Here is a 72,089-nt window from a genome sequence, read left to right as displayed (position 1 = left end):
CCTCCGGCCGTCTGTCTACGGCCCCGTGCGCGCGCGCGCCGGGAAGGCACCGGCCGTCCTGGCCACGTTCCTCGTGTCCGGGCTGATGCACGAGGTCATGATTTACTACCTCACCCTGCGATCACCCACCGGTGAGATGACGGCCTTCTTCCTGCTCCATGGCGTCTGCTGTATTGCCGAGGAGTCGTGCGCGCGGCGGTGGATGCAGTGGGGTTGGAGGCCGCCGCCGCGACCCGTGGCTACGCTGCTCGTGGTGGTGTTCGTGGCCGGCACCGCATTCTGGCTCTTCTTCCCGCAAATTTGCAGGGAAGGAATGGAGGAGTTACTGCTCGAGGAGTGGGCAGCGGTAGGGGCGTTCTTCAACGACGCCGCCCGAAAGCTGCTCCAGATGTTCACGTGAAGACTTGAAAGTCGGCAGTCGGCACCAGCAGACTCGTTCCAATCCTCTAGAGATAATTAGTAGCTATGGTTTTAGCTGTGTTCACAGAGCTAACAACAATAGCAATAGCTATTTGAGAAACATATAGTGTGTTTGGTTTGAGAAACGAAGTGGTGTATCTCTTTCTCACTTTTCACTTTTTTATTTGGTTTGTGAATTTTATTTGGTTTGTGAAATAGAATAAATTGATCCATCATCACCTCATTCCTCATAAACTAATAATTAGTATATAAATGAGGAGTGGTTGATTACACCAAAATTGATGGAATGTCTATACTATACTTAAAGCACCAGTTTCAACGGTCGTCGTGCGTCATTTTTTTGCAAAAAACCCCTTATACCTCTTTCAAATTAACCCGTCTCGAGCATCTCGACCCTCGCCGCACAAATCCGAGCCCGCGGCATCCGCGTTCGGCTGTTGCGAGCGGCACTGTCCCCGCCGAACCCGCGTCATCCCGTCCCCGCCGATCTCGCGCAGCAGCAGCCGCCACACATGTCAGCACTAGCCTCGCGCCCACGGCATCCGCGCCTGGCTGTTGCGGGCGGCGTCGTCCCCGCCGATCTCGCACCATCCCGTCCCCGCCAAACTCCCGTCCCCGCCGATCTCGCGCAGCAGCAGCCGCCGCACATGCCAACCCTAGCCTCGCGCCCACGGCATCCGCGCCCGGCTGTTGCGGGCGGCGTCGTCCCCGCCGATCCCGCACCATCCCATCCCCGCCAATCTCGCGCAACAGCCGCCGCACATGCCAGCCCCGACCTCGCGCCCATGGCATCCGCGCCTGGCTGTTGCGGGCGGTGTCGTCCTCGCCGACCCCTCAGATATAAAGGTCCCCTCCAAATCTCCCCCATCTCCCTCAGATTGTTGAGTTGTTGACTGGTTTCGAATCTCAACAGCCGAGCATCTCAACAGCCGGGCCGTTCCACGCGCTGCTCTGCGTGAGGCAGTTCTTCTCCCCCGAGGGTGCTGCAGAGGGCTCACCGGAGGACGTCACCGACTACCTCGAGGGGCACGCTTCCGTGCCCATCCCGACCTACTTCACCGACGACTACGGCCCAGCCGCGCCGCGATTGCTATCGAAGGCCGCCGCTGGTGCTCGCGGGTTTGCACCCGGCGGCATCGAGGACGGTGTGTTTTCTTGGTCTGCTGCTAATTGATTTCATTATACAAGGCCAAAAGATTTGCTACCAGGCAATCGGTCGATTCATTCTGCTTATTTGGTTTTGGATTTTGGATGTTCATCGACGCAAACCAGTTCTCTGGTGTTCTTCAAGGATTGGGGCGCTCCAGTTCAGTTAGCCAAAAAGTTTGGATATCACTCTGTTGTTCTTCAAGGATTCGAAACCATCGCCAGGTAAGTAATGACTATTTATGAATTAGTTTGACATTTTATCCTTATCAACATTCTCTCTCTCGTTAGACATTGATTAGTGTATTGCCCTAATTCTCCAATTAATTTGTTATCTGAGTATATCAGTATCTACAATTTATATATTCCACAAAATGCATGGTCACATAAATTGGGGAAAAAAGTTGAAAGGAAAAAGGGTGATCGTAACATGTCAAGTTGGCCCTGGCCACTATAAGAGCCAATGCATCAATTTCGTCACCAAACATATCAGAACTTGAAACAAGCCCCAATATAGTTTCCTAAAAACAAATAGAATTGTCCATATAATTATGCATCATTTGATAATATATTTGTTAATAGAATGAGAATGACAATAGAAAAAAGCATTAACAGGACAGTGACACAACAGGGAGAAAGAAAAGGACAAAAGATTGCATAAATTTATACTGTTATCTGCTACACCAACAGAAGACTCCATCTGATGTGGTTACCTCTGATTAAAATTACAAGAGTGACTAACAAAATGCAGTAGTCAACAAATCAGCAGATTATTGTTTGCAACTTTAGATCAAATGACATATTTCAAGGACATACCTTATTGTCTAAAGCATTCGAACCTCTCTGAAAATGTCTTCTGTTTTTATAAGCAGGAGGGCAATTCACACAGTTAGGATTATCACATTGCCCCCAAAGGCCCAGACATCATCAAGTGTTCATTCTTTGGAACCTGCCCACTGTAAGACCACACCACACATTCAGACTTCATATTGAAGAAAAGGTAAAAACTTTCATAAGCACCTGGGATAATGCAATCATGCTTGTGGACAAATTATTTATCCTGCATCGCTTGTCATATATTAACCTTCCATATATAGGGTCATTCAATGTAATGGGGCCAACCATCAGTTTTAAAAAGCTCGAATTTGTTAAGTCCTCAGAAAATCTCATGAGTAAATTGTTTATGTGACCATGCATTTTCAGTCTCTTTGTTTTACCTTAGGTGCTCATCTTATGTATTATTATGTTTTACTTACATTTAAATTGATGTTGTTTTCATATTTTAGACAACTCCCATAATGTTAATTGATGTAGATGAAATTCATGGACTTGAGTTGGGGCGAAACATTGTGAAGAACCTGCACTTAGCTGCTAAATGAACAAATATTCAGAGTTCTGCTTGTGGTTACCAAGAGCACTCTATTTTACTTACATTTAAATTGATGTTGTTTTCATATTTTAGACAACTCCCATAATGTTAATTGATGTAGATGAAATTCATGGACTTGAGGTTGGGCGAAACATTGTGAAGAACCTGCACTTAGCTGCTAAATGAACAAATATTCAGAGTTCTGCTTGTGGTTACCAAGAGCACTCTGTAGTTCCTGCTGAAGCAGGTGTAGAACCTGAAACATAATATTAGAGTGACAGGGTGAAGCCCTAAAAGGAACTAGATGCTCAGTATTGAGCTTAACTTTCTAGGATACAGTAGGATGTTTAGGAAAGCAAGAAGGTATCAAAAAGGAATATCTGATGTAATATCTCAGCAAGCTGATTGGACTGCATTTCGACAATGTACGACGAGTTATATTTGTTGATATTGGAAGCGCTGAAACTACTGATAGCTGACACTCCCTCCGTTTGTTTTTATTTGTTGTTATTGACCCATAATGTGCTTACTTTGTCTGTTACTTTAAATTATTGGCAGAAGGTATATTCTTAGATGTTAGATATGCACAGTGTTTCCCTGGAAATTTGTCGTAATTCTGAATTGCTGCATTCCCTACTGGTCTATCATGGCACGAACTGAATAAACGATGCCTTATGGTTTGAAAATATGTAAATTAATCATGTAAATCTATACTATACTTAAAGCATCAGTTTCAACGGTCGTCCCACACCATCTTTTTACAAATAACTCCTTATAGCTATTTCAAATTAACACGCTGCACGGCTATGGATGGCCAAACGGCGGCCCGGCATGGACCAGACGCCCACGGGCCACATCTTTGGCCCAGACACGTCATGCCAACCTACTGACTATGTTGGGCCGGCTCGTTAGCCTGTCGGCCCATTTGATTAAATCAGCGTAAAATGTTAAAAAACGATGTATGAGGTGGGGTTCGAACTTATGCCTCGATGGAAGAAGGGCGAGAGACACTGGATGAAGCTGTCTAACCAGTTGAACATCATCCTCAGATGTTTTTGATATTGAATATATATATGTATATACATTTTTGTAAAATAAAAAATATATAATCGTGTCGGGCCAGCACTACGGACCGAGGCTACAGCCCAAGCACGGCACGATGTTCTTGGCTCTTGCAAACATTAGGTCGTTTCTGAGACCACATTGGTGCTATGGACTCTATGATGTTTGAGGTTGCTGAATTGGATGGAACAACAATGATTTGTTACACTAACAGTAAAACGAAAGGTTATTTGTTGGTTTTAAACGTTAGTAATTGATACGAAGTAGCATATTTATATGGAGCGCATACAGTTTTTATTGATGCCTGACTTTAGCAACGACATATTTTGATCTATCTTTTTTTATAAGTTTGAGTTCATGTGACTTATTTTAGAAACTTGAGCTCACAAACTTTCTCTTATTTGGTCTCTGTATGGTGGAATTATGTCATTCTATAATCTCTGTTCGTTCAGTCAGTCGTTGTGAACTCTCTTCTAATCGCTCACTTTATTGGCCGTGTTGTACCAAGACATATTGGATGAAGTAAACAATAACATCGGTTAGTCAAATCAAAAAATATTATATGGAAAGCGGAGACAATTAATAAAAAATATTGAGATTTTTTGTGGATAGTTTACGTGGGTATTGTTGTAAGCCGTCGCAACGCACGGGTAACCGACTAGTGAATCTATAATGCATCACCTTATGAAGCATAGAGTGACTCTCCAAACCAAACACACCAATAGCTAATAATTAGTTGCTCTATTAATTCATCCGTTCTAAATTTCTCAATGTTGACACCTTTTTAGGGCACCAATCACTCAACAAGAACCAGCGGCGGTGCTCTCTGGTCAGGCGCGGATGGTCCGCGGCACAGGGCCGGATGGTCCGCGGCACAGGGCCGGACGGTCCGCGACCTGGCGCGAGGCTAGGGTTCCCTGCCTGACGGCCGGACGGTCCGCGCCCTAGGGCCGGACGGTCCGCGCGTGCGTAGGGGCAGCAGAGGATCACCGGCGGCGCCTGGATCTCGCTCCCGGGAGGGACCCCGTCGGGGAGTAGAGATCCTAGGTGATGTCTAGGCTTGGGCAGGCCGACCTAGACTCCTCTAATCGACGTAGAGTTGAAGAGAAGCAGAGAATTCGAGGATTGGAAAACTAAACCTAAACTAGACTAGAACTACTCCTAGGATAAAATATAAATTGTATTGATTGAAAGTTCGATTGATTGTTCAAATCGGCCGTATACCTCTCTATTTATAGAGGAGGGGGGCTGGACCCTTTACAAACTAAATTCCGAGTTAATTCCGCGAATCTAGCTAACAACCGTAGCACAAAACTCGGAACCCTAATCTGTTATGCGCACGCGCGGACCGTCCGGCCCACAGACGCGGACCGTCCGCAGCTCAATTTGGAGCTCAACATATGCCCCCTGCCTTTTGGTGGAGCTGAGCGAACCAAAAGCAACTAACTCGATGTGATCACATCGATTTTCTTAGGCATCTTGCCACATACTAGGATGGTACTGTTTGAGGAAACACTCATTCAAAGCCTTGGGTAAATCCTTCCCTTGTAATGTTTGTAGTAAATAGGCGTTACCAGACATTACCTGTTTTTACTTTATAAGGACCCTCCCAGCTTAGCGACCATTTCCCAAACTTTCGGTCTTTATTCCTTAGAGGCATGATGGTCTTCCACACCAGGTCCCCTACTTGAAATGATTTTGCTTTGACCTTCTTGTTGTAAGCCCTGGCTACCATGATCTTGTCCTTTTCTATTGCTCCCAAAGCTATCACCCTCTTGTCGGTCACCTCATCAATATTATCCATCATCGAATTATAATAATCAGTGACGGTTAGATCATTTTGTCTGGCAAACCTAACAGCATTCAAACTTATTTCCACAGGCAACACTGCTTCCTGCCCATAGACAAGCTCAAAAGGAGATACTTTAGTAGCACTATGTTTAGATATTCTGTGAGCCCATAAAGCTTCGGACAAAATCTTATACCAATGCTTAGGATTATTGGATATCTTCTTTTTTATCAAGTTAATCAATGTCCTATTACTAGACTCGGCCTGTCCATTGGCCTGAGCATAATATGGAGATGAATTAAGCAACTTAATTCTATATAATTCGGCAAATTCACGTACCTCATTTGACATAAAAGAAGTTCCTTGATCTGTAGTCAAAGTCTGGGGAATGTCGAATCTATGGATAATATGCTCAGTTATAAACTCAATTACCTCCTTGTGTGTCATGTTCTTCAGAGCAACGACTTCAGTCCATTTGGTAAAGTAGTCAGTGGCAACTAACACGAACCGATGCCCCTTAGATGATGAAGGATGAATTTCTCCTATAAAGTCTAATCCCCATCCTCTGAAAGGCCAAGGCTTGATGATGGGATGTAATTCGGCTGCAGGGATCAACTGTAGGTCGCCGAATTTTTGACACACTTGGCATCCTTTGTAGTACTTGAAACAATCAGCTATCATGTTAGGCCAATAAAAACCAGACCTTCGCAACAACCACTTCATCTTTGGAGCTAATTGATGGGTACCACAAATTCCTTCATGTACTTCGGTCATGGCTAATATAGCATCTTCTGGGCCCAAGCACTTAAGCAGGACGTCGTTGACTGTTCGGCGGTAGAGTTCATCACTCATCAAAACATACTTGAAAGATGTACGTCGAATGTTCTTATCTGTCCTGATATTGGGATTTCGTAAATAATTAGTTATGGGCGTCTTCCAATCACTTGCATCGGCCATTACCAGTCGAATTGATTAGGAGAACTTTCCTGGTAACCCCGGACGGTCCGGCATCTTTACGCGGACGGTCCGCGACCTGGGGAATTGTCCCTGCACCGGTTATCATATTTTCAGTGTTATGAAATCTCCCTTGCTTTATGCGATAACCTCATGCATCTTGTGCCAAATTGTTAGCTCTATGATTCTCAACTCTAGAGATATGCAGAATACTGAATTTGTTAAAAGAATCGATTATGCTCCAACATTTTTCAAGGTAATTATTCAGAGTACCATCAAAACATTGATATTCTTCTAACACTTGTTGGACGACCAGCTGAGAATCACCAAATGCCTTCACATGTTTTACTCCCATACAATTTAAAAGTTCCAAACCGAACAAAAGGGCCTCATATTCGGCTTGATTGTTAGTGCAATAAGTTTTCAATCGGCTAGAGAAGTCGAAGGAGACATCACTTGCCCTTCATTGCAAATCGATCCATCAAAATATAAAGTCCAAGGAGTAATAGTGATGTATGACATGTCTAGTTTATGAGTATCATTAATCCGATGTTCTACAATAAAATCCGCTACGACCTGGCCTCTCCTAGATTTCAATGGTTCATAGGCCAAGTCATATTCTATGAGTGCATAAGCCCACTTACCAAGAAGCACAGAAGTAAGGGAGTGGAGAGCAACACACACAAGACTCAAAGCGAGAGCACAATCACGCACACAAGTCATTCGAGCTCAAAACACAACACAAGGAGTTCTCAACTCAAATGGAGCTCAAGTCACTATCTCAAAGAATCGAATGCGTGAGAATGGAGTCTTGGAGTCTTAGGATCTTTCTTGTAATCTTGGGTGACTCCTCCATGCGCCTAGGGGTCCCTTTTATAGCCCCAAGGCAGCTAGGAGCCGTTGGAGATAATCTTGGAAGGCTAATCTTGCCTTCTGTTGGGTGGCGCACCGGACAGTCCGGTGCGCCACCGGACAGTCACTGTAGACTGTCCGATGCGGATCTCCTTCCTTTTCTGGCGCAGACGACCGTTGCACCTCGACGTCGGTTGGCGCACCGGACAATGTCCGGTGCCCACCAGACAGTCCGGTGCCCCCTTCCGACCGTTGGTGCGGGCCACGTGTCACCCGCCGATTTCACTGCCGACCGTTACTCAGTCGACCGTTGGCTCACCGGACAGTCCGGTGAATTTTAGCCGTACGCCGTTGAACTTTTCCCGAGAGCGATGACTTCGCCACGGACGACTCACCGGACAGTCCAGTGAATTATAGTCGTACGCCACCGTCGAGTCCCGAGAGCGGTCGGTTCACCTTGGACTCGTCTGGCGCACCGGACACTGTCCGGTGCACCACCGGACAGTCCGGTGCACCCAGACCGAGTAGCAGTTGGTTGTACACAGCCAACTCTTTTCTAATCTATTTTCTCCTGTTTGTAGCACTTAGACACAATGCATTAGTACCCAAATCAATGTACTATGTCTAGAAACGTACCTTGTCACATGATTTGCACTTCTTCAATCTTTGGCACAAATTAACACTTAGAGAATATGTGTTGGGCACTTAATCACCAAAACACTTTAGAAATGGCCCATGGGCACATTTCCCTTTCAATCTCCCCCTTTTTGGTGATTTATGCCAACACATCCAAAAGCAACAAAAAGAAGTGCAATATCAATGCAAAAGAGAACCAAATCGTTTTTTACTCTAATTTGGCATATATGGATCATACTTTGCCACCACTTGGTTTGTTTTTGCGAATCAAATTCATTTTCCTGTCTCTACAACAAACTCACTTGTTTGGGCACAAAGAGAGATAATCTAAGAGTAAAATTGATTACGAGCCAAAAACTCCCCCTTTTTCCCATAGTTATAAATTCTCCCCCACAAGATTGGACAAATCAAAAAGTTCTAACTCTACTCTTTTCGAAATTTCACAAGTGGTAGTTGATCCATTTGCTTTGGCCTTAATTTCTCCCCCTTTGGCATTAAGCACCAAAACGGGATTATTATTGGTTCTTTAACCCCATTGCCTCACAAAAAATGTCAATTAAGAGCAAAAAGGCAATACGAGTATAAGAATGAACTTGGAGGTGAGTACACTAATACCGGAGTGCAGTGGAATTATTTGCATGGTCCAAGTTCACCTTTCCCTTTCAATTCATCTTTGAGACTACATTAAGTAAACTCAAACACAAATGTTAGTCTCAAAGGGTCAAGTTGTAGCACTTCTCCCCCTCAATATGTGCATCACTCACACATGGACTTGTGAGGTCCGGGGATCCCTTGCACAACTTGAGCACCATAAACAAATATCATAAATGTATAAAGTAACATGATCAAAGGCATAAAACACATGTATGCTATAGATCAATCCAAGTTACGCGAATCTAAGACATTTAGCTCATTTCGCAGTCTGCAAAAGGTTCTCATCTAAAGGCTTGGTAAAGATATCGGCTAGCTAGTTCTCGGTGCTAATATAGAACACTTCGATATCTCCCTTTTGCTGGTGGTCTCTCAAAAAGTGATGCCGGATGTCTATGTGCTTAGTGCGGCTGTGTTCAACAGGATTATCCGCCATGCAGATTGCACTCTCATTGTCACATAGGAGTGGGACTTTGCTCAGATTGTAGCCAAAGTCCCGGAGGGTTTGCCTCATCCAAAGTAGTTGCGCGCAACACTGTCCTGCGGCAACATACTCGGCCTCAGCGGTGGATAGAGCAACAGAGGTTTGTTTCTTAGAACTCCAAGACACCAGGGACCTTCCTAGGAAATGGCACGTCCCTGATGTACTCTTCCTATCAACCTTGCATCCAGCATAATCGGAGTCTGAATATCCAATCAAGTCAAAAGTAGACCCCTTTGGATACCAGATCCCGAAGCAAGGCGTAGCAACTAAATATCTAAGAATCCGCTTAACGGCCACAAGGTGACATTCCCTTGGATCGGATTGAAATCTAGCACACATGCATACACTAGGCATAATGTCTGGTCTACTAGCACATAAATAAAGCAAGGAACCTATCATAGACCGATATGCCTTTTGATCAATGGACTTACCTCCTTTGTTGAGGTCGACATGCCCGTCGGTTCCCATTGGCGTCTTCGCGAGCTTGGCGTCCTTCATCCCAAACCTCTTGAGAAGATCTTGAGTGTACTTCGTTTGGGAGAGGAAGGTGCCGTCCTTGAGTTGTCTCACTTGGAACCCAAGAAAGTATGTCAACTCGCCCATCATCGACATCTCAAATTTCTGTGTCATCACCCTGCTAAACTCCTCACAAGACTTTTGATTAGTAGAACCAAATATTATGTCATCGACATAAATTTGGCACACAAAAAGGTCACCGTAACAAGTCTAAGTGAAAAGAGTGGGATCGGCTTTCCCAACCTTGAAAGCATTAGCAATTAAGAAATCTCTAAGGCATTCATACCATGCTCTTGGGGCTTGCTTAAGTCCATAGAGCGCCTTAGAGAGCTTCAAAACGTGGTCGGGATACCTGTCATCCTCAAAGCCAGGGGTTGTTCCACGTACACCTCCTCCTTTATTGGCCCGTTGAGGAAAGCGCTCTTCACATCCATTTGAAACAACCTGAAAGGGTGGTGAGCGGCATAGGCTAATAATATTCTAATGGATTCTAGCCTAGCTACAGGAGCAAAGGTCCCCTCGAAATCCAAACCTGCGACTTGGGCATAACCTTTTGCCACAAGTCGAGCCTTGTTTCTTGTCACCACCCCGTGCTCGTCTTGCTTGTTGCGGAACACCCACTTGGTTCCCACAACATTTTGCTTGGGACGTGGCACCAGTGTCACACCCGGTTTTAGAAGGCAAACCGAATGCGAACCATGTACGTGCCAGGATCAGTTATTCACGTACACAACAGTTACATAACATGGACATCATCACACAGTGCTCAAATAGTATTAAAAAGGGAAATAATAGTCGATTACATCATACGTCTGAGACGTCCATATAGTCCTTATAATAAATCAAAGTGCGGAAAAGAAACGTAGATAAACGCGGCCTTAACAGGCAGCCGACTGGGGGTTGCCGCTAACCCACGCCTAGAACTCGTCGTAGTCTTGGAACTCCTAAAAGTCTCCTTCCACGACTTCATCTTCGCCTGAGCAGTGGTTGCAATGCTGACAACCTGGGGATGGGGGGTTTGGTGTGTAGAGCAAGGGTGAGTACACATCAACATACTCAGCAAGTATCCTGTTTGGTTGTAGTGGACTAGCTTTATGTGGGGATAAGTCAAGCAGTTTCTTTTAGTTGGTCAGATTATTATTTACTAATAGAAAGCCAGGTTTTAGCATTAACCCAAGTTATTAGCCCGATGTACCCTTTCCAAACGGAAAGAATACCTCTTACCAGCACCATAGCCATAACCAGAACCATCGATCTCATAGCCACCTGTAAACCAAAGTGTCTCCGATCAAGCACCACTAATCACTGGAGCTCCCTTGGCCGCTCATAACCACGAGCACGGCTGATATATCAGTTTTCAAACACTCTGCAGAGGTTGTGCACTTTACCCATAAGCCGTGATTCCCTCTTGCCTCAGGCCGATCAAACCCTTAAACACTACCAAGGTGAATAGGCAGGGTTTCACTACGTAGCCTTTACAAAGATTCCCCGGGGCTGTAGCCGCCCGTTAGGTTTCCTAAATGTACCGCACTCCTCCCCAAGGGACGAATCAACCTTGGCAGAGCGAGCCGCATACACCGAGCCCCATTGACGGCACGACGGCGAAGCGAACTACACCCCGGATCCTCTAATTATTCAGCTAAGGGCACCCCATTCCACCCTCATGGTTGCACTATTTTCCCGGGCGGTCATCCATAGAACAGGTCCTTACGGAGAGGCACTCGAGAAACCGCTCGAGTCCCCTTGAAGACCACAAGTAATACATCATAATAAGAGAGGGGAAAATAGTGTATCATAGATAATCTCATCATGTTCATTGATTAGAGTTTGAGCAATAGCATAAAGCTAAACAATAATAATCCAACCCAAATAGGTAAACAAGGACATGGATAACAAAAGCTAGTCAATCCTTAGGCATAAATGTGTAAAGCGGGTGGTGAATTAAAGAATGAATAGGACAGAGATAGGTCAAGGGACACTTGCCTCCACCAACCGACTGCTGCTCAGGGGCTTCTCCTGCGAGTTCCTCGGGCTCTTCAACCGGATCGTTCTCTATGCGATTGCAAGCATGCATACATTCATCCATTCAAATTAGGAAACAAACAGTACACCATACAAGGGAACAAATAAAGTAAATATGCATAGAATATCACATACGATAATGAACTCACCATGGTTAGAAAGAAATGGGAAAAGGTCTCGCGAGAGTTAAAGCTTATGCTCGAGGTGCACTACGGGTAAACGAATAACTAAACGTTACGTGCTCTAGTTCCAATTGGTTCTAACAAAAGAATTAGCTACATCCACTAATGTAAACGTGACCACTTTTAGTAGATTAACATTGAATGAGACAGATGATTAGCTATACAAATTAACTAACGTAACCAATTTCCAAATTGAGACTCCTATCTTATTAATATAAACGCGTGATTAGCGCGCATAGGACACGGGGGGTAGACGGGACGTCTGGGGGTAGACGGGGACACGACGAGTCGTGCCAAGGCACTGCGCACTACGCGAGCACGCGCGTGAGGCCGCACGCACATGCCACGAACTAGTCGTGCGCACGTCGGGACCGTACGTTAGCCGAGCTCAAAGCCGCGCGCCATAGGCACGCAGGGCCAAGCTCGAGGCCACGCAGGGGCCGACACGACGTGAGCAAGGCACGGCGGGGCGAGCGGGCAAGCACGCCGGGGCAAGCGAGCACGGGCGAGCGAGGACGCGGCCGGGTGAGGCTGGGCGCGGGGGCGGGCGGTCGAACCGGGGCACGGGGGCGGCCGAGCTCGCCGGGCATGGGGCGGGCGGTTGAACCGGGGCATGGGGGCGGCCGAGCTCGCCGGGCATGGGGCGGGGCCGAGGGGGCGCGGGACGGGGTGGCCGAGGGCGGCGCCGAGCGGGGCGAGGCGGCCGAGGCCGGGCGGCCGAGCGGGGCGGCCGAGCCGAGCCGAGCTCGCCGGAGAGCGGCACGGGGAGGGCGGGTACGGGACGGCCGAGGCCGGGGCCGAGCGCGACGGGGGCGGGGCGGCGCGGGGTGGCCGGGCGCGGGCGGCCGAGGGCGGCCGAGCCGAAGGCGGCCGGGGGGCGGGGCCGAGCTCGTCGGGAGCGGCCGAGCGAGGGCGGCGCGGGCCGGGGATGGCCGAGGGCGGCGCGGGGAGGGCGGCCGAGCGGGCGGCCGAGCGCGGGGCGGCCGGGGCCGGGGCCGAGGCCGAGGCCGAGCTCGCCGGAGCGGCCGAGCTCGCCGGGGCCGAGGCGGGCGCGCCCGTGGCGCGGGGGCGGGGGACGCCGACGGGAGGGAAGGAGGAGGGAGGGGAGGAGAGGAGGGAGGGGGGAAGGGAGAAACCTCACCGGAGGGGAGGACGGCGCGGCGGCGGCGCCGGGGAGGCGGCGGCGGTGGCGCTAGGGCAGGGGAGCGGCGGCGGCTAGGGCAGGGGAGAGGAAGAGAGAGAGGGGATGACGGGCGGGGCCCGCGGGGAGGGGATTTTTGGAAAAAGAAAAGGGGAGGGGGGACGGTTGGGCCGGCTGGGCCCAAAGGGGGAGGGGGGCGCGCGGCTGGGCCACCAGGCGGCCCACGACAGGAAGGGAAGGGGGGCGGCTGGGCCGCCGCGAGGCCCACGCGGGGGGGAAAAGGGGGCGGCTGGGCCGAAAATGGGGAAGGAGGGGGGAGAGGAGAAGAAAAAGGTTTTTCTTTTTTTTCTAAAATCTAATTTCCTCTAGATGAATGCTTTCACATTTTTAAACAATCAAAAAGTATGCATGGTTCGGCATGGTGCATCACCCAAAATAAAGTATTTTAAGGTTTTGCTTTACACGAGGTCTAAAGCCAAAACCCGCTATAACTTTGGAAAAGATCAAGGTTTAGCGAGGGGAAAAGGGAAAAGGAAAGGGTAACGCCTGAATTTGGTGAGAGAAAAGAATAAAAAATTCTACCCCCAAATTCAGGGCGTTACAAACCTATCCCCCTTAAAAGAATCTCGCCCTCGAGATTCAGGGTTGGCTAGCAAAGAGCTCAGGGTATTTGGCCATCAGATCATCTTCACGCTCCCAGGTTGCTTCTTTCTCAGAGTGATGATTCCATCTGACTTTGCACATTCTGATGGTCTTCCTTCGAGTGACTCTGTCTGCGGTCTCAAGGATTTGCACTGACTTCTCAACGTAGGTCAAGTCCTCCTGGACTTCGAGACCTTCCACTGGCAACTGCTCTTCTGGCACACGCAAGCACTTTTTCAACTGAGACACATGAAAGACATCATGCACAACGGACAAATTCTCTGGCAGACTGAGCTGATAGGCCACTTCTCCACGCCTTGAGAGAATTTGGTACGGACCAATGTAGCGGGGTGCTAGCTTGCCTTTGACTCCGAACCTTCTGACTCCTCTGATCGGTGACACTTTCAGATAGACGAAGTCTCCAACTTCGAAACTCAGCTCTCTTCTTCTTGTGTCTGCATAGCTTCGCTGCCTTGATTGCGCTATCTTCAGATTCTCTCGAACCATCCTGATGTTCTCCTCGGCTTCAAGAAAAATGTCTGGCCCAAACACTTGCTTTTCTCCAGGCTGATCCCATTGCAACGGAGTTCTACAACTCCTTCCATAGAGCGCCTGAAATGGTGACATCTTCAAACTGGCCTGGTAGCTGTTGTTATAGGAAAACTCTGCATAAGGCAATCTCTTGTCCCATCCGGACTGATCTTGCAACGCACATGCTCTCAACATGTCTTCAAGAATTTGATTGGTTCTTTCGGTCTGGCCATCTGTCTGCGGATGATAAGCTGAACTGAAATTCAGATGCGTGCCCAAGGCTTCATGCAACTGCTGCCGGAAATGAGAGGTGAACTATGTTCCTCTCTCTGACACTATCTTCTTTGGCACACCATGAAGACAAACGATCTGAGACATATACAATTCTGCCAATACTGCACTATTGTAGTTGGTCTTGACAGGTATGAAGTGGGCTGACTTGGTTAAACGGTCCACTACTACCCAGATGGAATCGTAGCCGGCTCGAGTGCGAGGCAATCCGACTATGAAATCCATACCGATTTCATCCCATTTCCACTGAGGGATCTGCAACGGTTGCAACAATCCAGCAGGTCTCTGGTGCTCTGCCTTAATTCTTCAGCAACTATCGCACATAGCCACATGCTCTACGATTTCCCTCTTCATTCCGTACCACCAGAATTTCTTCTTCAGATCCTGATACATCTTCTCGCTACCAGGGTGAATCGAATAGGCTGTCTCATGAGCTTCCTTAAGGATCAACTCCCGAATAGACTGGACATTGGGAACACACAAGCGGTCTTAGAACCATATCACACCCTCTGCATCTTCTCGAAAATCTTTGCTTCTGCCATCTAGAATCAGTCACCGGATCTCACTGATCTTCTCATCATTCTTCTGCGCTTCTTTGATTTCTCGTTCCAAGGTAGGTTCCAACTCGACTGTGACTCCTCGCGAATTGTTCAGAAACCCGAGACTCAACCTGTCAAACTCCTTGGCCAACTCATAAGGCATCGGACGAGCGACCATCAGATTGACTTGACTCTTCCTGCTCAAAGCATCTGCCACTACGTTTGCTTTGCCTGGATGGTAGTGAATCTCCAACTCATAGTCTTTGATCAACTCTAACCATCTTCGCTGCCTCATATTCAACTCTGACTGAGTGAATATGTACTTCAGACTCTTGTGGTCTGTGTAAACATCGCATTTTTGTCCATACAGATAGTGCCTCCATGTCTTCAGTGCATGAACCACTGCTGCCAACTCTAGATCATGGATTGGGTAATTCTTCTCATGAACCTTCAGCTGTCGGGACGAGTAAGCCACAACTCTTCCCTCTTGCATCAACACGCATCCCAAACCTGTGTAACAAGCATCACAATACACCGAGAAGGGCTTGTGCACATCAGGCAAGACTAGGACAGGCGCTGTTGTCAACTTTTCTTTCAGCGCTTCGAAGGCCTCTTGACATTTCTGGGTCCACTTGAACTCAACCTTGTTGCCTAGCAACGCTGTCATTGGTTTTGCAATCTTTGAAAACCCTTCAATGAATCGCCGATAATATCCGACCATTCCAATGAAACTCTTTATTCCTCGAGCATCTGTTGGCGCCTTCCAATTCAGAATGTCTGCCACTTTCTTCGGATCCACAGCCAATCCTTCTTCGTTGATTATGTGACCCAAGAACAGGACTTCACTGATCCAGAACTCACACTTGCTCAACTTTGCATACAACTGATGCTCTCGCAATCTTTGCAATGCCATCTTCAAATGATCTGCATGCTCTTCTTTGCTATGAGAATAAATCAGAATGTCATCAATGAATACCACCACAAACTTATCAAGGTAATCCATGAATACACTGTTCATCAAGTTCATGAAAAAGGCTGGTGCATTGGTCAAACCAAAAGACATCACTGTGAACTCATACAACCCATACTTGGTAATGAATGATGTCTTCGGAATGTCTGAAGGTCGGATCCTGAGCTGATGATAACCTGACCTCAGATCAATCTTGGAGAACACACTGGCTCCTCTCAACTGGTCGAACAGATCTTCTATTCTGGGCAAGGGATACTTGTTCTTGATGGTGACTTCATTCAGAGCTCGATAATCGATGCACATCCTTTTGGTGCCATCTTTCTTTTCCACAAACAAGACAGGAGCGGCCCAAGGCGAGGTGCTTGGCCGGATGTAACCTTTCTCTGACAGCTCATCAATCTGCTTCTTAAGCTCAACCAACTCTGGTCCAGATATTCGGTAAGCTCTCTTAAAGATGGGGGCGGTTCCAGGAAGAAGCTCTATGGCAAACTCGACTTTCCGCTCTGGTGGCATACCCGGTAAGTCCTTTGGAAACACATCTGGGAACTCAGACACAACCTTGATACTCTCAATTGGGTCTGCTTCACTGCTATCGACAGCCATCTGATAACAACTTCCTTTCTTCGGCTCAGGCGGAACTAACTCGGTCACCACTTCCTCTCCTAGTGGGGACACCAACTTGATTGTCCTTTTATCACAACTGATAACTGCCTGATACTTGTCTAGCCAATTCATCCCTAGGATGACATCTATTCCCTGAGTACCCATTACTATGAGGTTGGCGGGAAACACTATCCCCCTTATTTCCACGCTTATATTCAAACAAATGCTATCGGCTCGGATTCTACCACCGGCTGAGTCAATTTGAATGGGGGTTGACATGGTAGTAATTGGAAGATTATGTGCTTCTACCCATGATGCAGTAATGAAAGAATGCGTTGCTCCAGTATCAAATAACACTTCTGCAATATGGGAGTCGACTGGGAACATACCTACTATCATGCCGGGGGTCTCCTGAACTGCTTCAGCCTCCAAGTGGTTCAGTCTCCCATGATTGTAACGCGGCTGAGAGCGGTTGCCTGCTCCAGGCTGAGGCACATTCTGCTTTGCTAGGGCATTGGGGCCTGACTGCTGCTGGGCTGCCTTCTTCGAACATTGCATCACCCAATGGCCTTGCTCTCCACAGTGGAAACATGCTCTGTTTCCAACCTGAGCTGGTGCTGCCTGACTGTTCTGCTGGGGCAGGAAGACGAGGTGCCTGCTGATTCTGCCTCTGAAACTGACCTCCTGACTGATTGCTCTGACGGTTCTGATACTGGTGTTGAGGATACTGCCTTTGGAACTGCTGATGCTGCTGAGGTGGACGTTGGTTCTGCCTGAACTGCTGAGGTTGATTGCCTGAGAAACGAGGACGGTTGCTGCTTCCAGGCTGGGGTCCACTGACCTTGCGCTTACGATCTTCCATCTCCTTACGCTTCCTCTCTGTCATGATTGCTCTGTCAATCAGGTGCTGGAATGTCGGGAAGGTGTGATTCATCAGTTGGTATTGCAGAGGGTCAACCAAGCCTCTCAGGAAACGGTACTGTCGCTTGGCGTCGGTGTTGACATCTTCAGGAGCATAGCGAGACAATTGCAGAAACCTGTCCCGGTACTCACTGACAGACAATGGCCCTTGCTTGAGGGCCAGGAACTCCTCCTTCTTCACTGTCATCAGACCTGCTGGAACATGGTACTGACGAAAGCTTCCTCTGAACTCTTCCCAGGTGATGGCGTCAGGGTGGGCATGGGTGGCGAGGTAAGATTCCCACCATGACTGAGCTGCTCCTCTCAACAGACGGGGACCATACAAGACTTTCTCCCTATCATCACACTGAGCGGTGTGCAACTCCCGCTCCACAGTGCGCAGCCAGTCTTCAGCATCCATGGGGTCAGAAGAATGAGCAAACATTGGTGGATGACCTCTCATGAATTCAGCACGCTTGTCTCTGGGCATCTGAGGCTGAGGTGGGGCCTGCTGCTGCTGCTGCTGAATGGCGGCCAAAGTCTGACCGATGGCTTGAACTGCCTGAGTCTGCATCAGAAACATCTTCTCGATCGACATCGGGGGCGGGGGCGGCAGGTGCTGTTGTTGGGGTACCTCTTCCTGTTGAGCGGCTCGCTCCTGCTGAGCACGCCTTCCTCCTCTGCGCCTGTTCTCTGACATCTGCAGAATGCAACCACACATCAGAACTGATCTGGCAAATCTTGTAGCATAAGAAAAGAGTATAGAATTCCTCAACAGCACTGAACAAATGAGCATCCTCACTGATCTCCAACACAGACCACACAGCTTCTCAGATAAAGAGGAAAGTGGAATAAAAGGTTTCCCAACTATATAGCTAACTCCTTTAACATATAACAGGTAACCCAAAATGCAGGGGATACCCACACTCTGGTGACAGTCATTACAAAGATCCAAACCAAACATTGTTCATCATGACAAGCATAAATGCACAGGATATAGCAAACTACCCTGTCTAACTAAGACTAACTAAGAGCGAGACTAACGCTAATACTGTAGCTTCTACGTATATATTTCGTATTAATTACAAGATCCAACTCTAACGATCTATGGTTCTAGATTTATCTTTGTCTTGCAGTCGGGATTGCCATAAGGCTGGTGTCCACGCTGAGGTGAGCGGTACGGGTGCTGAGTCCCGACGGGAGCGGGGGAACCATCGTCCAGGTGACGACGTTCCGCGCGCTCAGCCCGTAGCAGGGCGATCTCAGCACGAGCCCTACTCAGCTCATCTAATGCATGGTCCAGCTCCGTGTTTAGCACGGCGGCTAGGTTGACTGTGCTGCTCAACCTAGGATTGTCCTCACCGACGGGTGAGACAATCACACCTCCTGTGCTGCCAGATGGACGGCGGGGGTAATACCTCAGGTCGAGACCGTCAGCTACCCCACCGAGAACCGAGCAGTAGTGCGAAAGCGCACGCCGTGCAGCATCTTGCATGGCTGCCTCAGCTGAGTCCCGCTCAGAGATAGAATAGTGCTCTAAGCAGGCCTCTGCACCCTGGAGACTGTTCTCCGGACGGCGCACCAAGCAGGTCGCCTCCCAGCGGTCCGGGTAGACCCCGCGACTATGCTGGTAGACCACACAACGATACTCGATGGACCAAGTACGCCGGTTAAGTGCCCGACGTAGCAGGGTGTCGAGCGCATCATGGAAGTGACACCCGCGAGCAGCGTCGCGAGTGATGGGTCGAGCAACCCATCCTTCTGGCTCATGGTCAGCAGAGAAGTCGGTGTCGTGGCTCGAGCTGTCGTCGCCACCTCCGTCATCTGGGTCTCCTCCAGCAGCTACTCCAGAGGCTGGGGCGCCCAGTGGTGGTGCAGGGGGCGCCTCCAGGGGAAGCACGGGGGAGCAGCTCCTCACGGACTCTATCTCCTGCTGGAGCGAGAAGGAAGAGCCCTGCTGCTCCTGTCGTCGACGTTCTTGCTCCTCATGCAGGCGGTGGTGCAGTCTCTCCAAGTGGCTGGACTGTCCAGCCATGGGACGGTGAAGCGGACGCTCAGCAAGGCGGGAGGGTAAGAAGGGGATGACGGACTTTCGTGCAGTGTGTCTAAGTCGAGCCATCTACAAAAGACACCGCAAGCAAAAGGGTGAGAACAGAATTAATATGACCAGCAAGTAATAAACCATAAGTAAATGAAGGATTAGAATAAAACACAATTTTCAGCAAGGTATATTATATAGTAGAACATAGGTTTGGTCGGTATGACCAACTTTTGAAGAGATATCAAAGTCAGGGCAGGGACAGAGGTCTATAGTCCTTAGAACGACCATTCTACTCTAGGTTAGCGGTCCTACAGTCAGCACGACTTTGATACCACTTATGTCACACCCGGTTTTAGAAGGCAAACCGAATGCGAACCATGTACGTGCCAGGATCAGTTATTCACGTACACAACAGTTACATAACATGGACATCATCACACAGTGCTCAAATAGTATTAAAAAGGGAAATAATAGTCGATTACATCATACGTCTGAGACGTCCATATAGTCCTTACAATAAATCAAAGTGCGGAAAAGAAACGTAGATAAACGCGGCCTTCACAGGCAGCCGACTGGGGGTTGCCGCTAACCCACGCCTAGAACTCATCGTAGTCTTGGAACTCCTGAAAGTCTCCTTCCATGGCTTCATCTTCGCCTGAGCAGTGGTTGCAATGCTGACAACCTGGGGATGGGGGGTTTGGTGTGTAGAGCAAGGGTGAGTACACATCAACATACTCAGCAAGTATCCTGTTTGGCTGTAGTGGACTAGCTTTATGTGGGGATAAGTCAAGCAGTTTCTTTTAGTTGGTCAGATTATTATTTACTAATAGAAAGCCAGGTTTTAGCATTAACCCAAGTTATTAGCCCGATGTACCCTTTCCAAACGGAAAGAATACCTCTTACCAGCACCATAGCCATAACCAGAACCATCGATCTCATAGCCACCTGTAAACCAAAATGTCTCCGATCAAGCACCATTAATCACTGGAGCTCCCTTGGCCGCTCATAACCGCGAGCACGGATGATATATCAGTTTTCAAACACTCTGCAGAGGTTGTGCACTTTACCCATAAGCCGTGATTCCCTCTTGCCTCGGGCCGATCAAACCCTTAAACACTACCAAGGTGAATAGGCAGGGTTTCACTACGTAGCCTTTACAAAGATTCACCGGGGCTGTAGCCGCCCGTTAGGTTTCCTAAATGTACCGCACTCCTCCCCAAGGGACGAATCAACCTTGGCAGAGCGAGCCGCATACACCGAGCCCCATTGACGGCACGACGGCGAAGCGAACTACACCCCGGATCCTCTAATTATTCAGCTAAGGGCACCTCATTCCACCCTCATGGTTGCACTGTTTTCCCGGGCGGTCATCCATAGAACAGGTCCTTACGGAGAGGCACTCGAGAAACCGCTTGAGCCCCCTTGAAGACCACAAGTAATACATCATAATAAGAGAGGGGAAAACAGCGTATCATAGATAATCTCATCATGTTCATTGATTAGAGTTTGAGCAATAGCATAAAGCTAAACAATAATAATCCAACCCAAATAGGTAAACAAGGACATGGATAACAAAAGCTAGTCAATCCTTAGGCATAAATGTGTAAAGCGGGAGGTGAATTAAAGAATGAATAGGACAGAGATAGGTCAAGGGACACTTGCCTCCACCAACCGACTGCTGCTCAGGGGCTTCTCCTGCGAGTTCCTCGGGCTCTTCAACCGGATCGTTCTCTATGCGATTGCAAGCATGCATACATTCATCCATTCAAATTAGGAAACAAACAGTACACCATACAAGGGAACAAATAAAGTAAATATGCATAGAATATCACATACGATAATGAACTCACCATGGTTAGAAAGAAATGGGAAAAGGTCTCGCGAGAGTTAAAGCTTATGCTCAAGGTGCACTACGGGTAAACGAATAACTAAACGTTACGTGCTCTAGTTCCAATTGGTTCTAACAAAAGAATTAGCTACATGCACTAATGTAAACGTGACCACTTTTAGTAGATTAACATTGAATGAGACAGATGATTAGCTATACAAATTAACTAACGTAACCAATTTCCAAATTGAGACTCCTATCTTATTAATATAAACGCGTGATTAGCGCGCATAGGACACGGGGGGTAGACGAGACGTCTGGGGGTAGACGGGGACACGACGAGTCGTGCCAAGGCACTGCGCACTACGCGAGCACGCGCGCGAGGCCGCACGCACATGCCATGAACTAGCCGTGTGCACGTCGGGACCGTGCGTTAGCCGAGCTCAAAGCTGCGCGCCATAGGCACGCTGGGCCAAGCTCGAGGCCACGCAGGGGCCGACACAACGTGAGCAAGGCACGACGGGGCGAGCGGGCAAGCACGCCGGGGCAAGCGAGCACGGGAGAGCGAGGACGCGGCCGGGCGAGGCCGGGCGCGGGGGCGGGCGGTCGAACCGGGGCACGGGGGCGGCCGAGCTCGCCGGGCATGGGGCGGGCGGTCGAACCGGGGCACGGGGGCAGCCGAGCTCGCCGGGGGGGGGGGGGGGGCGAGCTCGCCGGGCATGGGGGGTGGCCGAGGGGGCGCGGGACGGGGTGGCCGAGGGCGGCCGGGGGCGGCCGGGGGCGGCCGGGGGCGGGGCCGAGCGGGGCGAGGCGGCCGAGGCCGGGCGGCCGAGCCGAGCTCGCCGGAGAGCGGCGCGGGGAGGGCGGGCGCGGGACGGCCGAGGCCGGGGCCGAGCGCGACGGGGGCGGGGCGGCGCGGGGTGGCCGGGCGCGGGCGGCCGAGCCGAAGGCGGCCGGGGGCCGGGGCCGAGCTCGCCGGGAGCGGCCGAGCGAGGGCGGCGCGGGCCGGGGACGGCCGAGGGCGACGCGGGGAGGGCGGCCGAGGGCGACCGGGCGCGGGCGAGGCCGGGGCGGCCGGGGCCGGGGCCGAGGCCGAGGCCGAGCTCGCTGGAGCGGCCGAGCTCGCCGGGGCCGAGGCGGACGCGCCCGTGGCGCGGGGGCGGGGGACGCCGACGGGAGGGAAGGAGGAAAGAGGGGAGGAGAGGAGGGAGGGGGAAGGGAGAAACCTCACCGGAGGGGAGGACGGCGTGGCGGCGGCGCCAGGGAGGCGGCGGCGCTAGGGCAGGGGAGAGGCGGCGGCGGCTAGGGCAGGGGAGAGGAAGAGAGAGAGGGGATGACGGGCGGGGCCCACGGGGAGGGGATTTTTGGAAAAAGAAAAGGGGAGGGGGACGGTTGGGCCGGCTGGGCCCAAAGGGGGAGGGGGCGCGGCTGGGCCGCCAGGCGGCCCACGGCGGGAAGGGAAGGGGGGGCGGCTGGGCCGCCGCGAGGCCCACGCGGGCGGGAAAGGGGGTTGGCTGGGCCGAAAATGGGGAAGGAGGGGGGAGAGGAGAAGAAAAATGTTTTTCTTTTTTTCTAAAATCTAATTTCCTCTAGATGAATGCTTTCACATTTTTAAACAATCAAAAAGTATGCATGGTTCGGCATGGTGCATCACCCAAAATAAAGTATTTTAAGGTTTTGCTTTACACGAGGTCTAAAGCCAAAACCCGCTATAACTTTGGAAAAGATCAAGGTTTAGCGAGGGGAAAAGGGAAAAGGAAAGGGTAACGCCTGAATTTGGTGAGAGAAAAGAAGAAAAAATTCTACCCCCAAATTCAGGGCGTTACAACCAGGCTCCAAACTTCATTCCTCTTGAAGTTGTTGAGCTCTTCCTGCATGGCCAACACCCAGTCCGGATCTTGCAAGGCCTCTTCTACCCTGAAAGGCCCAATAGAAGAGACAAACGAGTAATGCTCACAAAAATTAGCTAATCTTGAGCGAGTAGTTACTCTCTTGCTTATGTCACCCAGAATCTGGTCAACGGGGTGATTCCGTTGGATCGTCACTTGGACTTGAGTTGGAGGGGCCTGTGGTGCTTCTTCCTCCATAGCTGGTTCTTCTTGTGCCCCCTTGATCACACGCCTCTTCTTGAGGAACCTATTCATCATCTTGAGTGGGGGGATGCACCATCGTTGAGGAAGAAGGTTGATCTTGCTCTTGTTGTTCCTGTGGTCGCACATCTCCAATCGCCATGGTACGTATTGCGGCCGTTGGAACATCATCTTCATCTACATCATCAAGATCAACTTGCTCTCTTGGAGAGCCATTAGTCTCATCAAATACAACGTCGCTAGAGACTTCAACCAAACCCGATGATTTGTTGAAGACTCTATACGCCCTTGTATTTGAGTCATACCCTAGTAAAAACCCTTCTACAGCTTTGGGAGCAAATTTAGAATTTCTACCTTTCTTCACTAGAATGTAACATTTGCTCCCAAATACACGAAAGTATGAGACATTGGGTTTGTTACCGGTAAGAAGTTCATACGAGGTCTTCTTGAGGAGGCGATGAAGGTAGAGCCGGTTTATGGCGTGGCAAGCTGTGTTCACAGCTTCCGACCAAAACCGCTCAGTCGTCTTGAACTCTCCAAGCATCGTCCTCGCCATGTCGATAAGCGTCCTGTTCTTCCTCTCTACCACACCATTTTGCTGTTGTGTGTAGGGAGCGGAGAACTCGTGCTTGATGCCTTCCTCCTCAAGGTACTCCTCCACTTGTAGATTCTTGAACTCGGACTCGTTGTCGCTTCTTATCTTTTTCACCTTGAGCTCAAACTCATTTTGAGCCCTCCTTAGAGCATCTCCAACAACATGACCTATAAAAATGCCTTATAATTTAAAAATAAGTAAATTTTATAGAATTTAGGGCACCAACAAAACACCCTGCTCCAATAGTAAAGCCCCAAATCTAGATTATAGGGCAGCCCACTACGGTGTAGTATATTTGAGGCACTTGAGAGGGTGTCCTATAGTTTTTGACAAAATTTATTGAATTGAGGCACTATTGGAGTGGTTTTTCCTGTGTAGAGCCCTATATTTCGATTTGGGGCATTAGTTTGAGGCATTGTTGGAGATGCTCTTAGAAAGCGCTTTAGGGTCTCTTGGGTTTCTGATTTATCCTGCAAAAAGAATACCCAAGTGAAGCGGGAAAAATCATCAACAATTACTAAACCATACTTACTTCCCCCGATGCTAAGGTAGGCGACGGGTCTGAAGAGGTCCATATGGAGAAGCTCCAGTGGTCTTGATGTAGTCATCACATTCTTGTTGTAATGAGTGCTTCCCACCTGTTTCCCTGCTTGACAAGCTGTACAAGGTCTATCTTTTTTGAAGCAGACATTGGTTAGTCCTAACACATGTTCTCCCTTTAGAAGTTTATGAAGGTTCTTCATCCCAACATGTGCTAGACGGCGATGCCACAGCCAGCCCATGCTAGTCTTAGCTATTAAGCATGCATCTAGATCGGCCTCCTCTTTCGAAAAATCAACTAAGTAGAGTTTGCCGTCTAATACACCCTTAAACGCTAATGAACTATCACTCCTTCTAAAGACAGAAACATCAACATTCGTAAACAAGCAATTGTAGCCCATGTGGCACAATTGACTTACAGACAGGAGATTATATCCTAATGACTCTACTAAGAATACATTGGATATGGAATGCTCGCCTTGTGATGGCTATCTTTCCCAAGCCTTTAACCTTGCCTTGGTTCCCATCTCCAAAAATAAGTGTGTCCTGGGAATCTTTGTTCTTGACGTAGGAGGTGAACATCTTCTTCTCCCTGTCATGTGGTTTGTGCATCCGCTGTCGATAATCCAGCTTGAGCCCCCGGATGCATAAACCTGCAAGACAATTTACACTTGGGTTTTAGGTACCCAACTCTTGTTGGGTCCTACAAGGTTAGTCACAATAGCCTTTGGAACCCAAATACAAGTCTTATCTCCCTTGCATTTAGATCCCAATTTTCTAGCAACCACTTTTTCATTTTTACATGAAAGTATAAACGTAGTGTTGCAAGCATGAAAGACAGTGGTAGGTTTATTACACATTTTCTTAGGAGCATGAGACACAAAATTTCTCCTAGGCCTACCATTAAAATTAGAACTTGAAGCAAACATAGCATGTGAGTCATCAACATAACTCCTATTAAAATGATCATTTCTAGAAAATTTCCTATCATAAATGAAAGCATGATTCTTTTGATTGCTACTAGCCATAGGGGCCTTCCCTTTCTCCTTGTTAGGAATGGGAGCCCTTTGGCTTGTTAAGTTCTTGGCTTCCTTTCGAAAGCCAAGTCCATCCTTAATCGAGGGATGTCTACCAACGGTGTAGGCATCCCTAGCAAAATTTAACTTATCAAAATCAGCCTTGCAAGTCTTAAGTTAAGCATTAAGACTTGCCACCTCATTATTTAATTTTGCAATAGACGCAAGATGTTCATCACAAGCATTAATATCAAAATCCTTGCATCTATTGCAAATGACTACATGTTCTACACAAGATTTGGTAGTATTAGCTTTCTCTAGTTTAGCATTTAAATCATCATTTAAAACCTTTAAACTAGAGATTGATTCATGGCACATAGACAATTCAGAGGATAACATTTCATTTCTTTTAGTTTCTAAAACAAGAGACTTTTGTACACTAACAAATTTGTCATGTTTTTCATATAAAATGTCCTCTTGCTTCTCTAAAAGTCTATCCTTTTCATTTAAAGCATCAATTAACTCATTAATTTTATCTACTTTTGCTCTATCTAAACCCTTAAATAAATCGGTATAGTCTACTTCATCATCACTAGAATCATCATCGCTTGAAGTAGTATACTTAGGGGTTTCTCGAATGCTTACCTTTTTCTCCTTTGCCATGAGGCAAGTATGGCGTTCGTTGGGGAAGAGAGAGGATTTGTTGAAGGCTGAGGCAGCAAGTCCTTTGTCGTCAGAGTCGGTGGAAGAGCAGTCTGAATCCCATTCTTTTCCAAGATGCGCCTCGCCCTTAGCCTTCTTGTAGGCCTTCTTCTTCTCCCTCTTCCCGCTCTTTTCTTGTCCCTGGTCACTATCATTATCGGGATAGTTTGCAATAAAGTGACCAGTCTTACCGCATTTGAAGCAGGAGCGCTTTCCCCTTGTTTTGTTCTTGTTGGGGTACTCCTTGCGTCCTTTAAGAGCGGTCTTGAAGCGCTTGATGATAAGCGCCATTTCACTCTCGTTGAGCCCGACAGCCTCTACTTGTGCTACCTTGCTTGGTAGCGCCTCCTTGCTGCTTGTTGCCTTGAGCGCAACGGGCTGCGTCTCGTAGATGGGCATGGGGCCGTTTAATGCATCATCAATATACCTTGCCTCCTTGACCATCATGCGCCCGCTCACAAATTTTCCGAGTATCTCCTCGGGCGTCATCTTTGTGTACCTGGGATTTTCACGGATGAGGTTCACAAGATGAGGGTCAATAACAGTGAAAGACCTGAGCATAAGTCGGACGACGTCGTGGTCCGTCCATCTCGTGCTCCCATAGCTCCTAATCTTGTTGACTAGGGTCTTGAGCCTGTTGTACGTCTGTGTTGGCTCCTCTCCCCTGATCATAGCGAACCTTCCCAGCTCACCTTCCACCAACTCCATTTTGGTGATCATGGTAGCGTCGTTTCCCTCATGTGATATTTTGAGGGTGTCCCAAATTTGCTTGGCGTTGTCCAATCCGCTCACCTTGTTGTACTCATCCCTACACAAAGATGCTAGCAAAACAGTGGTAGCTTGTGCATTTTTATGAATTTGCTCGTTAATAAACACAGGGTTATCTGTACTATCAAATTGCATTCCATTTTCAACTATCTCCCAAATACTAGGATGGAGAGAGAATAGATGACTACGCATTTTGTGACTCCAAAAAGAGTAGTCCTCTCCATCAAAGTGTGGAGGTTTACCAAGAGGAATTGAAAGCAAATGAGCATTGGAATTGAAAGGAATATGAGAATAATCAAATGAAAAATTTGAGTTAACCGGTTTCTTTTTCTCGTCGTCGTCGTCTCTTGGTGAAGAGGAAGATTCGTCGCTGTCGTAGTAGACGATCTTCTTGATGTGCCTCTTCTTCTTCCCATCCTTCTTCTTGTGACTCGAGCCAGAGTCAATGGGCTTGTCATCTCTTGGCTCGTTGAAGATGGACTCCTTCTCCTTATCGTTGACCACCATCCCCTTTACCTTAGGATCCATCTCTTCGGGTGATTAGTCCCTTACGTGAAGAGAACGGCTCTGATACCAATTGAGAGCACCTAGAGGGGGGGTGAATAGGTGATCCTATAAAAATCAAATACTAATAACCACAAAACTTGGTTAAGTGTTAGTACGGCTAAGTAGCGAGCTCTTGCGAACACATAAGTAATTACAGAGAAGCAATCACAAGAGACATGTGAGTTTATCCCGTGGTTTGACCAAGTAACACTTGCCTACTTCCACGTTGTGGCGTCCCAATGGACGAGGGTTGCACTCAACCCCTTTCAAGTAATCCAATGATCAACTTGAATACCACGGTGTTCTTCTTTCTTAGACTTTCTCCCGTTTGCGAGGAATCTCCACAACTTAGAGCCTCTCGCCCTTAGAATTGATGATCACAAAGAAGCACGGAAGTAAGGGAGGGGAGAGCAACACACACAAGACTCAAAGCGAGAGCACAATCACGCACACAAGTCATAACTCGAGCTCAAAACACAACACAAGGAGTTCTCAACTCAAATGGAGCTCAAGTCATTATCTCAAAGAATCGAATGCGTGAGAATGGAGTCTTGGAGTCTTAGGATCTTTCTTGTAAGCTTGGGTGACTCCTCCATATGCCTAGGGGTCCCTTTTATAGCCCCAAGGCAGCTAGGAGCCGTTGGAGATAATCTTGGAAGGCTAATCTTGCCTTCTGTCGGGTGGCGCACCGGACAGTCACTGTAGACGGTCCGGTGCGGATCTCCTTCCTTTTCTGGCGCAAACGACCGTTGCACCTCGGCGTCGGTTAGCGCACCGGACACTTTCCGGTGCACACCGGATAGTCCGGTGCCCCCTTCCGACCGTTGGTGCGGGCCACGTGTCGCCCGCCGATTTCACTGCCGACCGTTGCGCAGTCGACCGTTGGCTCACCGGACAGTCCGATGCACCACCAGACAGTCCGGTGAATTTTAGCCGTACGCCGTTGAACTTTTCCCGAGAGCGACGACTTTGCCGCAGACGACTCACCGGACAGTCCGGTGAATTATAGTCGTACGCCGCCGTCGAGTCCCGAGAGCGGCCGGTTCACCTTGGACTCGTCTGGCGCACCGAACACTGTCCAGTGCACCACCGGACAGTCCGGTGCACCCAGACCGAGTAGCAGTTGGCTATACACAGCCAACTCTTTTCCAATCTATTTTCTCCTGTTTCTAGCACTTAGACACAATGCATTAGTATCCAAATCAATGTACTAAGTCTAGAAACGTACCTTGTCACATGATTTGCACTTCTTCAATCTTTGGCACAAATTAACACTTAGAGAATATGTGTTGGGCACTTAATCACCAAAACACTTTAGAAATGGCCCATGGGCACATTTCCCTTTCAATAAGCCCACTTACCAATTCTACCACTCATAATTGGGTTATGCAACATGTACTTGATCACATCGGCTTGACCAAAAATAGTGCAATGACTAGACAGTAAATAACATCTACACTTGGTGCATGCATAAAACAAGCATAAGCATAACTTCTCAATAAACTGTACCTTGTTTCAGCATCCACCAACCTCTGACTTAGATATGTCACCACATGCTCCTTTCCTTCAATTTCTTGTGTCAGAACAGCTCCAATGACCTTATCTTCAGCTGCAATGTATAATCTGAATGGTACTCCTGCTTGTGGTGCTTTTAACACGGGAGCCGAAGACAAGTATTTTTTAATGAGATCAAATGCTTCCTACTGCTCTGCCCCCCAAGCGAATTCGGCATCATTCTTAAGCCGAAGGATAGGGGTGAAGGCATCAATCTTCCTCACTAGGTTAGAGATAAACCTTCATAAATAATTCACCTTGCCGAGAAACTTCTGCACTTTGACCTTACAGATCGGAAGTCCCACATTCTGAATAGACTTGATTCGGTCAGGGTCTATCTCTATATCATGTTCATGGATGACAAATCCTAAAAACTTACCAGTCGACACTCCAAAAGCACATTTACGTGGGTTCTTTTTCAAACCATACCAACGCATTTTATCAAAGGCTTTGCGCAAATCAGCTATATGAGAACTAAACTCAGCCGATTTGACTACAATATCATCAATGTAGACTTCCATAGTGTTTCCCAACAGCTCATGGAAGATCAAATTCATAGCCCTCTGATAAGTAGCACCAGCATTTTTCAGACCAAATGTCATGACAACCCATTCAAATAAACCAATGAAGCCTGGACATATGAAGGCCGTTTTAGACGCATCTTCTTCGGCCATAAAAATCTGATTATATCTAGCATTACCATCAAGAAAGCTAATAATTCTATTCCCTGATGCATTATTGATTAATGTGTCGGCTATGAGCATGGGATACTCATCTTTAGGAGTTGCTCTATTTAAATTGCGAAAATCAATGCATACTCTAAGCTTACCTGACTCCTTCTCCACCGGCATAATATTGGAGACCCACTCTGCGTATCTGCAAGGTCTAATAAAATTAGCTTCTAGTAGCCGGTGGATTTCGTCCTTGATTCGTGGGAGAAGATTGGGACGAAATGTTCTAGCTTTCTGCTTGAAAGGTCTGAAACCGGACTTAATGGACAGCCGATGCTCTACGATCTCTCGACTTAATCCCGACATCTCAGTGTAATTCCAAGCAAAGCAATCAGAATATTCCTTCAATAGACCGATCATCTTATTTCTAGGATCGGTCTCCAGAGTCTTGTTTACAAAAGTCAGCCTTGGAGTTTTACCATCTCCTATGTCGATCTCCTTTAAAGGATCGGCCGATGTAAACCCCTGTCCTAGTTTATCGAGATCTCTGAATTCCTCTATCATGTCCCCCACAGAGGAATCAGATGATCTTTGTGTGATGGCGGACACTCCGATCTCGGGGGTCGGATCATCCGTAATACTGTCTTTACGCTGTGGTAGATGTTCGGTCTTAAAGTCCGAACTGTTTTGTGAAAGACCAGACCATCCGGCCTTAGAAGCCGGACTATCCATGACCAAGGACTTATGAATTTTGTGTGTACTCATCATTTAAACTTTATTTAGGATTTAGCCGATTCTCCATCGGCTCTAGCATTACAGGAATGAAACCCTTCTTATCTATACTTATGAACTGGTAATCAGAAAAATCTACTCCTGTGAGACATGTAGCAGTCTCATAAGTCCAGAGTATAGGGGCATCGACCACAGCGATGTAGGCCGATACACCAGCATGTACTTGTTCTATATTATCGCCTACCCATTGTATTAACATTTGATGTAATGTAGAAGGTATACATTGGTTGGCATGAATCCAATCTCTGCCTAGGATTAGACTGTAATTTCCTTCTACATCAGCGACGAAGAATGCAGCAGCAAGGGTCTTAGTCCCGATGGTTAATTCAACGGACGTGACTCCCCTGGCTTTGATCGAACTAGCAGTTCCAACACCACTGAGGGTCATGTTGGTCTTGACAAGTTCGTCATCTTGTTTACCTAATTTTTTGTACAATGAATAAGGCATTAGATTTACAGCCGCCCCTCCATCTACCAACATTTTAGTAATCGGTATCCCATCAATGTGACCGCGCACGAAGAGCGGCTTTAAATGATTTACCGATTCCTTTGGTATAGTAAAGGCGGCTTCTTTAGGACCAAAATCAATCTAGGGCAACGACAGTTCATCGTCGCCGACAATAGTACAGTCGGCAGAAAATGTATTAACATTTACATCCATACCTGGGCGCTCTGGAGAAGCTTCGTAGTCGACCAGGTCTTCTCCCAGTAGGTCGTCCTCTTCCATTGGTGTTGGCATGTCATCAGAGGCGTCCTGGTGTGGTGCGGACGGTCCGGCCTCAGGGGTCGGACGGTCCGCGCCTTGTGCAGGTGGTCCGGCCTTTTTAGCCGGGTTGTCTGTCGTACCTGCAGGATGCTGCACAAGTGCTGTTTTATTTTCTATTTTTGTGGCCGATTGTTTTTCCTCAACGACCTTTGGTCTCCATTTCTTTTGCAGTGGCGGGTACTGTGGATGTGTGTCATTGAATATCTTTTCCGCCTCCTTTTCCTGGTGCTCTTTTGCTCTTAGGCGCTGTAATTTTCGCTTTTGCGACCGTGTCAATCCCGCTGGGCACCATCGAGGCATGGAGTATTTTGGATCGGCTATTTTGATGGCAGTCGTATCTTCTGTTTTGTTTGTGTTGGCTGATTCACCAAAAATCATCAGCCCTTCACTTTCTTTTTGTATGACGACATCCGCTGTACCTATTTTGATAATATCCATTTTTTGTCGTTCTTTCAGTTGCTGCAGGCATATGCCCCCTGCCGGATTGGTCGGCCTTGGAGGCCGAGTAGTCCGACAATCTTGTTGGGCCTGTGCCTGGTGACCGGATTGAGCAGCGCTCAATCGGTCTTGTACTGATGGTGCCAACCTGTTGAATACGGATGTTTGGGGTGCCCCCCAAGCGGGGTACTGTGGCATCCCAAATAAATATGGTGGCATGCCCCACATTTAATCTGGAACATATGGTGGAAGTAGGTATGTGTATGTATATGGCATAGGTGGATATAGGGGTGGAGGTGTCCATGTAGGTATGTTAGGTCTCAATTGTATCGTATGACCATTCATTTCTTCCGATTGGTGGGGTGGTCCAATCGGCCTTACCTGACGTTGCTCATGAATGGGTGAGCGGGGTCGCTTTGCTGGCCGGTTACTGGGGCCGACCTTCTTTTTCACATATTTGGACAACAATTGATCAAAAGTCGGGCCGGATTTGACCAACCGATCAGCTGCTTTAAATGTATTTGTTTTCCACGTACCTATCTCTGGTCGTCGTGGTTTGAATGTACGTGGTCGTTGCGGGTCCTGAGTGTACCTGGACCGTCCGCCGGAGGTCTTCGGACCGTCCGGAGAAGCTTCGGACCATCCGCGTCTGGATGGCGGACTGTCCGTGATGCGCAGCACGGGTTCCCGCACCTGTCTCCCTGTCTGTGTTTGCCCCCCAGTGCCAGAGGCTGTGATAGTCACCTTCAGGGTTTCTCCTCCATCAAGAGTCTTCTCGGCCACCACTTTCCTGCAAGAAATTTTATGATTCCCATCGACCTCTCTTGCATTGTCGATGACTATCTCTTTGCCTTTGCCTTTATAGGCTGTGCTTGGCCGAATCAGGACTTTCTTGCCTTCAAAGTCGATCATGTTCATCGGAAAGGGTTCCGTGTCCACCTACATTTCTTGAAATTTCAATCGTCCTTCGTTAATGGCCGATTGAATCTGTCGACACAATACATTACAATCATTAGTGGCATGAGAAAATGAGTTATGCCACTTGCAGTATGCCCGACGTTTTAGCTCGTCGGCGGATGGAACAATGTGATTTATTTTAATGTTGCCATTTTTGAGTAATTCATCAAATATTTTATCACATTTACCAACATTAAATGTAAACTTAACCTCTTCTTGTTGTTTCTTTTGAATCGGCTGCAAGGAGGAACAAGCCGAAGATTTAGCCTGCTTTGGCCAAATCATTTCAGCAGCATATATTTCTGTTGATTCATCGTCCGAGCTACTTTGGTCGGTTTCTACGATATGGACATTGTGACGAATTGTTTTAGCAGTTTCTTTGCTTCGGCTTTCATAGGCCAAAGCCCTTTGGTGTAATTGTGCTAGCGTAAAAAAGTGGATGACTTCTAATCTTTCTTTTAAATAATATCGCAGATCATTAAAGGCTAATCCCACTAGTTGTTTTTCTGCTAAATGAATTTGGAAGCATCGGTTTCTTGTATCCCGGAATCTCCGGATGTAATCATTAACCGACTCATCGTTCGCTTGTCGCAAGGTCACTAAATCTACTAAATCTAACTCATAGTCACCGTAGAAAAAGTGATCATGGAATTTTTGTTCTAAATCCCCCATGATAAAATAGAATTAGGAGGTAATGTAGCGTATCATGCGAACGCGGTTCATGTTAAAGATAATGAAAATAAACGCACGTGAAATGCTTCCGTGTCGGCCAATTCTCCTAATTATGCTAAAAACTAGTCTATGTGTTCGCGCGTGTTTTTTCCTTGGTCGCCCGAAAATTTTGCAAATTCGGGTATCCTGGTTCCATGTGGGTATGGGTGGTGATCAAATCGGCTGTCATAAGGTTTCCGATATGATTGCTCCCCAGGGACCATGCTTACTCCGAGCTTATCTCGGAATGCCCCAGCTATTTCTTCCCTTACTATATCAATGGCAGTCGATGCGAGACCATCGGCTCTCTGGTCAAACATAGGTGGGGTTTGCTGGATATTAGCGTGTTGTCTTCCCCCCACTGGTTTGAGCTATGTGGTGCATTGCCATTTGCCCTATGTGGCTCATAGGATTGATCGTTCCTTTCCGGCCTTCTAGGCGGGGCCGGAAAGCTTTCTTGGGCTCTGTATTTTGTATTAATGGGCTAATGCATTGCATAGTGTGATGGGAAGTGTTGCTGGGACGGGATTTAGGCAGCAATCCTCCTCAAATAAGTCATGCGCGGACTGTCCGGACACTGGCCTGGACCATCCGTGGTTATATGCGGACCGTCCGTTGTTGTATGCGGACAGTTCGACTGGGTAGTTTAGATTATGTGTCGTATGTTGTGGCTCGAGTGCATGTCTGGATAACTCATTAAAAATGGGCCCGGTCGTGGCTGGCCTGGACGGTCCGCGCTCACGTGCGGACGGTCCGGGCATGTGCAGATCGGTTGATTTACTACCGATTTGCGGTTGCTCAGGGTATGTGTCCATCGGCATCCCATAAAGGGGTTGTGACTGGTCGTGACAACCTATAGCCGATGTATTACGCGTGTTATCCCCTAATTCAACCTCGTGCGAAGGAAAATTTTCTATACTAGATTTATCAAATGCACGTACTGGTCTCCTATAATCGTTTTGCATACCACCTATAATACTTTGCATTTGTTCTCGTTGTTCATCTACATAATTCTTAAGAGATTGCAGCTCGTTTGTATTACTTACATTGGGGATATCTGGTGTGGGTCAAAGCGAAGCCGGATCCATCGCCCGTTGTCGGACGACCTTGTTGTTCCTGTCCACTTTGAAGTTGGCCAAGAACTTTGCTTTTGCCTCCTAGATCAGCTGCTCCTTGTGCTCCTCGAACTGGAGCTGTTCGTCGGCCAACAAGGTTTCCCAAGTCGGCTCTATAATGTTGCTGATGGAGACTTCAGAGCTATCCCTTGAACCAGCCATTGAGGGCCGATTTGATGAGTCTAGATATGTTGTCCCCAGCGGAGTCGCCAAAAAGTATGTTGACACCTTTTTAGGACGCCAATCACTCAACAAGAATCAGCGGTGGTGCTCTCTGGTCAGGCACGGACGGTCCGCGACATAGGGTCGGACGGTCCGCGACCTGGCACGAGGCTAGGGTTCCCTGCCTGACGGCCGGACGGTCCGCGCCCTAGGGTCGGACGGTCCGCGCGTGCGCAGGGGCGGCGGAGGATCGCCGACGGCGCCTGGATCTCGCTCCCGGGAGGGACCCCGTCGGGGAGTAGAGATCCTAGGTGATGTCTAGGCTCGAGCAGGCCGACCTAGACTCCTCTAATCGACGTACAGTTGAAGAGAAGCGGAGAATTCGAGGATTGAAAGACTAAACCTAAATTAGACTAGAACTACTCTTAGGATAAAATGTAAATTGTATTAATTGAAAGTTCGATTGATTGTTCAACCTCTCTATTTATAGAGGAGGGGGGCTGGACCCTTTACAAACTAAATTTTGAGTTAATTTCGCGAATCTAGCTAACAACCATAGCACAAAACTTGGAACCCTAATCTGTTCTGCGCACGCGCGGACCGTCTGGCCCAAAGGCACGGACCGTCCGCAGCTCAATTTGGAGCTCAACACTCAGCTAGCTAATTTTAATCGTCAACGGTTTGGAACAGGATTATATAGTTGAGAATTACTTCACTCAATTATGTAAGCGCCAAGACATTTTGTGGATGCTAACCATCGCAAGAGACCAATAGTACTCATCTTGCCTATCACTCGCAACATGGTCAGACGGCACGCTGCAAATCCAATGTACCAACTGTTAAAGTATAACATTTTCATATAATAAGACTGTTAGTAAAAACTAAAATTTAAATTCTAAAATATAAATTTTCACTTTTTATATCTCAAGTACCTGATTTTTTTTGTTCAAGCAATAAATAATTTTAAATTTTCTACTATATAAAAAATGTAAATTATCTCGGTTAAGTAGTGCTGAAAAAAAACTCGAGGCTCGCGAGCTGGCTCGTGCTTGGAACGGCTCACAAGTCTCGAACGAGCCAAATCGAGTCAAGCTGGCTCACGAGCTGTGTCAAATTAGTCAATCTATAGAATAATAGTGGATATTGACTAATTTTATAGACATCTAACTCAGCCTTTAATGATGGTTACATGACAAGTTATAATTTAGATTTCTTATAATATTAAATAACAATTATATATTTTATATTTATATACTATCAAGTCACTATATAATCTACTACTACTCTATAAAGACACAACGAGGGCGTCCACCACGGCTTCACCACGCCTCCGCCCGACTCTCCTCGCCCACGCTCAGACCCCGGCTCTCCTCCCTCCTCGCGACCGCGCAATCCCCACTCGATGCTTTCCATGGAGAGCAGAGCGTCGGCCTTCTAAAATCTCCGCCTAGGACCGCGCCTTCCACTCCCTCACGCCCGATCCACGCGAGGCCCACAGTCCCTGCGCCTTCCCGATCGGCTTTGCCGACTCAGTCCACGGCCACGCACACCCGCACGGCCGCGCCATCCATGCGCTCTGCTGTCCATGGAGAGCACCCTAAAAACCCTAAACCCTCAGCTCCCACCCGCGCCACGACCATGTCTCCCACCGTTACCCCGCCCCTGCCATCTTCGCCCCTCGCCCCGCTCTCGGTCGATATGGAAGGGTCGCTAACGCCCTGCCCTCGCCCCCGCGTGAAGCTTTCTCCGTTTTGGATCTCCTTCAATCGTCGTTTTCCACCGTGCGTTTCGCTCTCTGTGATCCTACGACTTCGTTTTCAGCAGTGCGTTACTTTTTTGTCTCATTTTTTCCGTAGCGGGCGTAGATTCTGCTTATCCAGTTCGCCGCCCATGTATTGAATTGTTTTCTCCAGAATCCATTTCCTTAATCCCCTCTTTCCTCCTCCTTTGTTTGCTCGGCTTTGTGGTTTTACTGTTTGTGTTCTCTGTCGGTGAGATCCATCAGAAAGAAATTAATCTTTTTTCCCTCATATTTCTATTGCCGGCTGCATATTATGCTTATCCAATTTGTTGTAGGAAAATTATAATCCTCTTTCCGGGAGACAAAATAGGTTGACAGGCAAGGAGCAAGTAGTGTTTTGATACACGGAGGTAAGCCAGTTTCCTAGCACACACTTCCTATAGCCTGTGAAGAACAGGTAAGGAACCTGCTTCACCTTCACCAATTTTTTGTTACGTATATTGCTTCAATAGTCTCTCAAGCGTCGTCGCCTGCGTTTGTGGGATCTAATTCAGATTGTCTGAGTCTTGTGCGACGCCCTACGCATCAGAACAACGACTACACGCGAGATGAAGCATCAAGCCCGCCTCCACAGCGGAAACCATTGGTGAGCGATTTTTTCCTGGCGATCCTACTATTTTTTATTATCCATTTTTCTAACTTGAATTCATACTTACCGGAGCTGTCGTTAATTTTTTGAGGCATCTGAAGAGTTTAGAATCGTGGATTTTCCTCCCCGTGCAAACACTAGATTATTTTTTTGGATTGGTTAACTAACAGTTCTCGACGATTATTTGTTGCGGACACTGTTGTTTTCTTTTTCTTTTTTTCCTTTTATTTACTTGATTCAAGGACTGCCAGTGGCCAAAGGGCACTGCCACCTTCTTTTGCTTTTACGATTATTATTACTTCGAACATGGCTAGAATACAATGGTTCAGCTTAATCCATGAAATGTACGGGGATGGATTGTTCTCAGCTATTCTCTACTACACCTTAAGGCTGGAGCGAGGGCGTCCACCACCCTCATCGTGCCCCTGCTCCAGCCCCCGCCCGCACCGTCCCTTCCTCCCTGCAATCCCGCCCCCGCCCGCGCCGTCCCTTCCCTGCAATCCCGCCCCCGCCAGCGCCGTGTCCCCGCCCCCATCTCCCGAAGCCGTCCGCGACCGCTGCCCAGCTTTCCTCTCCCCGTGCCGAAGCCGTCCGCGACCGCTGCCCTGCTTCCCTCGCCCCGCGCCGAAGCCGTCCGCGATCGCTGCCCTGCGCCGCGTCCGCCGTGACAGGGATCCGGGATTCGAGGCCTCCCTCCCCCTGTCTTGCCCCGAAACACAGCCGTCAACGCCGCCCCAGACCACAGCAGCGCGGCGCAACCCCAATCAGAGCCGGAGCCAGCGAAGCGAGCGCCTCGCTTCCACAAGTCGCTAGCTGCATCTGGAGCGCCGACGGCCCGACCAACGCCCGAGCCAGCCGTGGGCGTTCGGCCGCCGATTCCTCTGGGCTCTGGTGGATGGTGATCCCTCTCCTCATCGTATTGTTTCTGTTGGTCCTGTGCGATGTAATTGGTATGATGCAAAGTAGTGCTTATCTGCATATGGATACATATGATGGCATTTTTGGGTTGCACATAATAGGTTGACTACATTTTTACCTTCCATTTTGATATGTTGCTTCCTTTACTTCTTTCTTTTATGGCCTTGGAGATCTTTTCAACTCAACACATTGGAAATATGCATCTTCACATGTATACATCGAATTACTTAAAATTATTGTCTTGCAATCCATTTCTGCTACCTCTAGCTGTCCAAACAAAAGCAGCTCTGTTCTTTTGTAGCCAGTATAGATGTAACATGATTGATGCTCTATTTAATTTTAATAACACATCTCTATACCATACAGCCATTCACAAAACTTGATCCCATGAAATCTGATACATACATTTGTCGCACCAACACTCAATGTTCAACTGCAAGTATACAACTTTATAAAGACCATACTGAAGTAGTGTTGCATCAACAATTCCTATATCTGACAGGAGGTTTTAAACTGCTATTGCTAACTGTTTTGTGAATCCATCTTTGCAGATTATAAATACAGTGCACATCATCGATGCCAAAATTAGAGATCGGATGTTAAGGTGAGAAATGCAATACATACCCTCCTCACCCATCTCTGTCCAGTATGAAGTTGCTAATCATCTTTCCATGAGGCACGGTGCCCTTGGCCATGATCTCCAGTCTAGATAACTGTCATGTGGAGCTGCATGGCTAACTACCTTATTTTTCTTGTTTATTTCTTTTTAGGGGAACCCAAAGGGGTTTAATTTTTAGTTTGGCGGTATAAATATAACTGGTTTGCCAATATGATTTTGTTATCCCTTTTTATCTCCACCTTGGGACATGAGACTCTATAATAGCAAATATCTTTTGCTTTCTACTTAGATGACATCTATTAAATATAAATTTGTGCACAACAATTTCCTGCCAAGTTAATGAATCTGATCAATGAAGGGTAAGTATTTCTATTTCTTAATAGTTAATACATTGGTTGACCATTAAATACTAATGTATTTCCTTTTTGTAAAATCTCTATTTCTTAATACTATAAATGCTATTTTCCTATCTATTTTTCTTCATCCATTATCTAACCATTTTGAATGCAGCCATAGATGAACTTACCGCGTTTAAAGAAAAACCTTCTGAAAATGTTCAGTCAAGAGTTTCTTGGCGGAAAGAAGAGGTTGTCAAAGAGCCATCTGTTGGTTCCTTCAGAAACTTGTTACTTTACCACCCAGGTACTTAGTTACAGCTATCCTTTCGTATAATTATTAATTAAGCATCAGTTTTCACCCTAAATGGTTATATTGCACATTGCAGTCAGTTGTATCTTTGGCTTTGCCATCCAGAAGTGATCATCTACAATTTTATGTGCTGCAGCATGTGTATCAGTTGATGAAGATGGGGATCGCATTTTTATCTCTGACAGTAACCATCATAGGATCATCATTAGCAACAGCAATGGGATGATTTTAGATTATGTAAGCATGGCTTGCTGTTCTCTTGAGTTCCAATTTTATTTATATGAACAGAAGGTTTGTAGCCACGCGGAATGATGAATTGGCATTTTTCCCTAGGCTATGAGGATGGAAAGTTTGAGTCAGCCAAATTTTTGCGCCCAGCTTCATCATTTTATCACGCTGCTGAAGACTGTCAATTTATTGTAGATTCAGAGGTATTGTCCTTAGTAGATTGCCTTTTCTTATTCTTCTTGAATTCTTCAAAACATAAATACACCTTTTCACTGGTTAGATGTTTCTTACATTTCATATTAGATTAATAAAACTGGGAAGGTGTTTGGAAATATAGGAATCTTTGTCTGAAGTTATAAGGTTTGATTATCCTTTATTGTGAAGATCGATGACTATTTAGAACACTGTAGAATTATCTCATTTACCACTTCCTAATTCTTTTTTGCAGAATCATGCTGTCTGAAAAGCAGATTTGGGAAGAAGGACTTTACAAACAGTTTATCCAGTCTTCAATAAAAGCAATGGCATCTGGAGCTGGATTACCGATAAGCTTGGTATGAGAAAAGAAGCTACTCCAACTATTCAAGATTTTCATGCAGACTCCATGCCACTTCCATGGCATTTGATACAAATTTCAGAGGACATCTTATTAGGTAGGCATCTTATAGTCGTAGTGAACGGGCATAAGCCAAGCTAGGAACAAACAAATAGTTTTAGATATTAGTTGAAAATAGAATGGTATGTAAATTTCTGAATTGTCCATCATTATCGAGTCCCCTTGAATTATTCAAGGAAATGCATGTCGAAGAAGCAGGTTCCGGTGCTTTTATTGTTTCCCTAGATTGATAGGTTACTCATACTAGGCCCAAAATAATATTCGATTTTATTGTGTTGATCTCAGGACTAGCACTTCTTAATACCCTTGAATTTCTACATATTTTTATAGAACAAAAAATGTATCAGGATGACCCTATTATTTAATTGACTACTTTGAGTAGTGGTTTCTTTTAATATTCAAATATTTCCTTAATATTATAATCGTTTGTTTTTAGTGGATGGCTTCCTCGAGCTGCTTTGGGTATGACTCGAATTGTTCTTTTGTTTCTGAACAAGTTATGAATCACTCGAAGTGTTGTGGATGGGGTAGTACTTGGAGTTATTTATTTGTTCTTTTCCCTTAGCTTCAGTTATGAGTCATTTAAACTCACCGTATATTATTTTCAACAATAACCTTAATCTTGTTGAAGGAAATCCTCTTGCCATTTTAACACCAAATGTCTATGAGTATAACCGTCTTAACTATGACGTAGTGCTCCGGTTTAGAGAGTCTGAACAATTTTGAGTGTTTTGAAATTCCAGATGAGCTGTAAATTTTCTACAAGACTTGCAGAAATAGATGTTAGAAGTTTATGTGTAGGCATCACGTTGGTGTGCTTTTCGATTACCCACTTAGGTCTTGTTCGGTTATTCCTATCCCATATGGATTAGATGAAATTGGAAAAAATTATAAAAGATTTTGACTTGTTTGGAATTTAAACTCACTCAATCCCATCGAATCCACATGGGACTTGTTCGTTTTAGTGATAATTCACATGTATTGGGTGGGATTGAGCCGATTTAAATCCATAACAAGTCAAAATCCATCACAATCCCGCCCAATACGCTCCAATATACATGTAATATTAATAACCAAACAAGGCCTTAGGTGAATTGCCAGTCACTTATCAATTATCATTGTACATCGTCGCAACACACTATATTGGTTGTTGGCAAAAGAATTTATGAGACAATTATACTTTATTAATATATGTGTTCATTTTCATGTAATCGTTGTACTCAAACATGTTATTGAATAATTATGCACCGTCGCAACACACGGGCACTATACTAGTGTAATATTATTTATCAAGATGTAATGTAGCTTGCAAACCAAGCCAACTTCAAATCGAGTCTGCTTCTTTATTAACTCGTTAAATGGGCGAGTTAAACCGAGACTGTCTCGTTTCCAGTCCTCCATACTGGTGAGTTCGCTTTTTAATTGTACTAGTTTAGTTGTATAAGATTATTGCCAGGTTGAAAATCCAGGCACCTAAAATATAGCAATTTCCATAAAAAAAATTGTAACAAAGTATTACAACAGTCCATAGACTCAACATCTTGTAATGGCAATCAAGAAAGATGACTCCATTTGAATCTTAATAACCAGAGTTGTGAGTTTGACCCAAATTATGAAATACAATATGGTCATATTACCCAATAGTTTTCATAATAGAGACGGAGAAACCCAGTGTAGGAGTATATATTTTAACAAAATCGCAAGTAAGGTGCCAGTCCGAGTAGTCTTCTTGGTTCCTGATGCAGCCTCGTAGCAGTTCAAGAAAATGACAAATTATGTGGTGCCATTCTTTTTCCTTCTACTAGCCCCAAAAGACATTCTGTGGTGCCATTCTTTTTCCTTCTAATACTGACAGGGAAGACAAGAAAATGTCACTATTATTAACTCTATCAACAGCGATCTTGTTCATCAAGAGCAAGGAAATCAGAAAGAGCAAGAACGATCATATCCTAATCATTGTAATGTATATAAAATGATAATTTATTCAGTTTAAAAAGAGCAACAGATGGTTTTATAACGACCAGGTCAATTGCTACAGAAAGCTTTTGATCTATCCACAAAATGACCTGTAAGAATGATACCATTTATGCAAACTTTGTATATATAAAGGCACTAAATCATCAGAATCGTAGTCTCAGCTTCACAGCAGAATGTAAAGTGACTACTGACAAAATGAGAAAAAGGTTGTGTCACAAAAACCTTTGCAACCACATTACAACTGCTACAAAACCTTGGTTTTAGTAATGGTGATTTCTAACATGTTAAAAGAACTGGACCCATGGGAAAGACCTCCGTCAAGAAAAGGGACCAAAGACTAGACCACAAAGAGACACTTGGAAAGAAGAATAACTCACCCAGCTCGCCTCTTTTTTGTGAGACCGAGGGTTTGAAACCTGGTTGATGGTGTCAGGGAAGAGCTAGATCGGAACTGACCCAGGGTCAGTACCATTACAGTCTGCAGGCCAAGCACTTTGTGGAACAGTGATTTTTCATTGGTTTTTTAAAAAAACTGAGTGACAAGCCCTTGCCCTGGGTGGCATCACAACTGCACACCCCACCCCCACACTAATGGGTCGTGTCAAAACTCATGGTAAATGGAAGTGCAAAAGAGTAGCTATTATGAATCAAGGATGCCTGGAATTAGAGCTGGGTATTCGGTTTGTTTGGTTTGTTCTGTTCAGTTTCATCGGTGATGAAAAATTTCAGCTTTCAGAACTTGTAAAGTGAAGTTGTTGCAAGAAAAACAAAAACCACAAACCACACTTTTCTTTTGGTTATTGCGATGCGGTGGTAATTTTTTATCAAAAAGAACACGTGGTAAGCAAATTAAGGTAAGAAAATGTATGAGACCCCAAACTCAGATCAGAAGAACCTTCGAGAGCTGAACAGGAAAGGTACCAAGCTCACCATGCAGGCCGGTATGCTTACCTTTGGCTGCCTGCATGCCTGTTGTCTAGGTGGTCCAAACAAGGGAGATGTCCACTGGCCCTGAAATTGACTGTGCGACTGCAGAGGCTAGCGTGCCGATTGTTGTCATCAGCCCACCACTCCTCGGGACCTCCTGGACACCCCTGGATGTGGAGAGTAGCGAGCGAGCCAGAGCCATCTGCTCATCACTCATCTTGGCCCCTATTGTGTCCACGTGGGCTTGTGCACTCATCATGGCCACTGCCTTGCAGTCATGCTGATTGGAGATGGAGAAAGGAGATGCAATCTTGGACAAGTCATAACATGGGCTCTGGGACATCTAAGATAACATGGGCTCTGGGACATCATAGATTACCTTTGGCTGCCTGCATGCCTGTTGTCTAGGTGGTCCAAACAAGGGAGATGTCCACTGGCCCTGAAACTGACTGTGCGACTGCAGAGGCTAGCGTGCCGATTGTGGCCATCAGCCCACCACTCCTCGGGACCTCCTGCACACTCCTGGATGTGAAGAGTAGCGAGCGAGCTAGGGCCATCTGCTCATCACTCATCTTGGCCCCTATTGTGTCCATGGGGGCTTGTGCACTCATCATGGCCACTGCCTTGCAGTCATGCTGATTGGAGATGGAGAAAGGAGATACAATCTTGGACAAGTCATAACATGGGCTCTGGGACATTGTGTGAGAGGATGGGCTGACAGCCAGTAGGCTGCCTGCTAGTGCTCGGACATTCGACGATTTCGGTGATTCAGCTTCAAAGACTCAATTACTCAAAAACCATATCAAACACCACACCATAAACCAAATAGTTAGTGATTCCCCTACCGCAAGAACCACTGAGCACCAAAAAGATTTGGTGCAGTTCGGTTAGTTTGGTTTAGAGTATTTCAGCCCGTGCCTACATGGATTGCGCCCCAAAAAAATTCATATTGCAACAAAAATGACTTGCACTGGTACCTCCAGAAGCATAATGGTGAATTGGTGATCTTTCAATTGCACTAAATCTTAAACCAACTTATTTCACTTGGTAGATTTCAACATCTCAAAGATTATTATCGATGAGTTCATCTTTGAAGAAGCAAACAAGTTCTCATATTTAAAGCGATAGTAAGAGCAGGTTAACCAAGGCCCAAGGGTCCATAATGATGTAAAGCTTTTAAAGCTCATATCCATTAATCTTTAAGCGGCGGGATGTAGATATGGAACATGCTGAAAGAACATTTTCAGTTCAGCTTGGTAAATGAACTAGGTTGTCACATGCAGATCTGTTTGTGGGTGTATCATCATGACAGGCTTAGGAACTGTGGTCAGCTACCACACAAATCAGGGATACAGGGATGCACTAGAGAGATTTATTACTGCTCAATCCAAGTAGGAGCTAAAAGTTCATTATACAGAGCTTAGTCTGACCCTAATGAACTGAACAAGTTGAGGCCAGCTGTTGTACACACAGCCTAACATGACACTAGCTACGAGCCTACGACCAAACATTCCATCATTAAACAGTTCAATTTAAATACCTTTTCTTACAAGAAAGAACTCAACTGTAAATTGAAACCATTGGTGTACAAGCCATTGCTCCAGTCTATTTGGACAGTTTCATATTATATCTTCAGTATACAAATTCATAGAATTGATGCTCTTTCTATCTTCGTCTTTTCTATGCCATTATATCTTACATAGTATAGTGATGGAAAAACAACAACAAACCAGTGTTTATCCCGATGTAAGTTACGGTTAGATAGATACGAAAATTATCATGAGCCACACAGCAAAAGAAAAAGAAAGGAAGAAAAACTTTTTCAAGTTTAATTGATTCTTCCATGCCAACAGTAGATAAGAATATTCATTGAATAAAGGTGGAGAACAAGAAAAAAATCATTGAAATACTTACAGATAACAACTGAGTTATAGCATCAAATATCAATTTCAGTAGAAGTGTAGGGATGCAAGGGCTAACAGAGCATACTACTAATTACCAAACAATAGTTTATTAGTGACTGAACACAGCCATTTAAACAACAAAAGTGTACTACCAAACGATAACTGATATGATAGCAACACCAAAGCTGTACAAATGACACCAATAAGTTAGGATCCTGACTTACCAAATCATATAGAAGGCATCGACAATGATGGGGGAAAACCACAATAAAGGTAGGATTCAGTCACAGTAAAAAGGGTCGTCCGACAGAAACTCCCAAGCTGCATTGTCTTGACATCAAGCGAAAAATATTCAACATATCGCTCAATCTGATCATTCAGGTTCTCCTTAGGATCATCTAGCTTTATAAATAAGTATCCGTCGGCAGCACCTATTATGCCTCTAAATCGATACCCCCATTCATCAGGCAAGGTGATTCTGTTCAGAAGCTGCCACCGGTCGCTGAAATTCAAGAATGCATAAAAATACAGAATGCATCTTCTATCTGAACGGAAAACATCAGAGACCACAATGGTAGTCCAGCCATTGCTTGACTCCAGAGTGGTAATCTGATTACTGAACATCATCGCACGGCCTGTCAGGATAGGTGAGATGTCCACGATGGAGAAGTCCATTTTGTGTGTGTCCAACACAAGCCACCTATGTGTGAGGGCTAACATCCAGTAGAAGCACCCATGAGCATGGTTGCGCTGTCCTAGTCGAACGCCCATGACTCTTCTGGTGCTCAAAGCATAGTGTTCAGGCGGTGAAAGTGCACACCATTGCTGTGACTCTGAAGAGTAGAAGAATGCTACCAGCTTCCCTCGACAGCATGCCATCCAGATCACGGTGAACGTCGTATCGTTCTCACTGACACTGTCATTACTACGAGAAACCAGGAAGATTTCACTGCTGCGTGACTGCAATTGACCATCGCCACCGCGCTGGAAGTAGGGGTTTTCCACCGAGGCGGCGAGATCGTTGGGGATGGGCGGGAGCAGCCGGTACCTCCGGAATAGGGGGTCGCAGATTGCAACCTCCGTGAAAGCGGTGGAGCCGTCCCGCACGCGGTCGAGTAGAAAGCGGCCGTCACGGCTGTCGCGGACGAGCCAGTCGCTGGCGGGCGGCGGGAGGAAGTTGAAGCAGAAGTCTGCTGAACTGGCGAGCGCGCGAGCGAGGGGCGCCGAGGGGTGCGACGGCAGCGCTGGCTGGAACTGGGATCCACCAACCCCGCCGCCCAAGGCGGGGTAGCAGCAGAAGACGCCGAGCGGAGGCGCCGCGTGGAGGGCGACGAACCGGCGGAAGAAGTGGGGGTTTGAGATGACGCGACGGAAGGAGGAGCACGACACAGAGGCGCGAGCGAGGTCCCGCGGCGACGGCACCCGGAGGAGTATCTCCGCCAGGACGTCGTCCGTGAGCGCGGCCACATCGACCATCGGCGGCAAGGGCAGCGGCGACGGATCCGCAAAGTTTTTTTTTTTCCTTCTCTTTCTTTCGGTTTATGGGGTTTCCGGTCCCGAGGCCGGTGCGAGCAGGCATTTGATTTTTTTTGCCGGGTGTTTGTTTTGTAAGACTAATTTTTATTTTCTCGCATAAATTGAAAATAAAATAGAGATTTATTTTCCTTATTAGACAGTTAGAGAATAAAATGTAATAAAATATAATGACTAAAAATTAGTCTCTACAAATCAAACATCACTTAAGTCACTTATTTAATTGTGTCACTAGTCGGTTGCCTCTGCGTTGCGACGGCTTACAACAATACCCATGTAAACTATCCACCAAAAAAATTCAAGATTTTTTATTGATCGTCTCCGCTCACTGTATAATATTTTTTTTAATTTGGCTAACTGATGTTATTATTTACTCCATCCAATATGTCTTGGTACAACACGATCAATGAAGTGAGCGATTAGAAGAGAGTTCACAATGACTGACTGAACGAACAAAGATTATAAAATGACATAATTTCACCATACAGAGACCAAATAAGAGAAAGTTTGTGAACTCAAGTTTCTAAAATAAGTCACATGAACTCAAACTTATAAAAATGATAGATCAAAATATGGAGTGATTGTTAAAGTGAGACATCAATAAAAACTGGATGCGCTCCATATAAATTATGCTATTTCGTAGCAATTACTAACGTTTAAAAACAACAAATAACATTTCATTTTACCGTTAGTGTGACAAATCATTGTTGCTACATCTAATTCAGCAACCTCAAACACCATGAAGTCCATTGCGCCAATGTGGTCTCAGAAACGACATAATGCTTGCAAGAGCCAAGAACGTCGTGGCGTGCTTGGGCTGTAGCCTCGACCCGTAGTGCTGGTCCGACCCGACATGATTATATTTTTTATTTTACAAAAAACGTATATACATATATATAATTTATATTCAATATTAAAAACATTTGAGCATGATGTTCTACTGGTTAGACAACTTTACTTAGTGTCTCCCACCCTTCTTCCATCACAACATGGGTTCGAACCCCATCTCCTACACCATTTTTTAACATTTTACGCTCATTTAATCAAATGGGTCGACAGGTTGGCCTGACACAGTAAGCAAGCCACATGACGTGCCTGGGCCAGAGTTATGGCCCGCGGGGCGTCTAGCCCGTGCCGGATCGCTGTTTGGTTATTAGGTGTGCAGCAGATTAATTTGAAATAGTTGTGAGGGGTTATTTGTAAAAAGATGACGCGTGACGACCGTTGAAACTGGTGCTTTAAGTATAGTATAGATTTGACATCATAGTCACTAATATAGAAAAAAAATTAGTGACATCAAAGCCCCTGTGCCAGCCCCTTCTCCTCCCTCGTGCAAGCCTCTCCCTCCCAAAGCTGAGCCCTATGTTCTTTTTCCTTCTTGGCGTCAGATACAGCAGCATGTCGTCGCTGCCATTAACGAGCTCACGGAGCTCCACGACCGTGCCATTCTGCTCCTCCTCCGCTCAAATTGACGTCGCCATTGTCTTTCCCGTCGCACGTAGTGTCGCCAGCGCCTCTCCCCCATGCCAAACTGTCGTCGGCGAGGCCCGGATGTCGACGCTGAGCGGTGATGTCACTTGTGTGTGGCCCGCTATCACACCCAGTATCGGCGTTTCGGACCCGCGAGGACCGTCAACCGACTAGTGAATTTGTCGTTGCGTGTCCCTGCCCAGATGGGTTGATGCAAGATGGAACACAAGCGGGAGGATGAGGCTTATATTATCTTGCACCGGGGTGCTCGTAGTAGGGGTTACAAGCGTTGCGAGAGAGCGAGAGCGAGAGAGAGAGAGAGGGTTTGGCCTTGAGGTGAGCTGTCTGAGTTTGCCTCCACCGCGTCTCTCCTACTCTGCCTGCCTCTGCTCGCCTACCTTCGCTGCGTCCTGCCTTAGGAAGGCCCTGAACATCCCCTTTTATAGATACAAGGAGATGTCCCAGCTGTACAATGGGGTGTAGCTATGTGCTAACGTGGCCGGCGGAGAAGTGCCTTGAGCCCTGTACATGTGCTAACTGGCCGTCGGAGAAGTGCCTTGAGCCCTGTAGAAGCATAGCTGGCGGTGCGGCATGGATCCTGCTGACGTTTCCTTGCTTCCGTATGGGGTTGAGAGCAACCGACGTCATGGGCGCACGCGGGGAACCATCATTACCTATTACCGGAGTGATTTAGATGGGACACCGGTCTTGTTCCTTCATAGCCTGAGGCAGCTAGCTAGGGGTAGGGTAATGATGTATCTCGTGTAGCGTAGTCGGTCCGAGGCCGAGGTCGGGCGAGGCGGAGACTTCTCCTGAGGCCGAGGCTAAGGTCGGGCGAGGTTGCGACTCCTCCCGAGGCCGAGGCTGAGGTCGAGGCCCAGGGTCGGGCGAGGCGGAGACTTTCTTCCGAGGCCGAGGTTGAGGCCGAGGCCTAGGGTCGGGCGAGGCGGAGCTCCCTGTTGCGCCCGAGGCTGAACTCGGGGGAGGTCGTGACTCAGCTTTTCCCTGGTGGTTGGAACAGTAGTCAGAACGGGGTGAGTAATGTTGTTTTCCTGTCAGAACGGTCAGTAAAGGGGCGAAGTTGAAAGGGAAATGTGCCCTTGGGCCATTTCTAAGTATTTTGGTGATTAAGTGTCCAACACAAGTGCCTAAGTGTTAAATTGTGCCAAGGACTCAAGAAGTGCAAATCAAGATTAAAGGTATGTTTCTAGACTTAGTACATTGTTTTGAAGACTAATGTATTGTGTCTAAGTGCTAGAAACAGGAGAAACAATTATGGAGAAGTTGGCTGTGTACAGCCAAAACACTGCTCGGTCTGGGTGCACCGGACTGTCCGGTGCGCCAGGCTGGCTCTGGCGAACTGGCTGCTCTCGGGTTTCATCGGCGGCGTACGACTATAAATCACCGGACTGTCCGGTGGTGCACCGGATTGTCCGGTGAGCCAACTGTCGGCCGAGCCAACGGTCGGCCGCGTAATCCGCGCGCGACGCGTGGCAGAGCCAACGGTCAGAAGGGGGCACCGGACAGTGTCCGGTGCGCCAACGGCTCTGAATCTCCAACGGTCGGCTTCGCTAAAGAAGGAAAGAAATCCACACCGGACAGTGTCCGGTGGTGCACCGGACTGTCCGGTGCGTCAGGCGACAGAAGGCAAGAATTGCCTTCCTGGAATGCTCTCAACGGCTCCTAGCTACCTTGGGGCTATAAAAGGGACCCCTAGGCACATGGAGGAAGACACCAAGCATTCTCTAAGCATTCTTAAGCACCAAGACACCAATTCCGCGCATTCAATTCTTTGTGATAGCAACTAGAGCTCCATTTGAGTAGAGAACTCTCTGGGTTGTGTTGTGAACTCGAGTTGTGACTTGTGTGCGTGTTGTGCTCTGATTTTGTGTCTTGTGTGTGTTGCTCATCCCAGCCTTACTTCCGTGCTTCTTTGTGAACATCATATTGTAAGGGCGAGAGGCTCCAAGTTGTGGAGATTCCTCGCAAGCGGGATATAGTAAAAAAGCAAACATTGTGGTATTCAAATGGGTCTTTGGACTGCTTGAAAGGGGTTGAGTGCAACCCTCGTCCGTTGGGACGCCACAACGTGGAGTAGGCAAGTGTTGGACTTGGCCGAACCACGGGACAAACCACTGTGCCATCTCTGTGTTGATCTCCTTGTGGTTATTATGTTTTGCAAGAACTCCTCTCTAGCCACTTGGCTTTATTGTGCTGACGTCTAATCAAGTTTTGTGGGATTAAGTTTCAAGTTTTTACAGGATCACCTATTCACCCCCCCCCCCTCTAGGTGCTCTCAATTGGTATAAGAGCCGTTCTCTTCACGAAGGGACTAATCGCCTGAAGAGATGGATCCTAAGGGCAAGGGGATGGTGGTCAATGATAAGGAGAAGGAGTCCTTCGTCAACGAGCCGAAAGATGACAAGCCTACTGACTCAGGCTCGGGCCACAAAAGAAAAGACGGGAAGAAGAAGAAAACAAGGCGCATCAAGGAGATAGTCTACTACGACAGCGACGAATCTTCCTCTTCTCAAAAGGACGACAATGACTATGAGAAAAAGAAGACGGTTATTTCAAACTTCTCTTTTGATTATTCTCGTATTCCGCATAGTTCAAATGCACATTTGCTTTCCATTCCTCTTGGCAAACCTCCACACTTTGATGGGGAGGACTACGGATTTTGGAGTCACAAAATGCGTAGTCACTTGTTCTCTCTCCATCCAAGTATATGGGAGATAGTAGAAAATGGAATGCAATTTGATAGCACGGATAGTCCTTTGTTTATCAATGAACAGATTCATAAAAAAGCACAAGCTACTACTGTGTTGTTAGCCTCATTGTGCAGGGATGAGTACCATAAGGTGAGCGGCTTGGATAACGCCAAGCAGATATGGGACACCCTCAGGATCTCTCATGAGGGAAATGACGTCACCATGCTCACCAAGATGGAGTTGGTGGAAGGCGAACTTGGGAGATTCTCAATGATCAGGGGGGAGGAGCCAACCCAAACATACAACAAGCTCAAGACCCTCGTCAACAAAATAAGGAGCTATGGAAGCATGTGATGGACGGACCACGACGGCGTCCGCCTAATGCTAAGGTCTTTCACTGTCCTTGATCCACATCTTGTAAACAATATTCGTGAGAATCCTAGGTACACCAAGATGTCGCCCGAAGAAATACTTGGAAAGTTCGTAAGCGGGCGGATGATGATCAAGGAGGCAAGATACGTCGATGAGGCGTTGAATGGTCCAATTCATGAGCCTCAAGCCATTGCTCTCAAGGCAACGAGTAGCAAGGAGGCGCTACCTAGCAAGGTGGCGCAAGTTGAGGCGGCGGGGCTAAATGAGGAAGAGATGGCCCTCATCATCAAGCGCTTCAAGACGGCGCTAAAGGGCCGCAAGGAGCATCCCAAAAAGAACAAGACGAAGGGAAAGCGCTCATGCTTCAAGTGCGGTAAGATTGGTCATTTTATCGCTAATTGTCCCGATAATGATAGTGACCAGGAACAAGATAAGAAGAGGGAAAAGAAGAAGGCTTACAAGAAGGCTAAGGGCGAGGCACACCTTGGCAAGGAGTGGGACTCGGATTGCTCATCGTCCGACTCCGACAACGAAGGATTCGCCGCATCAGCCTTCAACAAATCATTCCTCTTCCCCAACGAGCGTCACACATGCTTCATGGCGAAGGAGAAGAAGGTATGTGTTAGACTACCCGTCTAGGGTTAGTGCTATTCCCTGTGTAATGACCGTTATACCCTGTGTAATGGGCCTTGGCCCAGTTACTCTTCCTATTTAATACCACTCCCAACCCCTGATTAGGGTATGGGTTCCTATTCTAACAGTATGTACTCGAAAGTCTACTTATGCTTCTTCTAGTGATGATGAATCTAGCGATGATGAAATAGATTACTCTAGTTTGTTCAAGGGCTTAGATAGAACTAAAATTGATAAGATTAATGAATTGATTGATGCTTTGAATGATAAAAATAGATTGTTAGAAAAGCAAGAGGATCTTTTGTATGAAGAACATGATAAATTTGTAGAGGCACAAAAATCTCTTGCTTTAGAGGTTAAAAGGAATGAAATGCTTTCTTGTGAACTATCTACTTGCCATGAGACAATTTCTAGTTTAAAAAGTGTTAATGATGATTTAAATGCTAAACTAGAAGTAGCAAATAGATCTAACTCTTGTGTAGAACATGTTGTGATTTGCAATAGGTGTAAAGATTTTAATGTTGATGCTTGTAGTGAACACCTAGTCTCTATTACAAAGTTAAATGATGAAGTGGCTAGTCTTAATGCCCAACTTAAGACTAGCAAGGATGAATTTGACAAACTAAAATTTGCAAGGGATGCCTACACTATTGGTAGACACCCCTCAATTAAGGATGGGCTTGGCTTCAAGAGGGAAACCAAGAACTTGACAAGTCATAAGGCTCTCATCTCCGCCAAGGAGAAAGGGAAGGCTCCTATGACTAATAGTAATCAAAAGAATCATGCCTTCATTTATGGCGATAAGAGATATTCTAGAAATGTTCATAGGAGTTGTAATGTTTCAAATGCCATGTTTGCCTCAAGTTCTTCCAATGTGCATGATAGAGATATGCCTAGGAGAAATGTCATTCGTCATGTGCCTAGGAGAAATGTTCATGTTCCTGGGAAAATTAATGAACAGTCTACTATTTATCATGCTTGCAATGCTTCCTTTGCTATTTGTAGAAAGGATAAGAAGGTGATTGCTAGGAAATTAGGGGCAAAATGCAAGGGAGATAAAACTTGCATTTGGGTTCCTAAGGACATTGTCACTAACCTTGTAGGACCCAACAAGAGTTGGGTACCTAAGACCCAAGCCTAATTTGCCTTGCAGGTTTATGCATTCGGGGGATCAAGCTGGATTATCGACAGCGGATGCACAAACCACATGACGGGGGAGAAGAAGATGTTCACCTCCTACGTCAAGAACAAGGATTCCCAAGACTCAATCATATTCGGTGACGGGAATCAAGGCAAGGTCAAAGGACTAGGGAAGATTGCTATTTCATCTGAGCACTCTATTTCTAATGTATTCTTAGTTGAGTCGCTTGGATATAACTTGTTGTCGGTGAGTCAACTTTTGTAATATGGGATATAACTGCTTATTCACAATGTAGATGTGTCTGTCTTTAGAAGGAGTGATGGTTCATTAGCTTTTAAGGGTGTATTAGACGACAAACTCTATTTAGTTGATTTTGCAAAAGAGGAGGCCGGTCTAGATGCATGCTAAATTGCTAAGACTAGCATGGGCTGGCTGTGGCATCGCCGCTTAGCACATGTGGGGATGAAGAACCTTCACAAACTTCTAAAGGGACAACATGTGATAGGTCTAACAAATGTTACTTTCGAAAAAGATAGACCTTGTGCAGCTTGTCAAGCAGGCAAACAGGTGGGAAGCTCTCATCATACCAAAAATGTGATGACCACATCAAGACCTTTGGAGTTACTTCATATGGACCTCTTCGGACCCGTCGCCTATCTAAGCATAGGAGGAAGTAAGTATGGTCTTGTTATAGTTGATGATTTTTCCCGCTTCACTTGGTTATTCTTCTTGCAGGATAAATCTGAAACCCAAGGGACCCTCAAGCGCTTCCTAAGGAGAGCTCAAAATGAGTTTGAGCTCAAGGTGAAGAAGATAAGGAGCGACAATGGGTCCGAGTTCAAGAACCTTCAAGTGGAGGAGTACCTTGAGGAGGAAGGGATCAAGCACAAGTTCTCCGCTCCCTACACACCACAGCAAAACGGTGTGGTAGAGAGGAAGAACAGGACGCTCATTGACATGGCGATGACAATGCTTGGAGAATTCAAGACGCCCGAGCGATTTTGGTCGGAAGCCGTGAACACGGCCTATCACGCCATAAACCGGGTGTACCTTCATCGCCTCCTCAAGAAGACTTCGTATGAGCTTCTAACCGGTAACAAACCCAATGTGTCTTACTTTCGTGTATTTGGGAGCAAATGTTACATTCTAGTAAAGAAAGGTAGAAATTCTAAGTTTGCTCCCAAAGCTGTAGAAGGGTTTTTGTTAGGTTATGACTCAAATACAAAGGCGTATAGAGTCTTCAACAAATCATCGGGTTTGGTTGAAGTCTCCAGCGATGTTGTATTTGATGAGACTAATGGCTCTCCAAGAGAGCAAGTTGTTGATCTTGATGATATAGATGAAGAAGACGTTCCAACGGCCGCAATACGCACCATGGCGATTGGAGACATGCGACCGCAGGAACTCAAGGAGCAAGATCAACCTTCTTCCTCAACAATGGTGCATCCCCCAACTCAAGACGATGAACAGGTTCATCAAGAGGAGGCATGTGATCAAGGGGGAGCACAAGATGTCCAAGTTGAAGAGGAAGAAGCACCTCAGGCCCCTCCAACTCAAGTTCGAGCGATGATTCAAAGGAACCATCCCGTCGACCAAATTTTGGGTGACATTAGCAAGGGAGTAACCACTCGCTCAAGATTAGTTAATTTTTGTGAGCATTACTCTTTTGTCTCTTCTATTGAGCCTTTCAGGGTAGAAGAAGCCTTGCTAGATCTGGACTGGGTGTTGGCCACGCAGGAAGAGCTCAACAACTTCAAGCGCAATGAAGTTTGGACACTGGTGCCTCGTCCCAAGCAAAACGTTGTGGGAACCAAGTGGGTGTTCCGCAACAAACAAGATGAGCACGGGGTGGTGACAAGGAACAAGGCACGACTTGTGGCAAAAGGTTATGCCCAAGTCGCAGGTTTGGACTTTGAGGAGACTTTTGCTCATGTGGCTAGGCTAGAGTCAATTCGCATATTGTTAGCCTATGCCGCTCACCATTCTTTCAGGTTGTTCCAAATGGATGTGAAGAGCGCTTTCCTCAACGGGCCAATCAAGGAGGAGGTGTACGTGGAGCAACCCCTGGCTTTGAGGATGAACGGTACCCCGACCATGTGTGTAAGCTCTCTAAGGCGCTCTATGGACTTAAGCAAGCCCCAAGAGCATGGTATGAATGCCTTATAGACTTTTTAATTGCTAATGCTTTCAAGGTTGGGAAAGCCGATCCAACTCTTTTCACTAAGACATGTGATGGTGACTTATTTGTGTGCCAAATTTATGTCGATGACATAATATTTGGTTCTACTAACCAAAAGTCTTGTGAAGAGTTTAGCAGGGTGATGACTCAAAAATTTGAGATGTCAATGATGGGCGAGTTGAACTACTTCCTTGGGTTCCAAGTGAAGCAACTCAAGGATGGCACCTTCATCTCCCAAACGAAGTACACACAAGACTTGCTAAAGCGGTTTGGGATGAAGGACGCCAAGCCCGCAAAGACTCCAATGGGAACCGACGGACATGTTGACCTCAACAAAGGAGGTAAGTCCGTTGATCAAAAGGCATACCGGTCTATGATAGGGTCTTTACTTTATTTATGTGCTAGTAGACCGGATATTATGCTTAGTGTATGCATGTGTGCTAGATTTCAATCCGATCCAAGGGAGTGTCACTTAGTGGCCGTGAAGCGAATTCTTAGATATTTAGTCGCTACGCCTTGCTTTGGGATCTGGTATCCAAAGGGGTCTACCTTTGACTTGATTGGATATTCAGACTCCGACTATGCTGGATGTAAGGTCGATAGGAAGAGTACATCGGGGACGTGCCAATTCTTAGGAAGGTCCCTGGTGTCGTGGAGCTCTAAGAAACAAACTTTCGTTGCCCTATCCACCGCTGAGGCCGAGTATGTTGCCGCAGGACAATGTTGCGCGCAACTACTTTGGATGAGGCAAACCCTCAGGGACTTTGGCTACAATCTGAGCAAAGTCCCACTCCTATGTGATAATGAGAGTGCTATCCGCATGACGGATAATCCTGTTGAACACAGCCGCACTAAGCACATAGACATCCGACATCACTTTTTGAGAGATCACCAGCAAAAGGGAGATATCGAAGTGTTTTATGTTAGCACCGAGAACCAGCTAGCCGATATCTTTACCAAGCCTCTAGATGAGTCGACCTTTTGCAGGCTGCGTAGTGAGCTAAATGTCTTAGATTCGCGGAACTTGGATTGATTTATAGCATACATGTGTTTTATGCCTTTGATCATGTTCCTTATGCATATTGTTGTATATTTATGGTGCTCAAGTTGTACAAGCACTCCCCGGACCTCATAAGTCCATTTGCAAGTGATGCACATATTTAGGGGGAGTTGTGTTACAACTTGACCCTTTGAGACTAACTGTGTACTTGAGTTTGCTTGATTCAGTCTCAAAGGTGGATTGAAAGGGAATGTTGGACTTGGACCATGAAGGACTTCCACTGCACTCCGATGAAAGAGTAACTAACTCCAAGTTCATTTCCATGCTCTTATTGCTTTTTTACTCTTAGTTGAAGATTTTGGTGAGGCAATGGGGTTTAAGGGCCAAATTGATCCCGTTTTGGTGCTTGATGCCAAAGGGGGAGAAAATAAGGCCAAAGCAAGAAATGGATCAGCTACCACTTGAGAATTTTGAAAAATAGTAGAGTTAGAGCTTTTGTTCTGTCAAAATACTCTTATTGTCTCTTTTTGTCAAAATTGGTCTCTTGTGGGGAGAATGGGAAAAGGGGGAGTTTTTGAAACTTTAATCAATTTCTCTTGGAATACCTTTCTCTATGCCTCAACAAGTGCACTTGACTTAGAGATAGGAAATTGAGGTTGATTTGCAAAAACAAACCAAGTGGTGGCAAAGAATGATCCAAATATGCTAAATTTGAATCAAAACAAATTTGTGTTCTCATTTGCATTGATGTTGCACTTCTTTTAGTTGCTTTTTGTTGTGTTGGCATAAATCACCAAAAAGGGGGAGATTGAAAGGGAAATGTGCCCTTGGGCCATTTCTAAGTATTTTGGTGATTAAGTGTCCAACACAAGTGCCTAAGTGTTAAATTGTGCCAAGGACTCAAGAAGTGCAAATCAAGATTAAAGGTATGTTTCTAGACTTAGTACATTGTTTTGAAGACTAATGTATTGTGTCTAAGTGCTAGAAACAGGAGAAACAATTATGGAGAAGTTGGCTGTGTACAGCCAAAGCACTGCTCGGTCTGGGTGCACCGGACTGTCCGGTGCGCCAGGCTGGCTCTGGCGAACTGGCTGCTCTCGGGTTTCGTCGGCGGTGTACGGCTATAAATCACCGGACTGTCCGGTGGTGCACCGGACTGTCCGGTGAGCCAACTGTCGGCCGGGCCAACGGTCGGCCGCGTAATCCGCGCGCGACGCATGGCAGAGCCAACGGTCAGAAGGGGGCACCGGACTGTCCGGTGTGCACCGGACAGTGTCCGGTGCGCCAACGGCTCTGAATCTCCAACGGTCGGCTTCGCCAAAGAAGGAAAGAAATTCACACCGGTGCGCCAGGCGACAGAAGGCAAGAATTGCCTTCCTGGAATGCTCTCAACGGCTCCTAGCTGCCTTGGGGCTATAAAAGGGACCCCTAGGCGCATGGAGGAAGACACCAAGCATTCTCTAAGCATTCCTAAGCACCAAGACACCAATTCCGCGCATTCGATTCTTTGTGATAGCAACTAGAGCTCTATTTGAGTAGAGAACTCTTTGGGTTGTGTTGTGAACTCGAGTTGTGACTTGTGTGCGTGTTGTGCTCTGATTTTGTGTCTTGTGTGCGTTGCTCATCCCAGCCTTACTTCCGTGCTTCTTTGTGAACATCATATTGTAAGGGCGAGAGGCTCCAAGTTGTGGAGATTCCTCGCAAGCGGGATATAGTAAAAAGCAAAACACTATGGTATTCAAGTGGGTCTTTGGACCGCTTGAAAGGGGTTGAGTGCAACCCTCATCCGTTGGGACGCCACAACGTGGAGTAGGCAAGTGTTGAACTTGGCCGAACCACGGGATAAACCACTGTGCCATCTCTGTGTTGATCTCCTTGTGGTTATTGTGTTTTGCAAGAACTCCTCTCTATCCACTTGGCTTTATTGTGCTAACGCCTAATCAAGTTTTGTGGGATTAAGTTTCAAGTTTTTACAGGATCACCTATTCACCCCCCTCTAGGTGCTCTCAGAAGTGACTGCGGTCACTTCGACCTTGCCGGCTGAGGCGCGCGTGTCAGGATAAGGTGTCAGGCGATCCCCGCATTAAATGCGCATGCGATACGGTCGGTTGGTAAGGCGATTTGGCCAAGGTCGCTGCACGACAAAGTCTGCCTGAGCTGGGCTTCGGGCGAACCAAGGGTGTGCCCACTGCCTGAGGAGGCCCTCGGGCGAGGCGTGAATCCATCCGGGACTACTGTTCCCGTCCGAGGCCGGGCTCGGGCGAGGCGAGATCGCGTCCCTTGGTAGACGAGGCCTTGACTTGAACCGTGCTTATCAGTCTTTGCAGTTTGCTATGAAGATGTTTTTCGGCCAGGTTAAGGAGCATTGGGGGTACCCCTAATTACGGTCCCCGACAGTAGCCCCCGAGCCTCGAAGGGAGTGTAGGTACTCGCTTGGAGGTTCTGCCGGAGTTTTTTGCAAGGGGACCAGCCCTTCTTGGTCATGTTCCGTTCCGATGGGTGCGCGCGAGCGCACCCGTCGGGTGTAGCCCCCGAGGCCTCGGAGGAGTGGTTTGGCTCCTCTGAGGTCTTAATTCTTTCTGTGATGCCTCGGTCAGCCTGTTGTTCCCTCATGCGGCCTGGCCGTAGCCCGGGTGCATGGTCAGGCTCCAAGTTTTTTTTAAGCTGGTTTGTTGACGTGGTCAACAGTTTGGCCGTAGCCTGGTGCGAGAGCAGCCCCCGAGCCTCTGCACGGAGCGAGAGGACGATCAGGGACCGTCTCGACTTTTATTGTATGCCCCTTCGTCGCCTCTCCGCAAGGAGGAAGGGGGGGGAAGCGCCATGTTACCCTCGGAGGGCACCGAACATGGTGTTTCCAGTGAGTTGCTAACGGGTGATCCGAGTGGACGCCCGAGCCCCGTTTGATAAGGGTCGGCTAGTGGCCCAGAGGCGCGCTCCAAAAGTACCTGCAGGTGATTTGCTGGACCCGGACCCATTCGATAGGGTCCGGGGGCTCGATGCCTCCCTCCGGTGGGATTCCATTACAAATCGTTCCCGCTGGTCTCGGAAATGTCCTAGGGTACCTCGGGAGCGTAGCCCGAGCCTCGGCCATGTAACAGACGTACCTAGGGTCATCCCTGACTCTGCGTGCTCTGGGGCGGCTGTCGAACCCTTCCGAGGGGCTAGCCTTCGAACCCCTGATCAGTAAAGGGCTCGGAGCCCGAGTGCTCTGGGGCGGTTGCCGAACCCCGCAGGGCACAACCTTCGAACCCCTGATCAGTAGGAGGGCTCGGGGCCCGTTTCCTTCGCTGAGAAGGATCTTTTTTCGAAATATCCCCTTTCCCGATCCCTGTGGCAAGAGAGAGAAAGAAGAAAAGAAAAAGGATATTTATTTAAATAATGTGGCGCACCTTTTTTGACGCGGTCAATCATGACGGAGGTGAAACGGCGCCCGCTTCGCCTGCCGGAGGTGTCGCTTGCCCTGCCAAGGAGTTAATGCGACGGGACGGGCGATTCACGGGGCGTCTGTTGCGCGTGCGCGAGTCGTTCGAGGAACGGAACACGGGTGCACCGTCTTTATGCCGTGGGAGAGGGCTCCCCTGCCGCTTCGGGAGATGATGCGAGCTTGTAGGTGATTGGACCGCCGCTTCCGCACGTCTGTTGCTGCAATTACTATCGGTCCGCTTTTGGCCATATCAACTGTCACGTCTATCCCTGCGGCTGACTGACCCGTGATCGTCGCACTTAATTGGCACTGTTGGGTCACGCGCGGGGCTGCCTCGAATCGCTGCACTGGTTCTGCAGTCGAGAAGACGCGGCATTGGTGCAAGTGCCGGTGTGGTTTCCTTGCACGTAGTAACCAGCGCGTCAGTTACATGACAGGTGGGCCCGGGCCTCCATGCTGGACCGCCAGATGCGACGAGGCCGAAAGGGTGCACAACCGTGGTGTGGTTGCATGCTTCCTGCATGGCGGTCCGCCCTTTCGACCGCTGGTTTCGGCGAGGATGAGGGAATGCTTATAACTGCGGGGCGGTTACATGCTTCGCGTGCGGCGGTTTGCCTTCTTCGCGTTTCGGGTCAGCTCGCATGACGTGTGGGACCCAGCCCCCGTGTCGTAGGGTGGGAACCCTGGAGCACGTCGGTGGAGACTTTGCCCGTGACGCTTGGGGGTGCGAGTGAGGAGATCTGCCTTTAAAAAGGGATCGACCCCCCGGGCGGTAGCCATACCTTCACACTCCACGCATTCATCGCGTATTTCCACCTTCCGAGCCCCCAGATGGGGTGCACCTGTGTTGCCTTCTTCTTGCTGCTGTTGGAGGAGCGCGACCTCGTGGGGGTTGGCGCTCTTCAGTCGTCGCTCGACTTCAAGGATTTTCATCATGCAGCCCGGCTGCAGTCCCCCGCCGGCGGTCACCCAGGATGATGACCGTAGGCCTCGTGGTGGGGAAGAGCGAGCCGGGCCGTGGCCTCCCCCTTACCCTCAGCTTCAAGGATGTTCATCATCCGTGCTGGGGAGGAGGGTGCACCGAGTTGGGTCCCGCCTCCGCGTGGGCAGCGGCCCGCTCCTTCCCTCAGTGATCGGGGGAGAAGGGCGTTCGCCGTCCGTGGCGCTGTCAGCTGCCGCGTGTCTGGCTCCCTGGGCTGAGCGGCTCTGGTGCTGCTTCCGGTGCCGCCTCCTACCGCTGGGGCAGAGCGTGGCTACCCGTCCGCCGCACAGGTGTCGGTCGCGCCGTGCGCGGGCCGGCCACGTCCAGGTCCTCCCTGCGCCGTCGGATGCACCGGGGGGGTCGCACAACATGTCGTACGCCGCGAGGGCGGTGCTCGTGTTCTGGGACAGCCTCGACAAGGACGGGAGTGAGGACCTGCCGGTGCGCATTGGGGTGGCCGCCGTTCACCGATGTGGCGTTGGCGCGCAGGTGGCTGCTGTCATTGGTGCTGAGGTGGTGGTCGCCATAGGTGAGGCTTCCCCTTGCAGAAGCGGTTGCCTCCGCTGACGAGACCGTCAGCGCCACCTGTGCTCCGGACCTCCAGCTCTTTGGCTTTAATGGCTGGTTCTCGTCCATTGTGATGGGATGTGAGCGAGGGCCTTTCCACAGTAGCGTTTGCCCTGAGGCAATTGCTGCTGCTGTCTAGCCGCCCGAGGCGGAGGTCGTTGTCGCTGCTGGTGCAGTGGTTGCCGGCGAGCCGCCTGGAGTTTGTTATCCCGCATGCCTTCTGGTGTGGAGGTAGTTCATTCCCATGGGAATGGAGCTGGAGTCCCGTTTGTAATGGTATTTTCTTGAGAGTAAGATGTAATAGCTTTAAGTACTAAGGCATCTACCGCAGGTCGAGAAAACTGCCGAGGGCGCTGCCGACGTCTAAGTCTAGATACCATAGTTACTCTGAGTATGTGTGTTTGTTCTTTGTGGCTGCTGAGGCCTGAACATTTGGGTATAAAGTCGTGCTTCTTTCCTCTTGTTTCGAGCATTAGGACTTGTTCGTCGGTAGCAGAATCACTTATCCGAGCGTGAGCTACCTTTCGCGGAAGGTGATGAGTGAGGTATCCGTATCCCGGAGGCGTAGGAGTCCCTGGGCTCGGTCGGCCTTGCCGTTCAAGGTCTCTCTCACTCGTCATTAGGATTCCATCATCGTCGCAGTCGAAAGTCACGAAAGTCGTTTTGGCGGAAAACTTTTCCGAGGAAAATTTTGACGCAGAGGGGGTTCCCCCCTTTTTAGACCCGAGGCGATCGCTCGGGCCGGGACCCTTGCGGAGGGCTTGGCTATGGCCGTCGGGTCTAGCCGGTCCACCCAAGCCATGACCTCACAGCAGCGTGCCCGGGCCGAAGGTATGTTTTGCCCGCTTTGTGACTTTGTTTTTTTGTCTTCATTCTTCTCTTTGTGTCTGAAGAATATTGTCCGGCTGTCTGCAGGGTTCGAGACGGCTCTTCACGAGTCCGTCAAGAACTGCAAGGCACTTGCCCAGGCGGCTGAGCAGAAGGAGGCCGACCGCGTGGCCATGTCTGAGGCCATCTCGGCCTTTTGCCGGGCCTTCGGTCTCGACGACGTCCCCTCGGGTAGCTCCCCCTAGAGTCACCTGCGGGCCTTGGGCGGCCATGTGCGTAGCAGACTCCGCGGGGCGCTGCACCATGGTGTTAGGCGGGCCTTCGCTGTGCTTGCTTCCCACTACGACGTGGATCTAGAGCGGGTCAGCGAGGGGTACTGCTTACCCGACGAAGAGGAGGCCGCCTTAGCCGAGGTCCAAAGGCTTGACGCGACCGTCGAGGGCCCAAGCGTGGCGCTGGCTTCCTCCTTTGAGGTGGAGATCCTTCCGCCCGTGTCACCGTCTGAGGCCGGGCCAGATTCTGCCGAGGGTGGGAACGACGCCGAGGGTGCTGCTCCTCCCCCTGCCGATGTCTGAGCCTGCAGGAATAGTTTGTTTTAAGTATGCGTATGTCTTTTGCGGCCGCTGAGGCCTAAACATTTTTATTGTCGGATTATAAAGCTGCGTTTTGTTTCCTCTTGTTTCGTGCGTTAGGACTTATTCGGTAGCAGAATCGCTTATTCGAGCGCGAGTTACTTTTCGCGGAAGGTGATGAGTGAGGTATCCGTATCCCGGAGGCGTAGGAGTCCCTCGACTCGGTCGGCCTTGCCGTTTAAGTGTCCTCTCGTCGTTTTAGGATTCCGTTATCGATATAGTCGAAAAGCACGAAAGTCGTTTTGGTAGAAAAAGTTTTCGAGTGTTAGGACTTGTTCGGTAGCAGAATCGCTTATCCGAGCGTGAGCTACTTTTCACGGAAGGTGATGAGTGAGGTATCCGTATCCCGGAGGCGTAGGAGTCCCTCGGCTCGGTCGGCCTTGCCGTTCAAGGTCTCTCTTGCTCGTCATTAGGATTCCGTTATCGACACAGATGAAAGGCACGAAAGTCGTTTTGGCAGAAAACTTTTCCGAGGAAAATTTTGACGCAGAGGGGGTTCCCCCCTTCTAGCCCCCGAGGGAGGGTAGGGCTTTGCTGAGGCAAGGCTGATCCTTCCTTGATGGTTAGACTTTATTTATGCATGTACAGAAAGCGAGATACATGAACGACTTGAAACATTTTAAGGATAAAAGCGACGTAGTTGTTCGATGTTCCAAGCGTTGTTGTAGACCTCGCCTCGATCGTTGGCCAGCTTGTATGTCCCGGGCTTCAAAATCTTGGCGATGATGAACGGCCCTTCCCAGGGAGGAGTAAGCTTGTGGCGCCCTCGGGAGTCTTGTCGCAGCTAAAGTACCAGGTCTCCCACTTGGAAGCCTCAGGGCCAAACCCTTCGGGCGTGGTAGCGCCGTAGAGACTGCCGATACCGCGCCGAGTGTAGTAAGGCCACGTCCCGAGCCTCCTCCAGCTGGTCTAATGAATCCTCTCGGCTGGTCTGGTTGCTTTGGTCGTCGCAAGCCTTTGTCCTTGGGGAACCGTATTCCAAGTCCGTGGGTAAGATGGCCTTGGCCCCATAGACTAGGAAAAACGGCGAGAAGCCCGTGGCCCGGCTCGGCGTCGTCCTCAGACTCCAAACCACCGAGGGTAGTTCTTTTATCCACCGCTTGTCAAACTTGTTGAGGTCGTTGTAGATCCTCGGTTTTAGTCCCTGCAAAATCATACCGTTGGTGCGCTCCACCTGCCCATTTGTCATTGGGTGAGCTACGGCGGCCCAGTCCACACGGATGTGGTGGTCTTCGCAGAAGTCTAGGAACTTCTTCCTAGTGAACTGCGTGCCATTGTCGGTGATGGAGTTTGGGACCCCAAAGCGATGGATGATATTTGTGAAGAATGCCACCGCCTGCTCGGACCTGATGCTGGTTAAGGGTCGGACCTCGATCCACTTGGAGAATTTGTCGATGGCGACCAGCAGGTGCGAGAAGCGCCCGGGTGCCTTCTGCAAGGGACCGACGAGGTCCAGACCCCATACGGCAAACGGCCAAGTGATAGGTATTGTCTGTAGGGCTTGAGCAGGCAGGTCGTCTGTCTCGCGTAGAATTGACACCCTTGGCAGGAGCGTACAATCCTAGTGGCGTCGGCCACCGCGGTCGGCCAGTAGAACCCTTGTCGGAAGGCGTTTCCCATGAGGGCTCGATGTGCTGCATGGTGACCGCAAGCCCCCGAGTGTATTTCTTGTAACAACTCTTGTCCCTGGGCGACAGATATGCATCATTAGAGAATGCCTGAGGGGCTACGGTGGTACAACTCTTTTTCATCACCCAGTAAAACGAACGACTTGGCGCGCCGAGCCAGTCGTCGAGCTTCGGCCTTGTCGAGGGGCAGCTCTCCTCGGAGGAGATATTCTAGATACGGGGTCTGCCAGTTTTGGTTTGGCGCAACCCCATTCTGCTCTCCCTCGATGCGCAAGGCCTCACCCTCGGTGGCCGAGGTTACCTCGAGTTCGGGCGCGTCGTCGAGTTTGACGGATGGTTGATATATGTCCCTGGAGAAGACGTCCGGGGGAACCGTCATTCGTCCTGAGGCTATTTTCGCCAGCTCATCCGCGGTCTCGTTGTACCGTCGAGCAACATGGTTGAGTTCCAGCCCGTGGAACTTATCTTCCAAGCGCCGAACTTCATCGCAATAGGCCTCCACTTTTCGATCGCGGCAGTGGGAGTTCTTCATGACCTGGTCAATGACGAGCTACGAGTCGCCACGAGCGTTGAGGCGCCGAACCCCTAACTCGACGGCGATGCGCAGTCCATTAACCAAGGCCTCGTACTCGGCCACGTTGTTTGACGCCGGAAAATGGAGGCGCAGTACGTAGCGCACATGTTTCCCGAGGGGTGAAATGAAGAGCAAGCCAGCACCCGCTCCGAATTTCATAAGCGACCCATCGAAGTACATGGTCCAAAGTTTAGCCTGGATTGGAGCTGTCGGCAATTGGGTGTCGACCCATTCAGCCAGGAAGTCTGCCAAGACTTGAGATTTTATGGCCTTCCGAGGAGCGAATGAAAGTGTTTCGCCCATGAGTTCCACTACCCATTTTGCTATCCTACCCGAGGCCTCTCGGCACTAGATGATCTCTCCCAGGGGGAAGGATGACACCACAGTCACCGGATGAGACTCGAAATAGTGTCATAACTTTCTTCGTGTTAGAATTACTGCGTACAGTAGCTTCTGAATCTGTGGGTAGCGGATCTTGGTCTCAGATAGCACCTCGCTGATGAAGTAGACCGGCCTCTGGATGAGCAGTGCATGCCCCTCTTCTCGTTTCTCGACTACGATCGCAGCGCTGACCACCTGAGTGGTTGCAGCTACGTAGACCAAGAGGGCTTCTCCCTCAGCGGGGGGCACCAAGATGGGCACATTAGTAAGGAGTGCTTTAAGGTTTCCGAGGGCTTCTTTGGCCTCGGGGGTCCAAGTGAAGCGCTCGGCCTTCCTTAAGAGGCGATACAAGGGCAATCTTTTCTCGCCGAGGCGCGAGATGAAGCGGCTCAGAGCCGCAAGGCATCCCATGACCCTTTATACTCCTTTTAAATCTTTGATTGGTCCCATGTTGGTGATGGCCGCGATTTTCTCCGGGTTGTCCTCGATGCCTCGTTCGGAGACGATGAACCCTAGGAGCATGCCTCGGGGGACTCCGAAGACACACTTCTCGGGATTGAGTTTTACGCCCTTCGCTCTTAGACACCTGAATGTTATCTCAAGGTCAGAGAGGAGGTCGAAGGCTTTTCTTGTCTTGACAACGATGTCATCGACGTAAGCCTCGACCGTTTTGCCGATGTGCTCTCCGAACATGTGGTTCATGCACCTTTGGTAGGTTGCACCTGCATTCCTCAAGCCAAATGGCGTAGTAGTGTAACAATACATGCCAAAGGGTGTGATGAAAGAAGTCGCGAGCTGGTCGGATTCTTTCATCTTGATTTGGTGATAACCTGAATAGGCATCGAGGAAAGACAGGGTTTCGCACCCAGTAGTGGAGTCCACAATTTGATCGATGCAAGGCAGAGGGTAGGGAACCTTTGGACATGCTTTGTTTAAACCAGTGTAGTCTATGCACATCCTCCATTTCCCACCTTTTTTCTTTACAAGCACAGGGTTAGCTAACCATTCTGGATGGAATACCTCTTTGATGAACCCTGCAGCCATCAGCTTGTGGACCTCCTCGCCTATGGCCCTGTGCTTTTCTTCATCAAAACGGCGCAGGTGCTGCTTCACGGGTCGGGCACCGGCTCAGATGTCCAGTGAGTGCTCGGCGACATCCCTCGGTATGTCGGGCATGTCCGAGGGACTCCACGGAAAAATTTCGGCGTTTGCGCGGAGAAAGTCGACGAGCACTGCTTCCTATTTGGGGTCGAGCTCGGAGCCGATCCTGACTTTCTTGCCGGCATCGTTGCTGGGGTCGAGAGGGACAGATTTAACCGCCTAGGCCGGTTCGAAGTTGTCGGCGTGGCACTTCGCATCGGGCGCCTCCTTGGAGAGGCAATCCAGGTCGGCGATGAGGGCCTCGGACTCGGTGATGGCCTCAGCGTACTCCATGCATTCCACGTCGCACTCGTAAGCGTGGCAGTACGTGGATCCGACGGTGATGGTTCCGTTGGGGCCTGGCATCTTGAGCTTGAGGTACATGTAGTTGGGGACGACCATGAACTTGGCGTAGCACGGTCTTCCCAACACCGCGTGATAGGTCCCTCGGAACCCGACCACCTCGAAAGTGAGGGTTTCCTTTCAGAAGTTGGAGGGATTTCCGAAGCAGACGGGCAAATCAAGTTGCCCAAGGGGCTGGACGCGCTTACCAGGGACGATCCCGTGAAAAGGTGCTGCACCGGCCCAGATCGTGGACAGATCGACCCCCAAGAGCCCTAGGGTCTCGGCGTAGATGATGTTGAGGTTGCTGCCTCCGTCCATGAGGACCTTGGTGAGCCTAGCGTTGCCGATGACAAGGTCGACGACGAGCGGGTACCTTCCTGGGCTCGGTACGCAGTCGGGGTGGTCGCCTTGGTCGAAGGTGATGGGCTTGTCAGACCAGTCTAGGTAGACCGGCACCGCTGCCTTCACCGAGCAGACCTCCCGGCGCTCCTGCTTGCGGTGCCGAGCCGAGGTGTTCGCCACCTGTCCGTCGTAGATCATGAAGCAGTTGTGGACCTCCGGGAACTCCTCTTCCTTGTCGCCCCCTTCTTGTTGTTGCCTTAGTCTTTGCCACCTTCTGCCGAGGGTCCAGCCTTGTTGAAGTAACGCTGGAGCATGTCGCACTCCTCAAGGGTGTGCTTGACGGGACTCCTGTGATAGGGGCACGACTCCTTGACCATCTTGTTGAACATGTTGGCCCCTCCGGGAGGTTTCCGAGGGTTCCTCTGCTCGGCAGCAGCGACGAGATCCGCGTCAATGGCGTCGCGTTTTTCTTGCGCCTTCTTCTTGGCCTTCTTCTTCGTGCCACGCTGGACGGACGCCTCGGGGGCGTCTTCCTTCTGTCTTCCCTGAGGCTGCTTGTCCTTCCAGAAGATGGCTTCGACCGCCTCCTGACCAGAGGCGAACTTGGTGGCGATGTCCATCAATTCGCTCGCCTTGGTGGGAGTCTTGCGTCCCAGTTTGCTCACCAGGTCCCGGCAAGTGGTGCCAGCAAGGAATGCCCCGATGACGTCTGAGTCGGTGATGTTGGGCAACTCGGTGAGCTACTTGGAAAACCGCCGGATGTACTCTCGCAGGAATTCCCCTGGCTGCTGGCAGCAGCTCTGGAGATCCCACGAGTTCCCAGGGCACACGTACGTACCTTGGAAATTTCCAGCGAAGGCCTTGACCAGGTCATCCCAGTCGGAGATCTGCGCAGGAGGCAGATGCTCCAGCCATGCCCGGGCAGCGTCGGAGAGGAAAAGGGGGAGGTTGCGGATGATGAGGTTATCGTTGTCCGTCCCTCCCAACTAGCACGCCAGCCGGTAATCCGCAAGCCACAACTCCGGCCTTGTCTCCCCTGAGTACTTGGTGATGGTAGTCGGGGCTCGAAACCGGGCCGGGAACGACGCCCGTCGTATGGCCCGGCTGAAGACTCGCGGACTTGGTGGTTCGGGTGAGGGGCTCCGATCCTCCTCACTGTCGTAGCATCCTCCGCGCCTAGGGTGGTAGCCTCGGTGCATCCTCTCCTCGAGGCGGGCTCGACAGTCGCGGCGGTGTTGCTCGTCGCCGAGGCAATCCGGGGCTGCGGTCGTCCCATCCCGTGTGCGCTCGGTGCGGATCGAGGCCTCCCGCATGCGTCGGGAGTACGTTACGCAATGCTCCGAGGGGCACCCTCGCCTTTGGGAGGCAGAGCTCTCGTCTTGTCGGACTGCGGCATCTTCCAGGAGATCCTTGAGTTCGCCCTGGATACACTGCCCCTCGGTGGTGGATGGCTCAGGCATTGTTCGAAGTAGCATCGCTGCTGCAGCTAGGTTCTGGCCGGCCCCGCTGAAGGCCGGGGGCAGCCCCGCCCTGGCATCGTCAACGATATGGCGCTGGACGTCCTGGGCCCGATGACGTGCTTCTCCGGCAAGTGCCCGACCTGCCCATTCCTGCTCAATGTTTTGTCGGAGCTGCACAAGCCGCCCTGCCTCTTCGTCGAGCCTGGCCTGCATCTCGCGAAGTTGCTCAAGCTGTGTGTCCTGACCCCCCGCAGGGACTTGGACCACAGCTAGCTCCCGCGGGATCTCAATGCGAGACGCAGACACATGGGCGTCGTCATCTTCCGACATGCTGAGGTGGTTGTCTTCGTCGTGATCCCCCTGATCGATGTGGAAACACTCGCGACTTGGGTCATAACCCTCGTCGTCAAGGCTGTGGTCATCGTCGGAGCAGCCAGAGAGGCAGTAGTCACATGCGAACATGAAGTCTCGCATGGCACTGGGATCACGAAGTCCGGAGAAATCCCAACCGAAGTCGGGGTCGTCTTCTTCCTCGGAACCCACGGGTCTGGAGGTTGAGACGGCCATCAGTCGGTCCCAAGTTGACCACATATGGTACCCTAGAAGGTCAGGATATGCCCTTGCGAAAGCGCTCACCGAAGCAGGGTCGCTTGGTGGATCGAAGCTGAATCTAAAGGGAACAGGGTGGAAAACGGATGGTACCTCTTGGTTGATGGACGGTGGTGAAGTCGCATCGGGGACGGAATGCACCGTTATCTCAGGTACGAGGCTAACGTCCAACAAGTCCTTCGCGAGGGTGTTGGCGTCATCAGTCCGCTTGGGGTTGGCACATTGCTGAGAAGCGACACCCGTCGTTGTCTCAGGTGCGAGGACAACACCCGACATGTCCCCCGCAGGGGTGCCGGCGTCGTCGACTCGATCTGGTCCGACAGCCGACGAGGTGCCGTCTCCTGCCTGTCCACAGTTGCCCCGTCTCCCCCTCCTCCGGCGAGGAGGGTGGCGGGGCAAACCCGGGTGTTCCTCTTCCACCACGGGGGGAAGTCGTTGTCGAGTTCACCATCGCCGGGCGAGCCGACGACCGTCGTTGTTGTCGTGCTGCGAGGGGAGGAGTACCATGTCGTAGCTGCCGTCACGGGACATGAACTCGAGACTCCCGAAGCGGAGCACTGTCCCGGGCTGGAGAGGCTGCTGAAAGCAACCCATCTGGAACTCAACGGGAAAGTATTTGTTAACACGCAGCAGGCCCCTACCTGGCGCGCCAACTGTCGGTGTTTCGGACCTGTGAGGACCGTCAACCGACCAGTGAATTTGTCGCTGCGTGTCCTTGCCCAGATGGGTTGATGCAAGATGGAACACAAGCGGGAGGATGAGGCTTATATTATCTTGCACCAGGGTGCTCGTAGTAGGGGTTACAAGCGTTGCGAGAGAGCGAGAGAGAGAGAGAGAGAGAGGGAGGGTTTGGCCTTGAGGTGAGCTCTCTGAGTTTGCCTCCACCGCGTCTCTCCTACTCTTCCTGCCTCTGCTTGCCTGCCTTCGCTATGTCCTGCCTTAGGAAGGCCCTGGACATCCCCTTTTATAGATACAAGGAGATGGCCCAGCTGTACAATGGGGGTGTAGCTATGTGCTAACGTGGCCGGCGGAGAAGTGCCTTGAGCCCTGTACATGTGCTAACGTGGCCGTCGGAGAAGTGCTTTGAGCCCTGTAGAAGCATAGCTGGCGGTGCGGCATGGATCCTGCTGACGTTTCCTTGCTTCCGTAGGGGGTTGAGAGGAACCGACGTCATGGGCGCACGCGGGGAACCATCATTACCTGTTACCGGAGTGATTTAGATGGGACACCGGTCTTGTTCCTTCATAGCCTGAGGTAGCTAGCTAGGGGTAGGGTAATGATGTATCCCCTGTAGCATAGTCGGTCCGAGGCTGAGGTCGGGCGAGGCGGAGACTTCTCCTGAGGCCGAGGCTGAGGTCGGGCGAGGTTGCAACTCCTCCCGAGGCCGAGGCTGAGGCCGAGGCCCAGGGTCGGGCGAGGCGGAGACCTTCTTCCGAGGCCGAGGCCTGGGTCGGGCGAGGCGGAGCTCCCTGTTGCGCTCGAGGCTGAACTCGGGGGAGGTCGTGACTCAGCTTTTCCCTGGTGGTTGGCACAGTAGTTGGAACGGGGTGAGTAGTGTTGTTTTCCTGTCAGAACGTTCAGTAAAGGGGTGAAGTGACTGCGGCCACTTCGACCTTGCCGACTGAGGCGCGCGTGTTAGGACAAGGTGTCAGGCGATACCCGCATTAAATGTGCATGCGATACGGTCAGTTGGTAAGGCGATTTGGCCGAGGTCGCTGCACGACAAAGTCTGTCCGAGCTGGGTTCGGGCGAACCAAGGGTGCGCCCACTGCCTGAGGAGGCCCTCGGGCGAGGCGTGAATCCGTCCGGGACTACTGTTCCCGTCCGAGGCCGGGCTCGGGCGAGGCGAGATCGCGTCCCTTGGTAGACGAGGCCTTGACTTGAACCGTGCTTATCAGTCTTTGCAGTTTGCTATGAAGATGTTTTTCGGCCAGGTTAAGGAGCATTGGGGGTACCCCTAATTACGGTCCCCGACACCCAGTTTTGGAAGGCAAACTGAATACAAACCATGTATGTGCCAGGATCAGAAACTCACGTACACCGTGATTACATAGTTGGACATCATCACACATTGCTCAAAGTAATAACAGAAATAGTACTTTATTACTGTTGGTCACTTGTTCTCAAATGATGTAAGTCAAGAACAAGGCAACACAATTGTTAATCACTAAGGATCTTCGTCCTCCAAAGCATTATCTCCTTACGGGATGCTTCTCAGACGAAAATCAGAAGGACATACCTTTATCATATCAATACAAGGATAGAAATGCGAAGGAATAAGTATGATAATTATATCTTAATAATTCATTTGTCCTTGCATTCCATAAAACATATATGAATATCAACAATATTAATATTACATTGATACCTTCGACTTGCTCGAAGGTGAGGATGCGAGAAAGTGAATACAATCCAGCGTGAACAGTACGATGCTACTGTTCATCTATTTATAGGCATGTGATGCAACCCGAGGAAAAGTACATTTATGCCCTCAATGTTTACACATGATCATAATACGAGCCATAAAGGACTAAGTGGTCTTTTCCTCCTTCGGTCATCATCATTAATCCTCCGCTTCGTTACGAGCCGAAGCTTTTCCGTCTAGTGCTAGCTTCAGCATTTACTCTTATCTTCTTTGGATCTGTCTTCATCTTGTGTATCTTCATCATAAGAGGTTTATATCCTAAAGACGAAGCTTTCTGTAATAGCTTATGCTGAAAACAAATGGTTAATTATGTTTTTGAGGACCTTCGGAAGGAGAAGGCCCCCAACTGTAGCCCTTGCAGTGTTGATTTGTTTCTTTGTAACAAATTTAAACTGTGACGTGAACGAAGGTCTTTAGCCGAAGGTCCAAAAACACCTTCCCTTCGCTAGAATAGCGAATGACACTGACATGCGGGACCCACCAAACCGTGGGGC

General features: G+C 48.7%; 2 protein-coding genes and 1 long non-coding RNA gene across 3 annotated transcripts in view; 2 read left to right on the top strand and 1 right to left on the bottom strand.

The window, feature by feature from the left end:
- The window catches only part of LOC100192487 (uncharacterized), a 1,327-nt gene extending 693 nt beyond the window's left edge, over nucleotides 1-634 (top strand). Inside the window, exon 1 of the mRNA NM_001137707.2 lies at nucleotides 1-634. This exon is cut by the window's left edge and continues 693 nt beyond it. Coding sequence (NP_001131179.2) covers nucleotides 1-400 — 400 coding nt within the window. The 3' untranslated portion in view covers nucleotides 401-634.
- Nucleotides 635-39,902: 39,268 nt separating this feature from the next.
- LOC118476331 (uncharacterized) lies at nucleotides 39,903-40,743 on the top strand. Its single transcript, XR_004856257.1, has 2 exons — nucleotides 39,903-39,998; nucleotides 40,244-40,743. It is a non-coding gene; the product is annotated as an uncharacterized lncRNA (long non-coding RNA).
- A 1,217-nt stretch (nucleotides 40,744-41,960) lies between these two features.
- LOC100285859 (F-box domain containing protein) lies at nucleotides 41,961-46,734 on the bottom strand. Its single transcript, NM_001158749.1, is given in 2 exon segments — nucleotides 41,961-42,259; nucleotides 45,444-46,734. A coding segment is annotated over 1 exon segment (1,248 nt). The 5' UTR covers nucleotides 46,696-46,734; the 3' UTR covers nucleotides 41,961-42,259; nucleotides 45,444-45,447.
- Nucleotides 46,735-72,089: the final 25,355 nt, after the last annotated feature.

The sequence above is a fragment of the Zea mays genome, chromosome 2 (genome assembly GCF_902167145.1).
Source record: "Zea mays cultivar B73 chromosome 2, Zm-B73-REFERENCE-NAM-5.0, whole genome shotgun sequence".
Classification (NCBI taxonomy): domain Eukaryota; kingdom Viridiplantae; phylum Streptophyta; class Magnoliopsida; order Poales; family Poaceae; genus Zea; species Zea mays.
This window is presented reverse-complemented; position numbering and strand designations above follow the sequence as displayed.